The sequence below is a fragment of the Gigantopelta aegis genome, chromosome 6 (assembly GCF_016097555.1).
Source record: "Gigantopelta aegis isolate Gae_Host chromosome 6, Gae_host_genome, whole genome shotgun sequence".
NCBI classification, from domain to species: Eukaryota; Metazoa; Mollusca; class Gastropoda; order Neomphalida; family Peltospiridae; genus Gigantopelta; species Gigantopelta aegis.
Window position 1 is genome coordinate 85,400,956 of NC_054704.1, and position 72,089 is coordinate 85,473,044.

A 72,089-nucleotide genomic window follows, 5' to 3' on the forward strand; every position below is an offset into this window, starting at 1 on the left:
GGCAACAGTAGTTATTTACTAGCCTAACATTGAATGTCACTATCCTTGGCTAACATGATATAGAAGCACTGAGATCACTGATGCCAAGGCGAAGTCTTATATTGTAATACATGTAGTTGCTCTTTTCTAATACCCAGATGTTTCACAGCCCTGTCAGTTGGCTCATTAGACAATGGGTTGAGGTGCTGTTTAAACAGCGTGCAAAGTTGAGTAGAATTGAAAAGTTTTATGACAGCAACATTTTTACTTAAAAGTTGGAATACAGAATACTCAAGGCGTTACAATATTGATTTGACAAAACTATTATCACAAATCTCATATTTCCTTCGATTTTCTTGGGAAATATATTACCTGCCAGACACTATTTTAAAATTAATATCCCTCTTTTTGTATTTAAAAAAAATACTAATCATAAACACGAAAACATTCAGTTCTAATCTAACATCTCAGACTTTTTTTGTGTAAATCCAAGACTTTTTTAATAGAATAGGTTTTTGGTATATTTTATGTCAAGACGTATGTAATTTCAGCTGCCAGATTATCTCGCAGGGATCATTATCTGCACACATTGTTCTGTGTGTAGGAAATCGATGTGTGATGACGTGTTCCGCAGAGACCGCCCAAGTTAATTAGCTAATGTATCCGTGCCACCTGAGCCGCTTTACAGCCATAACAGGTGATAATCACACACAGCGCTACATCACAAATCAACGTTCAAACAGTGGCTTGTGTGAGAACAAAAAAAAAACCCTTAATCTCTTTCATTCTTCTTTTATTATGTTGAATTTGCTGTGTCTTTGTGTCTTGTCTCCAGCAGGCCAACGTGGCTCGTGGGTTGAGTTGCTCCTGGAAGCGTGTTACAACATTAATGTTTAATTCTGATGCCAAGTTAGAGAAGTCCTTTTTTGTCAGTTCAGGTTTCATTGGATTGTTTCATGTTTCTTCTGTTGATTTTTTATTTATTTTTTGGTCTTTCTCTTCCAACACGTGCTAAACAGATGGTGTATTTGCTGTCTTGGCTGTAGGAACATGCCGACACGTTCCATGGGAAGAACGGAGTAGCTTTTGTGGTGGCAAACTAAAAATATATTTTACACTACGGATATCTGGTGTCAAATACATGGTTATGTCTACATTTTGTCAATAGTGAGAAGAAACCCACTGCCGCCACGTAGACTACTCCGGCCAAAAAGCACCAAGTGATATTTTATATGCATATTCCCATACCAGGAAAGAAATGTTTTATTTAACGACGCACTCAACACATTTTATTTACGGTTATCATAACAGTAGGTACAAGGCGTTTGGTGTGCCAGTCGTGACGCTCTGGTTGCATTGGAATAAAAGAAAAGCACAGTCTGTCGAGGGTGAGCGATCCTGCGATCCAGCGCACCTCGTGTTTTATTACTACCCCCTGAACTACCTCCCGCCCAGAGTTATTTTGTGTCTAAAATATGGACATTTTTATTGCTGGGTTTTTCTTTTATTATTCTCTTCCTAACTCCACCGTACTGTACAATGCAATGTCTTAAAGGCATATTGTCACAGACCACTGACCTATTTAACGGTCTAACAAAATATTACCTGAACAAAAATAATTTGATTTGTCCCTAAATGTACCTTATTCAACCATCTTCATAACCACCATACTCCATTTATTAATGACATTTTGTAAAATTGAATTATGGCAATGGTTCATAATTCAAAAACTAAAATTGCCGAGAAGGGATGACATGGATTTCACTCCATCATGGTTCAGTTAAGGTGATGCTATAGCTAGATTTGGTTTCCAACAATTAATGTAATTTTTATTTAGTATCCATTTTTAAAGAAATAATGTTGTTAATACTTAACATGCCGGTAATTCAATATCTTCAGATGTCTATTTGTTGTTTTTTTAACCAGTTTTATGCATGTGAATATAAAAGATGATTGTAATGAAATTTAAGGATGTGTCTGTATTCCCTCAGATAGTCCTGATATTGTTAGATTTTTTTTCAATAACAGGAAGGGCGGGACGTAGCCAAGTGGTAAAGTATTCGCCTGACGCGCGTTCGGTCTAGGATCGATCTCTGTCGGTGGGCTCATTGGGCTATTTCTCATTCCAGCCAGTGCGCCACGACTGGTATATCAAAGGCTGTGGTGTATTTTATCCTGTCTTTGGGATGGTGCATATAAAATATTTCTTGCTATTAATGATTTTTAGCGGGTTTCCTCTCTAAAACTATAAGTCAGAAATATCAAGTGTCGGACATCCAATAGCCGATGATTAAATAGTCAATGTCCTCTATTAGTGTCGTTAAAACATTTTAACTGTGCAGTCTCAGGGTAGTGTCAAGGCGTCTCAATTTACACAGACCAGTCCACCCACAGATGTGCACTCATTTACACAGACCAGTCCACCCACAGATGTGCACTCATTTACACAGACCAGTCCACCCACAGATGTGCACTCATTTACACAGACCAGTCCACCCACAGATGTGCACTCATTTACACAGACCAGTCCACCCACAGATGTGCACTAATTTATTTTACTTAAATCATCGGAATACTATTTCCAGCTTGATTTCACATAAAATGTATAATATACCTGGCGAATCCGGTTCGGCAACATCATTTTAATAGATATTTCCCCCTAGGAAATTTTATGTCTATGGTTGCATTCACTCATTCCTTGCATCTGGAACTTAATAGCTCTTAAGTATTTGTGCCATGACGACGCACATAACTATTGGAAATATGGTCAGCAGATCAAAGACACTGGTTGATTATACCAATGGAATCAATACCTGACCAAAGAACTAGAGATTCCTGGATGTGGTCTCTTTTCAGACACTACTGTAGTTTACGCCAGCTATATTGTTTGTGAAAAGCAGCATTGTCTGCTACAATAAACAGGAATAACAAAAGCTTGTGTGATTTGAGAAAAAAAAAAAAATTTCTACGTATTAAGATTCTTTTTAAACAAGAAAACCGACAAAAGTATAATCGTATGCAAAAAAAAATATATATATATATCTCGTATGAGATCGACGACACAGGATAGCTGTAATAAGCTGGGATATGATCGTAAAATCGCTGCAATGTGAAACGTCTTCTTGGCAATGCAATAAAAGAGCAACATAAATTATAATAATGAGAGTACCATAATTCAAGACAAGGCAATCATTATTATAATGCTATTGGATGGAACTGTTTTTATTGGTGGACATATATTATCTGTAATAAGCTGGACTATGATCGCAAATTCGGTGCATTCAAAACTCATCTTTTTGGGAATGTAATAAAAGAGCAACATAAATTATGACAATGAGAGTACCAAAATTTAAAAGAGACAGTCGTTAATTATTGTAATTTTATTGGACGGAACTGATTTCATTGGTGGGCCCATTTTATGCTGCATATTAAAGAGCCTAGGGAAGGAAGGACATGTTTTATTTAACGACGCTCACAACACATTTTATTTACGGTTATATGGCGTCGGACATATGATTAAGAACCACACAGATAAACATTGAGATAGGAAACCCGCTGTCGCTTCTTCATGGGCTACTCTTTTCGGTTAGCAGCAAGGTATCTTTTATATGCACCATCCCACAGACAGGATAGCACATACCACAGTTTTCCATATACCATTCGAGGTGCATTGGCTGGAACAAGAAATAACCCAATGGGCCCACCGACGGGGATTGATCCTAGATCGACAGCGCATCGAGCAAGCGCCTTACCACTGGGCTACGTCCTGCCCCCTGTAATAAAAAAGTAACATAAATTATGATAATGAGAGTACCAAAATTAAAAAGAGGCAGTCATTAATTATTATAATGTTATTGTATGAAATGTTTTCATTCGTGGACCCATTATATGCTGCATATTAAAGAGCCTAGGGGTAAATGTTTGCACGGGACACATAAGGTTATCAGTCGTGACAATGTTGGCTCCTGGATTTCATTACCGTGTTACTCACAGAGAGCGCTCGCCGGAACAGAAACATATTTAGTGACCAATTTGTATGCGACGAGCTATTACATTTGGACATTAACCGCTCATTCGGAAACAGAACCCGCTATATTGAATCTGGTGTTCTGCCCAGTAAAAAAGTAAAAGCTATATTGGCTTTTTTTTATTACTTAATTTACTCATCTGAAAAACGTCTTCCAATCTGTTCGGCAAAAGTCAGTTTAACTACACGCTAGTCTTAGAATACTAAACACGTGTATCGATGTCTTGGAATTGCAATTTGCAAGAAGAAAATATGATTACGGGTTAATTTGTACGTTTGGGGTATTTGTGTGTGAAGGATGTTTTTTTTTCTGACAGAGATCTTTATCAACATCGTCGACTACGTGTCCTACTTCAGTTGATAGATCATCGCGGTACTTACATTCCAAGATAGTTGTCTCAGACACTACACACCTGTACTCGCTTTCTCGCCAGATCGTATCTTGCAGTTAGACGCGGACTTGTTGACGGCGGAATGCGGCCATTACCTTCGCGTTCCAAAGGCGGTGCCTGTAGCTGGGTGATGCTATCGCTATGTCACGACACCAGCACACGTAAGACGGGAAACTAAGTAGCGTTGTCTAATGGGGAGTAGTGGCGTAAACAGGATCGGCTGGAGAAAAACAAATATCAAATGAACTGATTTACTCATCAACAAGGACGGAACGTAGCCCAGTGGTAAAGCTCTCGCTTGATGCGCGGTCGTTTTAGGATCGATCCATATCGGTGGGCCCATTGGGCTATTTCCCTCTTTCCAGCCAGTGCACCGCGACTGGTATATCAAAGGCCGTGGTATTTGCTATATTGTCTGTGGGATGGTCTATATAAAAGATCCCTTGCTACTAATGGAAAAAGGTAGTAGGTTTCCTTTATAAGACTATTTGTTAAAAAGTACCAAATGTTTGACATCCAATATTCGATGATTAAGGCTGGACGTAACCCAGTGGTAAAGCGTTCGCTTGATGCGTAGTCGGTCTGGGATCGATCCCCGTCGGTGGGCCCATTGAGCTATTTCTCGTTCCAGCCAGTGCACCAGGACTGGTATATTTAAGGTCGTGGTATGTGCTATACTGTAGGATGGATGGTGCATATAAAAGATCCATTGCTGCTAATCGAAAAGAGTAGCCCATGAAGTAGCGACAGCCGGTTTCCTCTCTCAATGTCTATGTGGTCCGTAACCATATGTTCGACGCCATATAACCGTAAATAAAATGTGTTGAGTTCGTCGTTAAATAAAACATTTCCTTCCTTTCCGATGATTAATACATCGATGTGCTCTAGTGATCAACACTGAAGTGGGTGGAGACTTAGTTGTGATGGAAATTGTGGTGCTGTAATTTTTCCCAGAGAAAATTGAGAAAATGTTCCCAGCTATAGAGTTTTGACATTTCCCTGCAGCCCCAGTCCCTCACAGGGTTTGGTTGTTAACGTTTTAAAAGCCTGAGTTTAAAATGAATGTGTGAATCAGAAGAATGGTTTACTTTTTGTTGAGATATTATTTCTTTACTAGCAATTCGAAAAACATATATGTTAGAAAAGAGTACCATCGCACGAGGATCGTACGTAGCCTAGAACAACTAGAGGGAGGCGGTAAGAAGAATCAAGGATAGCTAACAGGGGTTATTTAACAGCGAAAATAGTCAACGGCGGGGAGATGCAAACCTGATAGTAACTGGGACGTGGGAAATGAAAGATATGGCATTTTGCAATGATAAGCTAACTTATTTTCTTGCTGATGTTAGACTGTGGCTCAAATATGCTCATCTAGAAACAGAATTCAGCTACCTGCCCGTGTCAGATAACGAGTTAATGCCAAACATGCTACTTGGACATTTTTTTTTTTTTTTTTTTTTTTTTTTTTTAACTTGTGTACAACAAAACCCGACGTTTGGTCGCGGTGTAACCGTCGATTTCGGCGTGTAGGTGTAGTCTGGTATATGTACATGTTGAAACGTGCTGTTTTTATATACACACGTAATGTAATTTTAGTGGCATTTATTTCTAACAAGTAACCACTCTTGCTTATTTTTGTCCCCTCTCCGCGTTACATTACAACGCCAAGTATCAAACGTTCTTCGTGCTAATCGGCCTACCACCGCACTGCGACGTTGTTGACGACGTATCACGTTTCTCAAATTACTGTCATTTGGGAAGTAGAATAAAACACGAATGGTAAACCTTGTGTACGGATACGGAAGCGAAACGAGCAGTATAATTTGCAGGGAACAACAATCGTGTTTAATCGTCTGGAGTAACTGTATGGGAATTCAAACAGTATTGGCCACGTAGGCTTGACTTGCCAAGCGGGGCCCCGTTGTCTTTAGGCGGATTTGCAAACAGCTAGACGAATCAGACACAGAGAACGCCAACAAGTCAAGATCAGATGGGAGATATTGACTCGGACACTGGGGAAGAGGTTTTTTCTCCTTCATCTCGGCAACACTTTTTCCAGGAAATCAATTCTGTGATTACTTTGGACTTGTTTCACAGTTTGGGTCCTATTGAAAAATAATTAGTCGCCCAGAGTGTTGTAGATTTACGCAGTGTAGAATCAATTAAAATCGGCTCAAACGCTTAACACAGTGTTAAAGGCACCCATTCTAGTTGTGAAATATGTTTGGCTATTATAGAGGAGGGTTTTTTTACTGTTACATTATCCATCGCTTGCACCTCTTGCTTAATTCGTCAATTCTGGTAAATCAATTATGTTTTGGTGTTTGTAAGAACTCGAGGCTGGGTGTAGCTCAGGGTTAGAGCGCTTGTCTGATGCGTGGTCGGCTTAGGTTCGATCACCGTCGGTGGTCCAGTTGAGCTATATTTCGTTCCAACCAGTGCACCACGACTGGTATATCAAAGTCCGTGGTATGTTCTATTTACTTTATTGGATGGTGCATATAAAAAATCCTTTGCTGCTAATGGAAAAATGTGGCGAGTTTCCTCTCTAAGACTATGTCAAAATTACCAAATATATGACATCCAATAGCCGATGATTAAAAAATCAATGTGATCTAATGGTGTCGTTAAACAAAACAAACAAACTTGGTATATCAAAGGCCGTGGTATGTCCTTTCCTGTCTGTGGGGAAATCCTTATAAAAGATCCCTTGCTGCATTAGGAAAAATGTAGCGGATTTTCTCTGATGACTACGAGTAAGAATTACTAAATGTTTGACATCCAATAGCCGATGATTAATAAATCAATGTGCTCTAGTGGTGTCATTAAACAAAACAAACGTTAACTGTTGCTTAATTTATCAATTCTTCTGGCAAATCCAATAAGTTTTATCTTATTTGTAAGAACTCAAAATGCATTTTACGCGAAACCAAAAAAAAAGAGTATGTAGCTTGGAATTGCGGCTAGTAAATTTACATGTTGCACTGGTTAATAATAACAAAAAGGGAAAAAAAAACTGAATTCCCGGTTGCTGTAAGTCTTATTACTCTAGACGAAAATCACTGGAAGCTACTATCAAACATCTAATATTTGTTAAAGGTACTCGGGCATTTCTCTCGACGGTCAATATTGGATTGACTGACCTGGCGACATTAACACGGAGTTCGTGTTGGCGCTAAGCGAGTTATAGCAGACCTGACATCGCGAAGAACTTGTCTGATAATATCCCAGATTTGCAAATGAGTTTACATTTTGGATTATCCCCGGCTGATCGCTGCCACCTTTGAGCGGTCCATTGTCCTTGCTGTGAATAGGAGATCTGGTATCAGTGGACAGTGTCCAGTGTCTAGATCAGACTGGTCATCGCAGGAAATTAGATCCTAGATATGTCGATTACGTGGTTCTTTGTGTGCCGAGAAATCACTCACTTGTAGTTCTTTGTAGGACAATGGACAGACGTGATAGATTGGTCGGCTTGTTCAAGTAAGTTATTATAGTTATGATATCTCATGTAGAACAAATAAAAAATAAAAATAATAATAAATAAATAAATATTAAATAAATAAATATTAAATAAATAAATAAAAATAATAAATATTAAATAAGTAAATAATCAATAATCAATAAAATAAATAAATAAATAAATTTTTAAATAAATAAAATAAAATAAAATAAATAAATTTTTAAATAAATAAATATAATGTATGTATAATGTCATGATTCGAGCCTGAGGTAGTAACATTTTAAACATTGGTATTGTTCAGTTCAGCTGTTTTCAACTGTTATTCATTTCTAAGTTACTCTTTGGTGACTTTGTTTCAAAACATTTAGCTTGCACACATTTTTTATTAAATATTGAATCGGTACATTTATGTTTATGTGTTTAGTGAAATATTGGTACAAAAAAAAACGTTCTGTCATAGAAAAATTGCACAATGTCTACTTTTTGTCAATCAAAATTACCAAGTGTTTGACATCCAATAGCCCATGATTAATAAATCAATGTGCTCTAGTGGTTGTCTAGTCTCTTTGTCTTTAAACAAAACAAACATTTAACTTTATGTCAGGCATCTGGTTTTCTCTTCTAAACATATATATTACAAACAGAGTGTAATTTTTTCCAGACTTAGAGATAGAAGTGTACCAAATAATATTTCAGCGGGTCAACGTGAACCCAACTTTTTAGGAACAGACCCTAGTTTTTAAACACTAAAGCATATTGTTTTACTGTTAGAGCCGTTTATGATCACTGAAATCAAACATATTTATATTTTATTCTTTAGATTATTCATTTCCATAGAACCGAAGTGTTTCTTGTCATCCTGGTGTTTGTAAATGCATTTTTCATATTTTTAAAACTGCACGTGCGTCTGAGAAGTAGCGCTATATTGATTAGAGTTCTAGTCTATTTTAAAGGATATTTCCAGTTTTAACTTCACAGACTCTTCTTTCACTCTATGGTAACTTTATCCAACTGAGTTACAGGTTTGTAAATTAACTAAACTTAGTGTCCATTTTTTACGGGTTAAAACTAGGGTCTGCGCCTTTATAAGCGCTACAAGTTCTGCCACTGGTGATAAATGTGACTGGTGTCATAAAATATTCTTTCTTCTGGCTAGTAAATTACTGTACTTTAATTTGAACTAGTGTTAACGTGCAGAGTCCTACTTGAAATAGGATAACATGTTTTATAAGGAACTAGGGTAGTCAAAGACGCTTCCAGTTATGTCGGAAACTAGCAGCTAAACCCTAAGACAAATTCTGATTTACTTTAAGGATGAGAGATGGTCGTTTGTTATATCCATGCGGTATGTGCTGACTGAATGTTGTGTGTAGTAGTTTCAACCCTATATGATAGTGTTGTCGTCTATGTGATTTCACAACTGGTGTGACAAAGGCCGTGGTATGTACTATCCTGTCTGTGGTGATGGTGCATATAAAAGATCCATAGATGCTAATCGAAAAGAGTAGCCCATGAAATGGCGACAGCGGGTTTCCTCTCAATATCTGTGTGGTCTTTAACCATATGGCTGACGCCATATAACCGTAAATAAAATGTGTTGAGTGCGTTATTAAATAAAACATTTCCTTCCTTGTATGTGATTTGTTTTTGGATGTATACACCCTGGAGCCACAAGTCTAACCGACAACTGAACAATATTTATCTTCGTCAAGAAATCAGCTTCCTATATCTAAGGTTTTTTTCCCTGATATATGGGTAGGTAACAAACGTAGCTCCACTGTTACAAAATTCCTTATTCCACGATACCTCATGTGCAGCCGAATGGATCCATTGTATTGCTTTACATAAATTGTCTGACGAGCAGCCGTTACACATCCCTGTCTTGGGTTGTCACATGGAACAGATGTTCTGACAAATGGCTTATAATATTTAGTTTTCACGTCAGGGTGTAATCATTTTCAACAATGAAATGGGGAAATTGAATTGGGATGGAAGAATTGTCACGTTCTTTAGTATATGCAGAGGTTTATAACAGAGAAATGTATATTTCTAAACAAAAGGTGTCTGTTTCATTGTAAGAAACAAGGCAGTTGGAACATCTAATGTATCATACGATTCGACGAAGGACTGTTACATGTATATTAACGTATGGAGATCAGTGTGTGCATGCATGTATGTATGCATGTATGTATGTATGTGTGTATGTATGTATGTATGTATGTATGTATGTATGTATGTATGTCGTAGGTACGCATGTTTGTATAAATGAATTAAATGTATGAAAACCACTCGTAATTTAAACTGTAGATGGATCGATAGGTGGATGGATGGTTGGATGGATTAATGGATGGATGTGGGGTGTGTGGCTGGGTAAGTAGGAATAGGTGGGTTGGTATTGGTGGTTGGATGGATGAGCGAACGAATGGTTAGCACACACACACACACACACACACACACACACACACACACACACAGAGAGAGAGAGAGAGAGAGAGAGAGAGAGAGAGAGAGAGAGAGAGAGAGAGAGAGAGAGACAGACAGACAGACAGACAGACAGACAGACAATCCAGCCACACACATATAGGTATAGGGATATAAACAGGGATATAGATAGCTAGATAATGGATGGATGGATAGATAGATAGATAGATAGATAGATAGATAGATAGATAGATAGGCTTCTTCGGTGCAGTAGTTAAACCACTGAACTTACGGCTAGTAGGTGCTGGGTTCGCATCTCGGTACCGGGTTCCACCCAAAGTGAATTTTTACGACTAAATGACCGACTTATCTCACATGAACCACGACCAACTAATCACTAATCCACTCTGCGTGCTTGAACCTTAATTGGATATAAGCATGAAATTAACCTGAAATAAAATGACTAGACGATACCAAGGCGAAGCGATCTCCGCTAATGATCACACCTGTCTTCATGGACTCGCGCTGTTGATTGTGCGGTCGTGAAATCTCCTTCGTAATTGACTTATGGCCCTTCATTGACACATTACAGCTGTTTCCCGCTTGATGGAGCCGATTATCGATCCCTTTGTCTCGCTCTGAGATGACAAATCAAATAATATTGACAGTCATCAAAGACGCCAATACTCTTAGGACAGCGATACGCCAGATATCGCCAATTATCTTCACTGGCGGCTATTTTCTTCAGGTTATATGAAATCGCGGAAAGCGTTAATATGCATTGTTGTTGCGACCGTGCTCATAAAATTTGGCTGTGGATGGGCAATTCAATAAGTCCACTCGAGAATGCCTTTGGTTCCATTCAGCGCGGACATTAATGTCCCCATTCTAGTATTTATCAGTTATTTACTGCGTCATCGAGGTCTTAATTTCGACACATTATTATTATCATCCCCATCATTACAAGGTTTCTAATCACCATTTATATCGTACAGATCTTACAACGGGGTCATTATTTGGTCAGTACCATTTTTGTTACTCGTTTTATTGCAAATAAATAGTACACGCCTAAGCTGTAGGGAGTTAATACTGGGTTCGTAATTGGCTCCCGTTATGTGGAAACTTTAGTAAACAAGAAAAAATATTAATAATAATCCTTATCCATATTATAATAATAACAATAACAATAACAATATTATTATTATTATTATTAACAACACATTTCGTTTCCATTTTATTTCATTTTCATATTTATATTCACTGCAGAATTTGATTTTAAATGTAATACACTAATGACAATGTAGCATGCGAGACAGACAGTTATGAATTTGTATTTAATACAAGCGCAATTCATATGACGACACACTGTGATTGTATGAGTGTATGTTTGTGTGTAAGTATATACAAACTGACTACTACTACTGCTGCTGCTGCTGCTGCTAAAACTACTACTACTAATGCTGCTACTAATACTACTACTGCTATTATTATTCATTATTATTTGTATTTTTCTATTTTCAGAATCCTGAGCTGACAATGCGTAAAATATACCATCGACACCTGCATCTACTGCCGTGACAATGGCCGTCTCTTTCTTCTCAGCTATGAGACCTGAGATGTCTCTCGGTGCTTGGCTTGTTTTCCTGCTGCTTCCACTCTTACACAAGACACACGGACAAGGTTTGGTGGTGGACTTCAAGATCCTGGAAGAGGAGAACTCTGGGAGCTACGTGGGCAGCATCGCCAGCGACAGCGGCCTGTCGCAGTACGTGTCTCAGGAGGAATTCAGCAGTCTACGTTACAACTTCCTGGATCTCGACAACCCCAAAGCCACCTCTCTATTCAGTATTAACATGGGGACAGGCGATATATACACAACTGCTGTGATCGACAGGGAAAAAGTATGTGCCTTTTACACGGTGTGTGTAATATCTTTTGATGTAACAGTTACATCATCAATGACGTCATTTTTCCAGATCGTCACTGTTAAGGTGACCATCGAAGACCGCAATGACAACAATCCACAGTTCCCAAAAGATCATATCACGTTGCATGTCTCAGAGGCAGCAACATCTGGGACGTCTTTCAGAATAGAAGGTGCTAAAGACAGGGACAAGGGTCCCAATAACTCGGTAAAGAGTTATGAACTGAGGTCTGATTCTGACGAGTTTGCGCTGAAGGTTGAGGGGAGGCCAGATGGAACATCCAGTCTCAGAGTCGTGGTGAGGCGGACTCTGGACAGAGAGAAGCGGGACCGATACCAGCTCTTCATATACGCCATGGACGGAGGAGAACCGCCACTTATAGGCAATCTCACAGTCAATGTCGTTGTCCTGGACGAGAACGATAATGCCCCCATGTTCTCGCAAAACATGTACGACTTCAATATTCCTGAGAACACTGAAATAAAGCACATCTTCGGCAGTGTCACGGCAACAGATAAGGATATTGGTTTGAATGGAAACATCAGCTATCGTTTCAGTCCTGAACGCAGCAGCGAGGTTGTGAAGTTTTTCGCGCTGGACGATCGGACGGGTCGACTCAGTGTGATAGGTCAGCTGCAGTATGAAGCAGGAGAACATTTTGAGACTATCATTGAAGCATTCGATCACGGTGACCCTCCTCTAGAGTCGCAGGCCATAGTGCTGTTTCACGTCGAGGACATGGGAAACAATCCTCCTCGGGTCCACATCAGTCCAGTGTCCTCAGGCGTTGGAGACATGATTCTCATGTCAGAAGGGTCCAGGGTTGGTACGGTGGTCGCCCACATCAGAGTCATTGATAAGGATGAAGGTCGCAATGGAATTGTAGCGTGCCGGAGCACCAACGATCAATTTTCTCTGCACGTCTTGGAACGACGAGGTTATATTATTCAGCTGAAAAAGAAGCTTGATCGAGAGCTAAATGAGGAACTGAATATATCAGTTTCCTGCTATGATTCGGGATCTCCGAGTCTAGAAACTACTGCAGGGCTTCTTGTTCGTGTTACTGATGAGAACGACAATCCGCCAGTGTTTCAGAAAGACACGTATGTATTTAATCTCTTAGAAAACAACCAGATCGGTGATTTGGTTGGGACTGTCTATGCTGTGGATAATGATATAGGACAGAACGCCATCCCTGTGTACTTTCTGAACATGGACAATGGTGGAATGTTTAGAATAGACCACGATACTGGAGATATAGTAGCCAATGCTAACTTCGACAGGGAGACTGTTTCTGAGATGACCTTCACCGTCAGGGTTCGAGACGAGGGGGAGAAACCGCTGACTAGCACAGCCACGGTGATCGTCAACATTATGGATCGTAACGATAACAGGCCCATCTTCGTGGATTCTACGCTCGTGTTCAATGTTTCGGAAGACATGTTTCCAGGTAGTTTTGTGGGTCAGCTTTTCGCCACTGATGATGATATAGGCAAAAACGCCGAGTGCGAATTTCTGATGCAGGTCGATGGAAACGTTCTTCCTTTCGTTGTATTTTCTGACGGAGTGATCCGAACAGACCGGAAGTTACACCGAGACGTCATGGATAGGTACACGCTGGCTGTTCTGGTGAAGGACAACGGGTCGCCATCTTTAACCTCCACGGCTCGAGTCATCGTCAACGTCGTCGAGGCCAACAGCCACGTCCCGTATTTTCTGTTTCCAAACGAAAGGAACCACACCATCAGCGTTCCGATGGATGCAGAACCTGGCAGTATAGTTACCCAGCTTCAAGCTGCAGATGAGGATGAAGGTAAAAACGGAGTTGTGTCATATTCTATCACAAACGGAAATGTGAAAGATGCGTTTCGTATAAATGCCGACACCGGTGAGATAATGTTAACACGAAAGCTCAACAAATCCGACCCGCCTTCCATCATCCTCACCGTCGCCGTGCACGACAACGGCGGCCCTCCGCTCGTGACTCAGAACAACCTCATCATCAACTTCTTTCCAGCGAATACCTCCCTTGCGGATACGGCGGGCAAGGAGAATCTCATGTACATCATCATCGCCGGGGCAGTAGGGGGACTCACTGTTGTGGTGTCGATCATCGTGGCCGCTGTCATCATTCAGATGAAGAGGAATGACGCATCGAGGGACGAGCACTCCATAGCGATCCAGGAGCAGGGGGATGACGCCAGGACGTTCGACAAGCAGCTGTGGCACAGCGTGCCGGCGGATGACGCCAGTGTAGGCTCGGTGGAGGACAATGAGAAGAAGATTGACGACATTCTGAAGGGGAAGATGGGCGACAAGACGAGTTTCTCCTTCCACAACGGGTCCGACCACGAGGACCCGTATCTGAAGAAGCTCAACTCAGACCAGTACGGAATGAAACAGTTCTACACATTCAGAAAGGTACGTCTGATCAATTCAAAACAAAAAGTTAAAGTTTGTTTTATTTAACGACACTACTAAAGTACATTAGATGGTGGATGTCAAACATTTGGTAATTTTAGACATATAGTCTTAGAAAGGAAACCCGCTACATTTTTGTATTAGTAGCAAGGGGTCTATTATAACGTTTTGGGGGTTTTTTAACGACACCATTAGAACACATTGATTTGTTAATCATCGGCTATTTGATGCCAAAATATGGTAATTGTTTTACTTATAGTCTCAGAGAGGAAATGCGCTACATGCTTCCATTAGTAGCAAGGGATCTTTTATATGCGCAGACAGAATAGCACATACCATGGCCTTTGATATACCAATCGTGGTGCACTGGCGAGAGCGAGAAATAACCCAATCAATTCAAAAAGTCTTTTAATACTTTTTTTTTTACTTTCAGTATTTCAATTAACTAATTTGGGATATTTTAATTAATTAAATAATTAATTTTTGATATTCTAATTAATTAATTAATTTTTCATATATTTTTTTCCTGCACGTCATCCAAATTAGTGTTTGCATAATCTACTCCTGGTAATATTTATTTTGTTATATCCGGTGACACCATATGGTGCCTGTCTGTCTCTGTCTGTCTGTGTGTGTGTGTGTGTGTGTGTGTGTGTGTGTGTGTGTGTGTGTGTGTGTGTCTCTCTCTCTCTCTCTCTCTCTCTCTCTCTCTCTCTCTCTCTCTGTGTGTGTGTGCGTGTGCGCGCGCGTGTGTGTGTGTGTGTGTGTGTGTATGTGTGGAATTGAGTACATTTAAGTATGTATTGGTGCAAACACTCGTATGCATTGATTCGTGTTATTGCCTGCGATATTACTGTTAACATACAAATTCTCAATTTAAAAAACGCAAAATGTAACTTTACATTATGGACTGCAGTTATTGCAACGTTCCCCCATCTGATAGCATCGTTTCTCAACGGAAAATACGAGCTCAAGTGTGCAGTGAAAGCGTTCCGTCGTTCTCTCCTGGAGGCGAGTTAATATGTTTTATGTTCTCTGGGATTAACGACATCATCTAAAGGATATCGACAAATGGCGTGTCATAGAAAGAAAAAATAACCCGGATGGTCTGCCCTAAATGGATAAATAATGTAAATACTCTCAAGGTTACAACTCCAGCAATGTTCGCTACAATTCTTTTCTGAGGTCATTTAATAATTGTATAATGTAAAATGAAAATTGACTGTCAGTTTTCATCAACCCTGTATTGATGTTTGAAATGATCTCGATGTTAAGATCGCGTGCGTCTATTATTCGGATGTGACCCGAAACGTGGGTGCTCTGCTATGTGGTTGTTTTCATAAAGAAGAAAATTGTCTTTTAATATGTTTGTCGTATTCCATTATCCAGCTTGTGTCTAAGCGTTATGATGATGTCACGTGACATCTGTCAAAATACTGGGCAAATTGTAATATCTTAAACAAAAACTGTCGAAAATAAAAGATGGTTCAAAAACGGTTACTTAGTGGAGAATGTACGAGAAAGTATGGATTCGTGACATATATAACCGTGTAGGATATGGATTAACCTGTGAGTCACCAAATACGGTTGATGACAAATGTGCTCCACCCGCAAAGTAATCTGAGCTCTATTTTTGTTAAATGCTTCAAATATCATATCTCTGTGTGTGTGTGTGTGTGTGTGTGTGTGTGTGTGTGTGTGTGTGTGTGTGTGTGTGTGTGTGTGTGTGTTTAGACATCCATTTGTCTACTGAAGCTGTAGGCAGTTTTTTGGCATCCATTGCGCGGTATGATGTGGCAGTCCTCCTTCAGACTGAGTTGGAACCATATATGATGGTTTATAACGAGTAAACAAAGTACCTGACAGCGAGTCGTGTTTGCATACAATCTTTACTCTATCATAATTTCTTTTGGAATCGGTCTTCGGCAGAAACGTTATTTAATATACTAATGGCAAATTGATAATTGTGTACGTTACGGCTTTTACTACATGCTTTAAAATGTTTTGGTGTATTCCCTGAGTATTTCTCGTTCTAGCTAGTGCATATATCAAATGACGTGGTAAGTGCTATCCTGTTTGTAGGATGGTGCATATAAAAGGTCCGTCATTACTAATAAAAAACTGCAGCGGGTTTCCTCTCCAAGATTATATGTCAAAATTACTATATGTTTGACATCCATTAGCCGATGATTAATAAATCAATGTGTCTCTAGTAGTGTCGTTAATAAAAACAAACATTTCCTTCCCAGAGGGTAGATTAACATATATTGTTCATCTCCTCGGAAGCAGAACCTACGTTTTGGGGATGAAGTACCTCTAATGTTATTTTCTTTATATCTTCTTGATATCACTTCTCGTTAACAGGCAGCTTCATCTAGATAATTTTACTTCTTACTCTACGCTACACAGTAGGCATGTGTTTTGTTTAAACTAAAACCTGCTTGTGTTCGCAGAGACATCCCCTCATAGAATACTTAACCAGGGAAATGTTCAATGAATGGCTAAGTATCACATCTGTTTCCCCCAGTTTACGAGGGGTATAATGGAACCGCGTGGTTTGTTTCAATCACATATGTTCTCATAAATGCCAACATTGTTGGTTTAGAGCGAATGCCCCACTTCAAAAGTAAATTATTTCCGTAATGGAAACTCGTAACATTAAATTATTACAACCACTGGGTTTGTCTTGGCTTAGGTCGAAACATTAGGAGTAGCTTCCCGTCGTTAGCATACACGGTGACTTTTCTACTTGCACACTTGTGGTATTGTGTAATATAAGTGAGCTGAGACGTTTTTCTTTAACAAAACCGTTTGATTGTTAATGCATTCATGTCCATGTTCAGAATGTTTCCTTCCTTTTACCTAACGTTAAACCTAATACTAGTGATGTGAGCAGAGAGATGGTGTAACGGGGGCCGTGTTATTAGCTGTTCGTAAATAGTGATTTTGGTGATGTAACAAAGAAAGAAAGAAAGAAGTGTTTTATTTAACGACGCACTCAACACATTTTATTTACGGTTATATGGCGTCAGACATATGGTTAAGGACCACACAGATTTTGAGAGGAAACCTGCTGTCGCCACTACATGGGCTACTCTTCCGATTGGCAGCAAGGGATCTTTTATTTGCGCTTCCCACAGGCAGGATAGCACAAACCATGGCCTTTGTTGAACCAGTTATGGATCACTGGTCGGTGCAAGTGGTTTACACCTACCCATTGAGCCTTGCGGAGCACTCACTCAGGGTTTGGAGTCGGTATCTCGATTAAAAATCCCATGCCTCGACTGGGATCCGAACCCAGTACCTACCAGCCTGTAGACCGATGGCCTGCCACGACGCCACCGAGGCCGGTCGTGATGTAACAAAACTTATTTTTTATATTAAATATGTTTAAGTGATTGGTTGATTGATTGATCGATCGGTCGGTCGGTCGGTCGGTTGGTCTGACTGATTGATTTATTTATTGACTGGTTTGGTTGGCTGGTTGGTTGATTGATTGCTTTGTTGTTTGGTTGAATATTTATTTATTTATTTATTTATTTTATTTATTCATTTATTTATTAAATTTAATTTATTTATTGGTTACCACAGTTTGATACCCAATAGCCGATGTATTTTTCGTGCTGGGGTGTCATTAAACATTCATTCATTCATTCATTTATTTATTGGCAGTTATTAAATTTAGTCCTTCATTTTAGTAGTAGTAATAAAAACAAAAGACATGGCCGTAATAGTAGTAGTTGTAGCAGATACAGTTGTAGTATGATTAACTTTGTCGTTACGGGAACATCAACGATCTAGTATTTTTTACTGCACGGATTACTGCGCAATAAGCCACCCATTTAGTCTGAAGTAGTCCAACATTAAACCAATCCAGGATCATTCTTGGATTACTAGCATCAACAATTCTAGCACGCGCTTCTTCTGTTAGACGCTACTCGCTCCAGCGTTGCAGAGTCGCGTGCGTAATTTCCCCCAACGCCAAACAGCAATTTGGGGATCTCTGCAAGTGCACTGATGGGAAAGAACCCAACATGCCAATTACTGCTGCGGGAGTTTCATCCTAAGCATATGCTTGAGGCGATGACAGCCATAAACGATTGGTCAAAGTATAATGGATGTTCGGGGAAGTCTCCACACACGACGGCCCCAGTTTGTACACCACTTGTTACCGCCAAGACTGTCTTTATAACCGTCAAGTGTGTAACGGTCCTGGGGTGACTGCAAAATCAAACATATTCCACCGACTCCTTCAATAATAGAATATGAGTAACTATCACGCATGCGTTAAAATACTCTTATGACCTGTTGACGAACTCGTTCTAGATGCATTGATTGGTGATCTTTGAAAGAAAATTGTCCTCAGAAAGAAAGAGATGTTAGCCCAGAGGGCACAATAAATACGGCCGGACGATTTGGTCACATCATGGGCATCTTTTGTCTGGAGTAAGTGACAGTGACGGTAAAAGTGACTCGAGAGGACTGTCGTATGAATCGATGGTATTCAGCTATGAAATGTAAAATATGTGTAATTCTTCCCCTGAATTAAAACAAGCAGATCCAAGTGGTTCTTAAGCTCCGGTATTATTAAAATAGACTGGATATTGGCGTTCCAGTTATGTAGCGCGCGCGTTCATCTGCTTCATTTGAGCTGATAGCCGTCATTGTGTTTAACCGTTAGGGTGAAGACGAGATAGAAAAAAAAACCACTATGTCAAAGAGCAGCGTAAAATAACGCCTTTTGTACTGAAGACAATATTGGAAAGAGCGAAGTTAAATGACGTGTTTTGTATTAAAAGACAATTTGTCCAAGAAATAAATTATTTTGTATTGAAAATAGAACATTAGCGAATAAAAGATAATGATGTAGCAGGCAACGACAGCCTATTGTAGCCTAGGTACTTTAAATGCATTATCTGTAACCACGATTTGGCACAGCTGAAGAACTTCCGTCTGGAATGCGAAATTTCGCTTGATTGATTTCTCCTGTAAACCTACTGGGTTATTTCCATTCTAACACAGATCCACTGGTATGTTATAGCATATAATATGTGCATTTAGAAGACCTCTTTGGGGGTGGAAGGTAGCCCAGTGGTAAAGTGTTCGCTTGAATCGCGGTCGGTTTGGGATCGATCCCCGTCAGTTGTCTCATTTGACTATGTTTCGTTCCAGCCAGTACACCACGACTGGTATATCAAAGGTCATGGGATGGTGCATATAAAAGATCCCTTGCTACTAAATGGAAAAATATAGTGGGTTTCCTCTCTAAGACTATTTGTCAAAATTACCAAATGTTTCACACCCAATAGCCGATAGTTAAAAAAAATCATTGTGCTCTAGTGGTGTCGTTAAACAAGACAAACTTTAGAAGACCCCTTGTTGCTTGTCCGTCCAAAATAATAGCTTTATGATTTAACATTCACTTATTTTAAATCCATGACGACTGGTTTATTAAAGGCAAAATGGATATAAAAGATCCCTTGCTGCCAATGTAAAATGTTGCTGGTTTCCTCTAAGTCTATACATCAGAATTGCCATCCAATAGTCGATGATGTATAAATCAATATGCTTTAGTGATGTCGTTAAACAAAACAAACTTCAGCTTTAAATTTATGACTGGTATTTCGGGTCGCTTAATGGTGAAATAAAGCAATCAAAGATTAAAAAGACGTGTTATTGTAACTAACCTGTGACACGGCAACGAAATGACTACAAATGCATTTGTTTTGTTTTCGTTAATGTCACCACTAGAGGACATTGATTAACCCATTATCGGCTATTGGATAACAAACATTTGGTCATTTTAGAAACCTGCTACATTTTTCCATTAGCAGAAACGGATCTGGGTTGGGCTTTTCTTTTCCGATAGACAGGATAACGCATAGCACGGCCTTTGATATGCCCATTTGTTGGTCCGCAGAGGAGATTAGATCCTACGACCCAAGGCATGGCTCACGCTGTCGGTAGCCAAATTAGCCATTGGATAAAATGGCTAATAAAATTTGCAAGTGGCTAACATTTTGGATAAGCCATTTTCTATCTTCGGATATGAACAAACGGTTACATAATCTATCCGACACCTGAACTATAACAAATCGGTGGAATGGTCTATCGACTGAGCAAAATCACGGAATTGTAAGTTGTATCTAGTGTTATTGACCCTTTCAGTGGCTTAAATACATGTATTTATTTTGTTTTCCATGTCAAATGGGTCAAACATTTCAACTTTGTGTCATTAATTACCGTATGGTCAAGGCGAATCGTTGCCATTTGGTTGAAGAGGAATTTTTCGTGATGTTCGGTGGTCCAGTGCATTTGCCGACCTGATTAATATGATTTCTTGTATGTAGCTTCTGTTTGTCGTGACAGCATCTTCTAGCTGTACGTTACTAGGTTATTTCAACGAGGCTTATATAATACTAGTATAACAGCCATAATGTACTTTATTGCATTTTTTTGTTTTGGGTGTTTTCATGATTTCTTCTCTTTTTTTCTCTCTCTTTTTTTTCTCTTTTTTTTTTTTTCGGGGGGGGGGGGGGGTGTTGTTGTTTGTTTGATTATTTGTTTGTTTGATTGATTGATTATTCATTTATTTGTTTGTGAGTTTGGTTTGGTTTGGTTTGTGTTTTGGTTTGGTTTGGTTTGGTTTGAGAGGACTTATATTTGTTGGTGGTGCTTTCTTATGGGTGGTGGGGGTGTTGAGGGTTTTTGTTGTTGTTTTATTACAGATATTTAATCCCTGTCTTTAAGACCCGTCGGAACCTTTATTGAATGCAATCAAAATATCAAGATTAGTGTCAGTCGCATCTTAGTTCAAAACTAAAATTCAGTATCTTCCCCCACTACAACAAAGTCATTGTCTGGTAAATCTGACCAACCATTGTTAAAAAAACGTGAACTGAAGAACCAATGGGACGTACTCTAATCAAATCCACTGAAGTGGAATTTACATCCAGGTTCTTCTTTAAATTGGCGAGGCTCTCATTACAGAGGATTCAGCTAAATGGAGCAAAAAGACTGGAATTTGACTTGAACGTCAACTCAAATTACTGCACCTTTCTGTGTCAGTAGATTAAATAATGGCCTTCGTTTGGGAAACATCATTTCTTTGTCAGCCTGTGTTGAAAGTATTGACTTCTCGTCAGCGCTATTCAAACTAATTATGACCGCCAAATCCTTTGATTAGTTTCAGCTTAGTTTCCCAGTGTTCCTATTTTTATCTTGCACTTGCAAATTTTCTTTTTCGTGTGTCTTTCTTAGTATGCGACATTACTTACCATTGTAATTATCCTACGTCGTTGTAACAGCGTACGGCAGATGAACAAACCGGCAACACCGAATGTCGTGATGTTCTGATTAATCTAACATCATGATCGGCTTTGTTGTGCGAGTTAACTTCCTGTTGATTAAAATCCTAGTTGATTAAAATCGTAATGCCATGCAAAAGAGAGAACAAAAAAACTTTGTGACTGAATAAATATTTCACGAGTGCCCGGTCAAGCAACGTGAATTTTGTCCTCACAAACACATACATTGTGTCTGTAGCACGACAACCTGTAATGAAGCCTCGAGATAACGAGACTGGTTCTGATAATAAAGTCTCCTAAGACTTCGTCTGTTCATTCACTGAAAACAAATGGTGGTGTGATCCTCGCCTATCCGTCCGTTCATCTGTCAATGTTGTTTTCCGGGGTTCTTTTTTATATTTGATTAATTTCAATATTGTGCTCACTTGATATGCTATACGTTGCTCTGTATCTTCGTTTTTGCGTTTCTGTCTTAGCTCAGCTCTCTTTCTCTCTCTCTCTCTCTCTCTCTCTCTCTCTCTCTCTCTCTCTCTCTCTCTCTCTCTCTCTCTCTCTCTCTCTCTCTCTCTCTCTCTCTCTCTCTCTCTCTCTCTCTCTCTCTCTCTCTCTCTCTCCTCTATCTGTGTGTGTCCTCTCCTTCTCTCTCTATCTCTATCATTCTCTACCTCTCAATCACACACACACACACACACACACACACACACAGAGAGAGAGAGAGAGATATATATCATTCCTTCTCACTATCCTTTCTCTCTCTCATTACCCCCCTCTCTCTCTCTCTCCTCTCTCTCTCTCTCTCTCTCTCTCTCTCTCTCTCTCTCTCTCTCTCTCTCTCTCACTCTGGCCTTCTCTCTCAACTTCTCTCTCATTCTATCCTTCTCTCTCCTCTCATTCTCTCTCATTTATCTCTATTTCTTTCTTTCTCTCTGTGTGTGATTCATATTATTATGCCGCACATATGCTCGCGTACGCATACGTCCACATGTCACCTTAAAACTAGCGGTGCAGTGCGTGGTTACTATGCGATCCGCATACTATTTTGTTCATTAATTATACACGTCTCCAAGCGGTAAATACATAACAATCGAAGTCATTTTTCAATATCTAGTAGAAATAAAATTACATTTTCTTTGACCTATTGCAGATCACAATTTGTCTGGTTACTGGTTTCTGCTTTGTATTCGCCTATAGCGTTTAATTTCTAAACTCTGTCGCGACATCTAACTTTCCTTTAGGCATCTGCTAATCAACGTCTCGCTCTTGACAGTCTTTTGTGAAGAGTTGTGTCCTTTTTTGGTCTCTGGCTTTCGTTACACTGCTCATTTGTAGGCTTTTTTAAAAACTTATCTTCGTCGCCGTTTCTCATTCTATGGCGTTCATCTGGTTTTTACACTGGAATTAAAGGAGTATGTTTTTCATCGGCTCTCCTGTTGAACTGGGGGTTATTGGGTGTGGAGTGTAGTGGAATTGTCAGAAATGGTGATGTTCCGATCTTTGATGTCGTATGATGTTACTATTTTAATTTAACAGAACAATGGCTTTATTGCATTTTTCCCTCAAACAGAATAGATAAAAAACACCTCAAAGTTCAATTCATGTTTGTTATGTTTAACGACACTACTAGAGTACATTGATTTATCAATCATCGGCTATTTATGTCAAACATTTGGTAATTTGTGAACGTTGTGATAGAAGAAACACACTACATGTTTCCAGTAGCAACAAGAGATCTTTTATATGAATTTACCACAGACAGGGTAGCACAAACCATGGCATTTGATATACCAGTCGTGTGGCACGGGGGTGTGACCGAAAAAATAAATTAGAAAAGCAACTCGGACAAGTGCTTTACCGACTGAGCTAGATCCCGCCCCGATAAATATCACCAGGTTTCAATAAATATCACAAGGTTTCGTTAAATATCACCAGGTTTCAATAAATATCACAAGGTTTCCATAAATATCACCAGGTTTCGTTAAATATCACCAGGTTTCGATAAATATCACCAGGTTTCAATAAATATCACAAGGTACCGATAAATATCACCAGGTTTCGTTAAATATCACCACGTTTTAATAAATGTCCTGGACGGAGGAACCGGCCGAGGCCAGTACTTGTGCCCATGACGGGTGCGCTACAACAGCTTGCTTTGAATGTGCACGCTAAACAATTTGGAATTGGAATAAATAGCACCAGTTTTATATAAATCTCACCAGGTTTCGAAAAATATCACCAGGTTTTGTTAAATATCACCACCTTTCAATAAATATCACTAGGTTTCGTTAAATATCACCAGGTTTCGATAAATATCATCAGATTTCCATAAATATCACCAGATTTCATTAAATATCACCACGTTTTAAATAAATAGCACCAGGTTTATATAAATATCACCAGGTTTTGATAAATATCACTAGGGGTTTCGTTAAATATCACCAAGTTTCGATAAATATCACCACGTTTTGATAAATATCATCAGGTTTCGTTAATGCCACCAGGTTTCGATAAATATCACCAGGTTTCGATAAATATATTTAGGTTGCGGTAAGTATCGCCAGAGTTCGTTAATTACTGGTCGGAATGGAAGAACTTAATAAATATATTGAGGAAGTCATTCAGATCATCTTTAAACAATAATATCACCATCAGTATCCCTAGTGTCGTGTCTCCAGACAACACAAGAGTCCGGGGTTAGTTATACAAACAAATCAAATCCTAGACGTTAAGAGTCCAGAAGATGTATCTTTATACAAGACATCTCCAAGGATCAATATATAAATTCAAAACGTTAGCAGCATAACCTGTGCTATCTTTGTACAAAACAAAGTTCAAAGAATATGAACATATACCATAACCTGATGACAAAATCTGTCCTGGTGTTATACTGTGTTGTCTTACTAAGGTTCAAGTTCCTACAAGACGTCGCTCTCTGCACTAGTCATCTCGAACTGGGAGGTATGACGTATGTGTAGGCGACTTTGTTATTCTACGATTCTTCCAAGAAAGTCGATGTCCCTCAGGATCTCTCCCATGTCCTAGCCGCTTCGTTATACACAGTGGTTGTTACGGGGAATACCGAATCAGGGTGAACTGATCACGCTTCCAGAGACTGTTCACAGCGTGTCCTCTCCTATATTGTATGTTGAATACATTTTCTTCTTTAAGATATTAATCGTTACATATACAAGGTGTCCCTAGTCCCCCTATTGTCTCTATTAACTCCAAGGGGAGGGATGTAGCCCAGTGGTAAAGCGCACGTCTGATGCGCGATGTGGGATGTGCTATCCTGTCTCTGTGATGGTGCATGTAAAAGATCCCTCGGTACTAATGGGAAAATATAGCGGGTTTCTTTTCTATGACTGTGTCAAAATTACCATGTTTGACATCCAATAGCCGATTATTAATACATCAATGTGCTCTAGTGGTGTCGTTAAACAAAACAAACTTTAACTTTAACTATTAGCCTCAACTTGACTCTACCTGCCAATTTTGATATTTATTGATATTTATATAATAATAAATAAAATGAAGTTTCAGCTATTACAAATAACCCAAAACACATTAAGTACACATACTGTGATACTGGTAAGATAAAAATGTGTTAAATGTGTAATCGTGGTCCTTGAATAGTCTCTCGATGCGCGGTCGGTGTGGGATCGATCCCCATTGGTGGTCCCATTGGGCTATTTCTCGTTCCAGCCAATGCACCACGACTGGTATATCAAAGGCCGTGGTATGTACTACCCTGTCTGTGGGATGGTGCATATAAAAGATCCCTTGCTGCTAATCGAAAAGAGTAGCCCATGGATGGCGACAGCGGGTTTCCTCTCTCAATAACTGTGGTCCTTAACCATATGTCTGACGCCATATAACCGTAAATACATTGTGTTGAGTGTGTCACTTTGAGATAATTAAGTCATGACAACATTAAAAAGTCCTCAGATAATAACTACTCACTATATATTTTTTTCATTTCATTTCAACTTAATTTCGTGCTTATATCCAATTAAGTTTTAAGCACGCTGCCCTGGGCACACACCTCAGCCATCTGGGCTGTCTGCCCAGGACAGTGGGTTAGTTGTTAGTTGGTTAGTGGTTAGTGAGAGAGAAAAAGTTGTAGTGGCCTTACACCTTACCCATTGAATCCTTAAGAAATTGTTCTGGGTTGGAGCCGGTTCTGGGCTGTGAACCCTGTACCTACCAGCCTGTAGCCCGAATGCTTAACCACTGCGCCACCGAAGCCGGTTTTGGTTTGTTTTGTTTTCTTCTTCTCTCTTCTTGTTTTGTTGTTCCTGCCGTGATGTCGTTAAACATTCATTAATTCATTCATTCTTGTTTTGTTTTTGTATCGATTTTATCTTGGTTGATATACAATTATCTAATTAAAGTGTCGAAAACTATTGAATTTTTAACATGGTGATAAAATAAATATCTTCGTCAATAAAAATCAGACATTAAATTTCATCGCTGGAGAGACGTATGTGAACCGATTCGTCCTTGAGACGGTAGGTCCACATCGTGTCCGTTTCTGACCATTCCAGTTTGTGGGTTAACTACCACAGAGGTGAATCTAAACTAGGGCAGGAACAGACAAACGCGGTCATCTCCAGTACTGGGAATTAATTAACATCTAGTCAAAACTGTACAATCATAATACAGGCTGGTGTCAATGTCTTCAGTAGATCAAAAACAACAAGCCTCCCAAGAAGTCCGGATCTCCGAAAATTAAAAGAAAGAAAGAAAGAAAGAAAGAAAGAAAAAAACCCACATTAAAACCCCATTAACAAACAGAAAATAATTCCTCAGTGGACACATTCTCTGATTGATTTTTTTTCTCGTCCCAGCTGGTGCCACACGACTGGTATATCAAAGGTCGTGTTATGAGCTGCCTCTCTGGGGAAGATTCCTTGCTGGTAATGGACCAATGTAGCGGGTTCCTTCACTAAGACTACATGTAAGAATTACCAAATGTTTGACACCCTTGTAGCCGATGATGAGTAAATCAATGTGCTCTAGTGGTGTTGTTAAACAAAAAAAACTTTATAAATTTAATGAGTGGTTCATTGTAGGTGTGTGTGTTTTGTGACTATGTATGACATAGAAGAAGATACTTTAAAGGTTGACTAAAGGTCAGTGATATCTGCCTGTTGAGGTGGACACAGATCTGACTATGTGACCTTTTAGCCCGGGGTCTACGTGAATTACCTCCCCGTTGCGTTATCTCCGCTGTACGGTATCTCAACGTTTTCTAATTAGAGTAACCAATCCCGATCGCCTTCAGTCTCTCACCTGGACGTGTCAACTCCGCTAATGAGCCGGCAATTACTGGCCGCGCCTGCACACCGCCAGGTAATTACACAGACACTAGATTCAATCACCCGTCCTTGTTACGCATGTCCCAAATTAAAACGATTTTCCTTGTTTGATTCTGTACAGTGCTGCCATTGTCTTGTCATCTCCTCGTTATGGTTTCGAGGATTTGTTCACGAACCAGGCAGATTACTCAATCTTATTAGACTTACATATCCGGGATGACGTGTCGTGTTACTTTATCGCGACCCGTGTTTCCCTGGTAACAGATCAAAGGTAGAAATTTAGACAAAGGCAGCATATAATTATCGGACTTCCAGCAGGTAATACTCACTAAATGAGTATGGTAATCGTAACAGGGCTAGAGCAGATTTACGTGACTACATGCTCTGTCTGTGCATGTTCTAGCGAGTGCGTCCATCGTCGACGCTATCCGTACAAGAATACGTCATATCCGTAGAGCTGTTTTAGTGGGTTAATTAAACTTCTTTTGACCAGGGATTAACTAACTTACTTTACAAAGTTTGACAGTGATCCATGAGTGCATGTCATCGCAGCTATATTTAATCCAATGACCTCTGTCATGTGCTAGTTTTCATTTTTTAAACTAGTATCTGAGTGGCAGTCCTCTTTATGGCGGTCAAAATGATGTATTGTCCAGTAAATGTTCTCCTCTGGAATGGCTGTCCTCCTATAGACGAGGCACTAGATAGAGATTCATGTAATTAACCAGTCATCTGTCCTCCTATAGACGAGGCACTAGATGTAGATTCATGTAATTAACCACTATTTTGACAAATTCAATTTTGACTTTGTATTGTGCAGAGATACGGTCTTGATCGCGGATAAGGGTTTGTCATAGATGTGAAGGGGCCGCAAAACGGTGGGGAGACTGGAGCGAGACATAATTAAAGAGAGAGAGAGAGAGAAAAAATTAATTAAAGAGAACATTGATTAAACACCGGCTGTTGGGTGTCAAACATTTTGTAATTATGACATCTAGTCATCAGAGGAAACGCGCTGTATTTTTCTTAACGCAGCAAGGGATCTTTTATATCCAGACACAGACAGGAAAGCACATACCAAGGCCTTTGGCCAATTGTCGTACATTTGTTGGAACGAGAAAAAAATCAGCCGAATGACTCTACCAATGTGGTTCGATCCTGCGACGCAAGCACGTCAAGCGAGCACTCAACCGATTGAGCTAAATTCCCTCCTCGCCCCCCCCCCCCCCCCCCACGCTTTCTCTACGGTATATTAGGGCTAAACAAGAATGCATTCGGTAAATGTCCCTTGTTACTTTGCTCAGAAGGTTATAAATGCCGTATTTGATCACCTGAAATTACATTTTCTCAAGAGACATTTTCATGTCGATGCAATACAGAGATTCAGTGATATATAGTTTTACTTGGAAATACCATCATGTCGTTACGTAGGTAACACATATGTACAGGATTGTATTGGAAAGATATCTGATTTTACCTTCAGTTATTACAGCTTGTTATTTTCGCTAATTCTCTTTATTCATTTTGTTCCAGTTTAACTGTTGCAATTTGTATTCACGGCTGACCCATAATCAGCTATAATTACTCCTTGAATGTTTCGATGGTCATTTACCAAGACGTCTTGCCAAATTTGATTTTCTTGTTGGATATATGATAAATCCCAGAAGGTTATGCATTGTCTGGGTGTCAAGAGTCGTCTAATGTAGAGGATGACTGGAATCAAAACGACAAAATATATACAAATACCACTCAACCCTCTCAAAGAACATCCCCCCCCCCCCACCCAAAACCAAGACCATATCGACTGAATATTTTATACCGATACGAAGTTTGTTTGTTAAATTTGTTTTGTTTAATGACACCACTAGAGCACATTGATTTATTAATCATCGGCTACTGGATGTCAAACATTTGGTAATTTTGACCAAGTCTAGGAGAGGAAACCTGCTACATGATTTTCAATTAGTAGCAAGGGATCTTTTGTATGCACCATTCCACAGACAGGATAGCACATACCACGGCCTTTAATATACCAGTCGTGGTACACTGGCTGGGACGAGAAATATCCCAATGGTCCAACCGACGGGGATCGATCCTAGACCGACCGCGCACCAGCCGAGCGCTTTATCACTGGGTTATTTCTGAACCCTTCCAAAAACAATACCACATTGATTGAATATTTTATACCAATACAAAGCATAGTGAAATCTCCTCCACTCCTACCCCTACTATAAATCTAATAAATATTAGCGCTATCAACAATATCCTTGTGCTCCCTGTGCTCCGGATCAACCCACTGACTTTGTCAGAGACAGGGCCTCTGGGGAATATGCCTGAAACTTTAAAAGGTGTGGTCATGTTAAAAATGTTTGGAGTCTGAAGCATATTGAGCTGAATACTTGCTTGAAGTTGTGATTCAATTCCAAGATCCATGTACAGGTCCATCGTTGCCCTTCGTAAGGAAAGTTTATTATAGAGTATTAGAGTGCACTAAATAACGTTATCGTAGTAAATGTTGGCGTTGCGCTAAGGTTTTGGCTGGTGTATGAATGGCGCTCTAAGTGGATCCATACTCGGCGGACGTTTCCAGAGGAGGTCCCTCCCTGCATGTGTTTGTTAAGAATGCCTTTATCAAAAGTCCCCGGCTCATGTTGGCCTCTTACGGAAGATTACGCCAATCGATGCAGTTCGTCATCTTTCTAATCTTCGGTTAATATCTTTATCTGTATATTTACATAACCAGCAGATGTCCACCAATAATCAGTGTTAATTATTCCGATAAGCCACAGCAGCTTACTCGATCTTGATTTAACGCAACCGGCCCGAGCTGCATCGAGGTTCGATAGTATGACTCTTTTCGTTTGGGTGCGCGGAAGAAAAGAGTGGGAATTACAATATGTAAATGAGTTTAATTCCATATATCCGTATCCGGTTGTAAGTAATCGCATTTACAGAATCTAGATGCGGACATCATGAGTCAGTGATTGTGTTTTTTCGGAGGGTGGGTGGGGTGGCGAGAGGGGTGGAGAAAGAGAAAGTAGGAGCACATTTTAACTCTTAAAATATCGTTTTCATTTTACACGCAGTTTTGACTTCTGTTGTTTTAGTTCGCAGCACAATAAAAGCTATTGGTTATTATATCACTCTTAATAACTCGAAATATTGAATCAACAAAGATCTCACATTGCTTTAGTTGCGTGTTTATGTTCATCACATTTCTATTAGCTGACATACTACGAACTCCTGAAATAAGAATGGAAAACATCTACCAATGATTTGGAGAATTATTTTAGAGCTATTGGATTCTCATTCCGTCATGCATTAACAATTGAGGATTTAACTGTAATTCGTGTTATTTAACTGGCGATACACTTTGTTATATAATACACCAGGGTTTTATGGCTGTAGAAAATGATATTGAGTGTAATAGATAAAGTGTTTTCTAATTTAACACAAACAATATTTCGGGTTAGTCAGCAGGTATTGTAATGAACAGCTTCTTAACTGAATGATGTGGATGACATTAGCAGAGTTTCATGCCGTGTAGAAGGTTCTGTGAGAATATTCCAAGCTAACGGGCATTAAGTGTTGTGATGGTGATAAGTTAATTTAGTGTTTATTCAGAGTGTCGGCTTAGACGCAGGTTAGTTAACTGATGTTAACCGGAAAACCTTTGTGTGTATGTGTGTGTGTATGTGTGTGTGTGTGTGTGTGTACGTGTGTGTGTGTGTGTGCGTGTGTGTGTGTGCGTATGTGTGTGTGTGTGTGTGTGTTTGAAACGGAGAGAAAAAAAGCGAGAGAGTGAAAATACAATTGTGTGTTTTCCTAAAACTTTTAGAGAGATATATAGTTCATGTGTATATGTATATATGTGTATGTATACATGTATATTTGCGTGTGCGTTTGTGTGTGGGTTACAGTATACGTATGTTTGTCTCTGTGTGTGTGTGTGTGTGTGTGTGTGTGTGTGTGTGTGTGTGTCTGTGTGTGTGTGTGTGTGTGTGTGTGTGCGCGTGCGTGCGTGTGTGTGTGTGTGTGTGCGTGCGCGTGTGTGTGTGAGAGAGAGAGGGGGGAGAGAGAGAGAGAGGGGAGGAAGAGAGAGGAGAGATACAGGGGAAGGAGAACGCAGATGAATTGTGTGTATTTCTTTTTTCACAGAATATCATATATGAACGTAAGGATTCTTTGCCAATGTGCATATCTCTAACTACAACTCTTAAAGAAAATCAGTCGAGGTCATTGTAAAAACTGTTGTTCTTCAGTTTGGTATTTCGACGTCTTGAGGGTTCCTGAAAGGACACTGACATTATAATAGAGACTACTCCAGGTTATTTTTCTTGAGGGTAGATATCTTTTGATACAAACTGTCGATATGTAAGGCGGTTGTCTGGGCAACAGTGATTTAAGGTCTTTTGTCAACACTCCTTCTAACGGAAAAAACATATTAGGCTTGTACCTGACGGTTGTTCACTTTACCGTCTAATCTTTCCTTACAGTGAGAATAATTACTAGATCTACCGTGGAGAATGTTATTGTATAGACTTGTATGTACTGATGGATAAATTCCATTAGAAAACAATTTTATAAACTTCTTTAGAAATTGTTTATTAGTCTGATTAAAGCATTAAGTTTATGCGTATTAAGCGTGTTAATGACCTCAGATAAGTGGATTGTCCCCAGGTTAGTAAAAAACTAGGGCCGCACCTAGTTTAAAACAATTAGGACAGTAAAGACGAAGCCGGACTCAGGGTAGGATGTTCATCAGATAGTCAAGAAGGGAAAACTTTTAAACTAAAACGAACATATTTTCATATTTTCGGAATGTAGCTGTTGCCCTGTATCTACCCAATTCGCTAAGTATGGATTTGGAAACAGTCCATATATTTTAAATAATTAATTAATAAGATTGGATTCGATTGCATATTAACTTGCCTGTATCCAATTAAGGTTCAATCACGTCTCTCCCGGGACCAGTCTCTAACTTCGCCAGCGACTGGGTCCGAGACAGGAGGGAGGGGGGTAGTGGGTAGAGTTGGAAATGGGCAGAATTTGGGAAATCGCAATTAGTAACAATTAGCATAAACACTACATTCGTTTTCAACGTATTGTATCTGTAATCTAACACTAAGTAATGAAATTGTTGTTACCAAACAGATAACTCCATCAATATATTCATTCTTAATAACTTTAAATCACTCTTTATCATTATATTAAAATCCTTTATTCGGAATAATTGATAAGTGGCTGTCAAAGCGTAGCCGGATGGTCCGTTAATTCGGCCATTCTTCCGACTCCGTGGTACTTGTCTGATTCCACGCAGACAATCGCGCACCAAGGTCTATGAGGTTAATGTGGTTGTGCCATGTTTTCTTCGTTTCTGCCGGTGTACGCTGGTGGTAATGGGTCGCACTCTGCAGTTCCGCGGCACCTGAAGCTATTCCTGGAACCATCTCTCCACGCAGCCATCAAGTCATTATCTTGGAGTGCCAGCATTGTTAGGTTCTGTCTAACTTGAATAACAAGTCATACAATAATCCGAAAACGTTGTAGTCATCTGAACGAAATGGCATTACAAGCCTCAAATTGTCTCCATTCACCGTTAAAGCAATATATTTACACAAATAGGAAATATACTAATATATTATGTATTACCTGATAGAGAAAACTAATGCCAATAAGAATTAAATTTGGAATATGTATGTGATTTATTTATTAACTGTTTCCGACAAATATAAGGTATAATCAATAGCTATACAGTGCCACGGTCGATGTGAAAATTACTTAATAAATTAATTTGTTTTCAAGTAGTTCAGACACTGACAGATTTGTGTGTTCGTGTCTCTGTGCTCGGGTCTAAGCATCAGTTTGTATAGGTTATCCCCGTTAAAGTCGCGGACCCTAGTTTCAACCCGTAAAAAAGGACACTAAATAGTTAATTTACAAACATGTAAGACGTTTAAATAAAGTTATAACAGAGTAAAACAAGAGTTTGTGACGTTAAAACAGGGAAATATCCTTTAAAATAAGACTAGAACTCGAATGAGCACTCCATGACTGTTTTTCTCAGACGCACGTGCGTTTTTTTAAAAATATGAAAAATGCATTTTATGGTATTAGAAACATTAGAATGACTAGAAACACTTCGGATGTATGGAAATGGATAATCCAATCAATATAATATAAGTACAGTTTGATTTCAGTTATCATAAATAGTGAAAACTATGCCTTAGTGTTTAAAAACTAGGGTCTGTCACTTTAATGGACTCTTTTAACACAGTTTGGTTATGGTTGCCACACCATGTACGAATACCAAAATCTTTCTTCAAGATCTTTAGGCTATATATAGAGCCTGATATTGTTGGGAGTCTCAGGTGGGTTTTTTGTGTTATTTGTGAGGTTCTTTTTAATTATTGTTTGTGTGGGGGGCTGGGGATGCGTTTATTTGTTTAGGGGGTTACGAGGGCTCAGAGTGGTAGAAAGGTGAGAATGAGGTGGTGATGTCTTGTAGCTAAATACAACTGCAAAACATATTCTGTACAAGATGGTGTGGTGGGGGAGAGTTCTAGTTTTTATGTGTAGATGCACTTTAAAGTCCATACAGAGTGAAACTAATCAGACAAAGTGGAAAACTTTGACATATTAATTGCTGAGAACTGAAGTTAACATGTCAAAATTTATTATTAATAAATATAATATTAGATGCATTATTATTATGAATTATATTATTATTATGTAATAAGCTTTTAACAAGAAATATATTTTAAACAAAATATAAATAATCTTAACTTTCTATGAAAAAACCCCAAACCATATTCAATTGTGATCTGTATTTCTCGAAAGTGGTTTCTACAAATTGTTGAATGAATTGTTTTTCTTCTCTCTTTTTTTCGGTTTAGCCGCTAGAAAAGGATGTAATTAATAAGCCCCATACCGCGCACTTCAATTACCCTACAACCGCGAATCACCTGCTTTCACGCTTTTTTCAAACCGATCGATGGGCACCAGCCTTCATCCGCGCATCTGTAGTACGGCATCTGATGGAATTAGTGGCCACCTAAATGGAAATAATACAGGCAATTTATTAATAAACGAATAATAGTTCGCAGTAGTGAAAATAAAACCCAACCCAACAAGGTTTGCCTTTTGTGAAAGCTGTAGGGAGTCGCAGGGTGGTTTTAAAAACACACAAATTAGATTTTAAAGTATTTTTGAAGTGTTGTTGATGTTGATCATCTTGTTGATAATGATGGTGATGGTGGTGGTGATGACGATGGTTTTGATGATGATGATGATAATGATGATCTTGATGGTAGAGGTTGTGGTGATTATTATTATTATTATGATGATCTTAATGGTGGTGGTTGTGGTGATTATTATTATGATGATGATGGTGATGATTTTGTTGATGATGATGTTGTTGGTGATGATGCTGATGATGACCTTGTTGATAATGATAAAGGTTGATGATGTTGAAGACGAGGACAATCATTTCAGGGCGAGTTATGATGATGATGGTGATGGTGGTGGTGATGGTGATGATGATGATGATGATGATGATGATGATGACGAAACTTGTTGCATTGTTATTAAAATGTTTTATCTATTACTATAAAACAGCCACCAGTGTAGTTATGTTTTAGTTTCTGTGTTGTGCATATTGGTAAACCTTGTTTGCAGCTGTTCGGCGTCTAACTCCAATCACCTCCCAGGCCACAGGGTACGTCTTTGTAAAACGCTTACAATAATTACTAAATTACCTTCACAAGTATTGTTTACTTGCACTCAGCCGCATTTTCACTAATTAGTATTTTCAGAGTGCCATTCTTCCCAAGGACGGATGTAGCTCAGTCGGTAGAGCGCTGGCCTGCGGTACTTACGTCGTAAGATCGAATCTCATCAGTGGGCCCATAAACTGTCCCAACCATTGCCATATAACTGTATACGTGGAAGTGCATATAAAAATCCCTTGCTGCTAATTGAAAAATGCAGTGGGTTTTCTTTAAGACTGCATGTATGTGTCAAATTGTTTGACATCTAACAGTCATCGAACCACCTCAGTGGATCCATTCAATTGATTGGGGTTTTTTCTCGTTCCAGACAGTGCATCACAATTGGTCAAAGGCCGTGGTATGTGCTTTCCTGTCTGTGGGAAAGTGCATATAAAAGATCCCTTGCTGCATTAGGAAAAATGTAGCGGGTTTCCTCGGATGACTACGAGTCACAATTACTAAATGTTTGACATCCAATAGCTGATCATTAATTAGTCGTTAAACCAAACAAACTTCTTCTTCTTCTAACAGCCAATATAATAAATCAATGTGCACTAGTGGTGTCGTTAAACACAACAAACGTTCTTTCTTCCCAAGCCACAATTGTGAATACTTGATACATTTATAGTGGGATGTGTTTAGCAGACAAATAGTTTTAGTAATATGTTAGCAGTGAAGGACTACGAGTAGTTTCACCCAGAATGAATGTTTTGTTGAGGTCCATATGAGCTGCATTATGATCATTTTGTGGGCATTGGGTTCGTTTACCGGTACAGGCTTCAGTCTACTGTTGGTGTAGACTGGGTTACTTTACAGGTACAGGCTTCAGTCTAGTGTTGGTGTAGACTGGGTTCGTTTAACGGTACCGGCTTCAGTCTAGTGTTGGTGTAAACTGGGTTCGTTTACCGGTACAGGCTTCAGTCTAGTGTTGGTGTAGACTGGGTTCGTTTAACGGTACAGGCTTCAGTCTAGTGTTGGGGTAGACTGGGTCCGGTAAACAGGCTTCAGTCTAGTGTTGGTGTAGACTGGGTTCGTTTACCGGTACAGGCTTTAGTCTAGTGTTGGTATAGACTGGGTTCGTTTACCGGTACAGGCTTCAGTCTAGTGTTGGTGTAGACTGGGTCCGTTTATCGGTACAGGCTTCAGTCTAGTGTTGGTGTACACTGGGTTCGTTAACCGGTACAGGCTTCAGTCTAGTGTTGGTGTACACTGTGTCCGTTTACCGGTACAGGCTTCAGTCTAGTGTTGGTGTAGGCTGGGTTCGTTAACCGGTACAGGCTTCAGTCTAGTGTTGGTGTAGACTGGGTCCGGTAAACAGGCTTCAGTCTAGTGTTGGTGTACACTGGGTCCGGTAAACAGGTTTCAGTCTAGTGTTGGTGTACACTGGGTCCGTTTACAGGTACAGGATTCAGTCTAGTGTTGGTGTACACTGGGTTCGTTTACCGGTACAGGTTTCAGTCTAGTGTTGGTGTACACTGGGTCCGGTAAACAGGCTTCAGTCTAGTGTTGGTGTAGACTGGGTTCGTTTACCGGTACAGGCTTTAGTCTAGTGTTGGTGTAGACTGGGTCCGTTTATCGGTACAGGCTTCAGTCTAGTGTTGGTGTACACTGGGTTCGTTAACCGGTACAGGCTTCAGTCTAGTGTTGGTGTACACTGTGTCCGTTTACCGGTACAGGCTTCAGTCTAGTGTTGGTGTAGGCTGGGTTCGTTAACCGGTACAGGCTTCAGTCTAGTGTTGGTGTAGACTGGGTCCGGTAAACAGGCTTCAGTCTAGTGTTGGTGTACACTGGGTCCGTTTACCGACACAGGCTTCAGTCTAGTGTTGGTGTACACTGGGTCCGGTAAACAGGTTTCAGTCTAGTGTTGGTGTACACTGGGTCCGTTTACCGGTACAGGATTCAGTCTAGTGTTGCTGCACACTGGGTTCGTTTACCGGTACAGGCTTCAGTCTAGTGTTGGTGTAAACTGGGTTTGTGTACAGGTACACGATCCAATCTAGTGTTGGTGGGCACTGGGTTCGTGTATCGGTACAGGCTTCAGTCTAGTGTGAGTTTTGATGGTTTAAAGGGACATTCCTGAGTTTGCTGCATTGTAAGATTGTTTCCGACTAATAAAATATTTCTACGATTGAACTTACATATTAAATACATGTTCTTGTTTAGAATATCAGTATCTGTATATTCAATGTATTTCTAGTCGTCTTAATATTTCAAATAATTTCGTATGTATGGAAAAAAAAACATATTTTAGGAAATAAAATGGAATTTAACCTAGTACAAATATTAAAACAATCAGAAACACGTTTAATATACATCCACTAATATTTTATGCAGAAAAATATATTTGATATGTAATTACAATCGTTAAAAAGTCTCTGTTAGTCGATAACATGTTAAAAATTACAGCAAACTCAGGAATGTCCCTTTAATGAAGATACTTCTATTACTAACCATTAACAACTAATATTTAATAGATTATTCAGTTAGCTGAGTTGTGCGTCCAGGAGAGTGTGCTTGAACCGTACTTGAACTATAAGCACGAAAGTCAATATAAATGAGTACGTCAAACCAGACTGTGTGGCGGCAGGGGGATTCCTCTCCAACACGAACTATTATTACTCGACAGGTAGCTGAGAACAGATTGTGTTCTGGACGTTAATTGGACGTACGCACGAAAATAAATCATGAAGATATTATTATCTTTTTTACAGGAATATCTACAAGCTTTTAAGCTGTTATTTTTGGTTTTTCTATTCAGTGTCCTTCCCAAGCTGCTAGTGAAGATTTCCACAGCGACACGTCAGGGGAGACAACTACCAGCGACAGTGGAAGAGGCGGAAGTGACGAAGACACTCATCTGTCATGCGTTCCGGAAATCGCAGGTATAATGCGCTGAGCGCTGGCTGCTAATGGTAGCTTGATGGCCTCGATGGAGAAGTAACCCAAGACGTTGTTTCTCCGTGACAGCTGCTCGTTTTCACTTTCTCTCAAGAAATCATCAATAACTAATACCAATGTACATTAGCGAACGTATACAAGCTTCTGATAGGACAACGCTCTTACCAGAATGTCTGTTATGTCTATTATTCATGTGGGGCAGGACGTAGCTCAGTGGCAGCGCTCGCCTGGTGCGCGGTCGATCTAGGTTCGATCCCCGTCGGTGGGCCCATTTGGGCTATTTCTAGTTCCAACCAGTGCTCCACGACTGGTGTAACAAAGGCCGTGGTATGTACTATCCTGTCTGTGTGATGGTGCATATAAGAGATCCCTTGCTGCTAATCGAAATGAGTAGCCATGAAGTGGCGACAGCGGGTTTCCCCACTCAATATCTGTGTGTGGTCCTTAACCATATGTCCGACGCCATATAACCGTAAATAAAATGTGTTGAGTGCGTCGTTAAATAAAACATTTCCTTCCTTCCTTCCTTACCAGAATGTCTGTTATGTATATGAGTCATTATTATGTATTTACGTCATGCATTGTGCTATTAAAAAAACACAGACTATTTTAATACCATAGAATCTGTGAGCAATGTAATGACGTGGTTGGGATGTTTGACGCCCGTACATAAAACAAATTGATACCTCCCTTGCTGGTAGCTGACGTTAAAGAATACAAATATTTTAGTATGGGAAAACAACGAAATTCTTTGAAAATTGTTATCTCCATCTTAAATGTAATGCAATGTCCCTAGCCCCTGCATTACCTTAAGTATTAGACTGAATTAAAAAAAAATGTAATGATACTGGGTGTAATTAATAATGTTAACCAATTTAATGTTCCATTGCTTAATATATATATTTAATCCACACAGACTGAGCTGAGTATAATTTCAAATACATGTAGCATAGTTTATCAAACTTGATGAGACTTTTTGTGTTTTGCACATTCATACTAACAGCTGAGTAATCCGAGTTATTAAATACTTGACACCGATTGCTTGTAATACGAACAGTTAAAGTCAGTTACCTGGGCGTTATTCAGCCTGGCTTAGTGGTATCCCTTTTTAAAGGGTAGTAAAAACATAACGCATTTGGACATCCGCACAGGCGTACTTAAGCACGGAAAATAAAACATTAGCCAGGAAACTGTAAAAACGGCGACTCGTTACTCGCTGGATAACTTCTTTATGTGTATTGATTGGAACTTTGATTGAGCCGTGCACGGGATGTGTTCTAAAATGTTTGTTTTCTCTCTGCTCGGCATGTTTTGTTTATTTATCGGCTGTTTGTATTTAGCTGATAGCAGGGCGGTAGCAAGGATTTTTTTTTTTTTTTGGGGGGGGGGGGGGGGGGGGGGGGGGGAACTCAGTAGTTAATAGTCTAAAACTCCTTAAACGGTTAAGAAAAGAATTTTCTTTAAGTTTCTATAATATTTTCCGGATTTTGTAACTAAGGGGAAGCAGATCTAAAAACATTACGGTAGTGATTAATTGCCCTCCTAACTTAGATTATGGGGAGCCATTTAAGATATAACCATATTAATACCATATACATTCACATGCTAAAGAGACGCTAAAAACGATAGCTCCTCTTAAATTACAAGGTCTGGGGTAGTGTAAACAGGATATGGGCACAGAAATATAGGGTCTTTTCCAGCTAGACAAAAAAGGGCACTTTTGAACTAAAAGTTATTTGTTTTCCCTGGGTGGTGCAACTGCCTCACCCACCCCTGCTAATTACAGCCCTGGTAATTCGTCTTATTTTTGTTGTTTCAGAAGAAGTTGACGACCCCCAACAGGAAGTGACGTCATTCAGGAGGCTCTCGTCATCTCAGTCCGACAATATCATCGGCATCACCAGCTTCAACCCAGACGGCGGGACCCTGACCTTCGAAACATTCGTGCCTCGCAACCACCAGTCTCGGTTCAAGCCTCCAGTGACGACGGCCATCCCAGCCCGAGACCCGTACCAGCAGAAACAGTTCACCAAGTGCGTCAGTCCCTTCGACGACCCACTGCAGGCGAAGCGGGCCAGTCTGGGCAAGAGAGTCACGTTCGCGTCTGACGCGCTGACTCAGAAGAACCTACAGAATCTGGAGCGCTACCTCCACATCAGAGAGGGCAAACCTCCGGGAAACAAGTTCGCCTTCGTTCACCAACATCCAGAGATTTTACCGGCTAACACCGAGTTGGTGGCGCACGCCGGAAGTTGGTATCCTCGGTTGTCTCGCAATATGGACGATGACGACAACACAACTACTTCCGGTAGCTACACTCTCGGTTCGGAAGACATTGACGAAATGTTTTGTGACAATTATCATTCAGTTTCGTGAATGGATAGGTTTTGTTTTTTTCTGCAGTGCATAAATGAGGTTGGACACGAATTGTGTTTGACGCTCTATAAAATATCACTTTGTTCGCAGTGGTACACAGCATTGTGTTCAAGATGGAATTGTCTTGAAGAACACACAACGAATGCCTTGTGTTTGATAACAGAACTTACAGTTAAACTTGTGTTAAAGCCGCCATCACGTCTCACATCCTGTAAAATTGTTTTAAAATGCAAAACACTAACACAACTCTATATATAATATATTCGCGTGTTGTCGCAGTAAAGAATATCAGCTAGTTCCGTCGTGTCAGTCTTGGTATGGCAAATACAGTTACATTAAGGTTAGACATCATGGCTAACACAAAACGTAAAATGGCGCCTCATGGTAAGAAAATTGGCATGAATAAATTTTGTTTTGTTTAACGACACTACTAGAGCACATTGATTTATTAATCATCGGCTATTGGATATCAAACATTTTGTAATTTTGACAGTCTTAAGGAGGAAATCCGCTACATTTTCTATTAGTAGCAAGGGATCTTGTATACGCACCATCCCATAAACATGATAGCACATACCACGGCCTTTGATATACCAGTCGCGGTGCACTGGCTGGAACCACAAATAGCCCAGTTGGCATGTACAGTACATTCCAAATATTTAAGTATTAGAAATATACCCAAGAGTGTTACTTTAAGCAACAATCTATTGGAATATCAAATTGTGATAGTTTACACAAGGTGGCTGCATACTACAGGTCAGTTAATACTCTGATATATGATGTCTGATTCTTTGAACTAGTTTAGTAACACAATGACTGCTTTACGGAGGTGTTCCCTTTACCAGGTTTGACTGTACATGCTCACCACCGGTTTGTAGGTAGGTTGTTATACAGAGGTGACCGCTTTAGCAGGTTTGACGGTACATGCTCACCACCGGTGTCGAGGTAGACAGGTTGCTATCGAACCAACGAATGCAATTAAAAGCTCAACATAGCGAATTTTCTACCTCACTCCCTTTGTTATCCAACAGTGTATCATCTTGTACAAAGTTTATATATTAATGTACGTTCTGCTCATATTAATGAAATGACCTGGCATCGTGTTTATGGAATATGTAATCATTTCGGCTAATTTTCCACGTTTAAGTGTCTAAACTCCAACGTCATATATATATATATATATATATATATATATATATATATATATATATATATATATATATATATATATATATATACACACACAGTGAAATCCCTCTAAACCGGACACCCTTAGGACCAAGACAAATGGCCGGTTATTAGAGAGATCCGGTTTAGAGAGGTTAAGTTCTGTCCTAGTTTTTAAAAAGGGATTCTGTAAAACTTTCGGTTTTGAGAGAATTCCGGTTTACAGAAGGTCCGGTTTTGAGAGGTTTCACTGTGTGTGTGTGTGTGTATATATATATATATATATATATATATATATATATATATATATATATATATATACCTTGCATGTGACACCAGACACGAAGTTTGAGGTTAATTATATACTGATCGAAAGAAATAAAGGAACACATAAATAGTAATAGCACATGCAAACAAAACTCTCGCTCACAAGTTAACCGTATTACTGGCAGTCAGTCTCACAGTGCAGCTATGTCTTTTATACAGGTAAACTACTCTAGTAGCGAACTAAATTTGATCTCATATATCATGTGTTGCTTTATTTATTTCCATCAGTATAAATATTGATTATTATGACATTCGGGGTTCGTAAAATGAATGTGTTGTAAACTCATTATCTGAAGGCGCCGATTTTAGTTCTAAGATAGGGTGTAGAATAGTTACGGCTGTTGCATCTTTCTTAACATTTAATTACACATCACTTGCAACGTATTGTTTAAATTGTTATATTTGCAAACCCATCGTGTTTTGGTCGTTCTGGTGATTTGGAGTACAGGTAATGAATTCCATATGAAACGGAAAACGAAACTAGTGTTAGTGGTTTAAGAGCAGTAGCTTGGCAAGTGTTTACAGCAAATTAACAAACCAGTAAACACAAATTATTAATTTGCAGAATAACATGTATGGTGTTACCTCGTTGTGATGTCATTGCATGGGTCATGGCCAATGCTATATACTTGAAACGTTTTGATTTGGATCAAATAGTGTTCATCATATCTGTGGACAAAGCATCATTTTGGCATGCAACTGATTCCACGGCTGTCACGTGAAAAACTGGTTCGTGATCATCAATATTGTAACGGCCTCTCACTCTTTTGTTGCTTGTTGTTAGTGTAATTTTGTTGTCGACCGTTGTGTAGTTTGCCATGTAAAAACTGTTTTTGCAGAATATTTTACGTTGTTATGTTGAACTGGATAACACATTGAAACAAAATTTACAAATATAAATATAAATTTCATAAATACAAAGTTATCTATAAATAATTTATTACGATATATTTATTGTACTAACCATATGAGATAAATGGTGGGGTTTTATCGTCTTATGTGATATCCAGACGTCCTTAAAATATTGAATAAGATTTTGTTTAATTATTTAAAAACTCTGTTATCAGAATAACGCTATAATATGACAAACATTTTAGGACACTGGTCTATTTCAGTATTGGGTTTTTAATGAATTATGAAGACGTGTATTACTGAAACTTGTGTTAATAGTTAATGCTATGTCAACCAGATATGTTGCAGATATTTAGTCCAATCCATGATGTTTTGACATATTAGTAAATTAGGTTCATTAAATATATTTATAAACAGACATAATACAAAATAATTTTATTTTCAGAATACGATAACTGTAATCAGAATTTGGAGAGAACATTCTACGACAAATTAGGCTAAAACTTAGTTATGTTGCTGATGGCGAATTTTGTTATTTACTAATCTGGGACGTGTGCAACGGAATAATTATGTAACGGCTTTAACAACATAACAAAAACCAATATATAGAGTATATATCTAGTTTAATCAGTTGACAAATTAGTAAATCCAAATTGATGTCGAAAAGTGGTCGTTTGTAATTGATGACCATTTCTTTTTCTTTTTTCTTTTTTTAAAAAACATACTAGTACGTATTCATATTGAAAACTTTCTACTTTCATTTTCATTATGTTTCTTTGTGTCCATAAAGAACATTGTCTTTATGTGGACATCAACCTACCCGTTTTCATGCAAAATATATTATTATGCATTCTTAAGGTGTTTTGTGTTCATCATATTACCATCAACGTTTTCAATATGCATTCATTTTTTTTTTTAATCTCTCTCTCTCACTTTCGTACAGGTAAATTAATATGTCTTTACTTGAAACAGCCATATTACCATCAGCATTTTCAGTATACATACATTATATTTAAAAAACACATTCTCTCACACTTTTATACAGGTAAATTAGTAAGTGTTTACTTAAAACATATACCGTGTCTGAAACAAAACTGATCCTGATCGATTTCTCATTAATTACTAATGGATACTAATGGGCGCTGATCCAGGATCTGTGGCTAAAAGGCTGACCGGAGTCGATTTCTGGCTTTGTTCGGCGAGTATCCGTTAGTTAATGGACACATCTTTAGTTGGGTTTCTTCTTGCAGGATGAAGTATCTTGTATATCACTGAATAAGCGGATTATTCGGACATCAGATGCGGTATGCATTAATCCACTGACTCAAAATGGTTGGGTTATCTTTATTTTATTTTATTCTATTCTATTTTATTCCATTCTATTTTTTTATTATTGCTTACTTACTTACGAGGAGTAATATTATTTTTAAATATATTAATTAATTCTACAGATATTTTTGCCCAGGTGGATATGTTTATTTAGTTTATTTAGTAAAAAATAATATCTTCAAAAATCGTTTAATGTTGCACAATAATTAGACAAATTATAAATTAATTTAACAAGCATTGTTCTGATCTCAAGATATTGGTGTCTTAACTGTATACCACACATTTGGAGAATAAAAATGTATTTAATAAACAAAATTTTATTTTTAAAAAGATGCATATTTTATTAAGAACACTTATTAAAATAGATTATATATTGTTTACTGCAATAGAGGGCTATCACACATTATGTCACCACACAGTTTCTATTGATTTTTATATGCTAGTAGTAAGGAAGCATGTATGGTACCATGACCTACTTTTCCCCAAGGTCATTGCCTTCTAGCAAGGACACACACCAAGGTCAAGGTTACGGAAATGTAGGTCATGTTACTATACAGGTCTGTTTATACTATACTAAGCATGTTGTACTAAGCATACTGTACTATCATAGGTATTTGAGAAAGCAAGATATCGTGTACTGCTGTCGTTAAGTGGTACAACTATTTGAAATAAAGTAGTGACTGTAGAGACACGACAACGAAATGAAGTGCTCACTGTTTCACATTCCACGAGGTATTGTTCAAGATGTCCGTCTTTCATGCAGTGTCAGTGCCCTTGTATATTTGGAAATTAAATGTTGCTAAAACCTGATTATAGTTTTTTTCTTGTCTTCTTATCACTGTAATAACTGTATTTAGCCTTAGAAGCCAAGCACACAGGTGCCTCTAATACTAGGGTCAGACTACCAACTGTCACGACGGAGTTGGTCAACTCGACGGTTGCGTTGTAATTTCTCCCACTCCCGACTGATGACTGGTGCGCTCAGATTAACAACTGGTCGTTGAATACGACGAGAATCGAGTTATAATAGTGCTCAGATCAGCAACTGATCGTTGAATACGACGAGAATCGAGTTATAATAGTGCTCAGATCAGCAACTGATCGTTGAATACGACGAGAATCGAGTTATAATAGTGCTCAGATCAGCAACTGGACAGTCGTAGAAGTCGAGAAATCGGCGAATTGGCAAACTTCGTCGTGACAGTTGGTAGTCTGAGCCTAGCATAAACATTGCTAGAAGTGACGAATAAATACTTTCTGAAGTGGTTAGCATTAAAAGCTGGTTGTAAATGTATGGCGCGGATAGCCACAAGAGACTAGCATATGCTGCGGTTACAGTGACTAGGACAAGCACTCGCTTGATGCGCGGTCGGTCTAGGATCGATCTCCATCGGTGGGCCCACTGGGCTATTTCTCGTTCCAGCCAGCGCACTACGACTGGTGTATCAAAGGCTGTGGTATGTGCTATCCTGTCGGTGGGTTGGTGCATATAAAATAGTCCTTGCTATTAATGGGAAAATGTAGCGGATTTCCTCTCAAAGAATATTAAAATTACCAAATGTTTTACATCCAATAGCCGATGATTAATAAATCAATGTGCTCTAGTGGTATCGTTAAATAAAATAAACTTTAACTTTACTGGTATGCGAACCTAATACCTACCAGCTTTAATCTCTATGGTACGGGATCACCTCAGGCCCTTGCGTCGGAGGATCGAAAATCCTCAGCGGCTCATTTGGGGGTTTTCTGTCCCAACCAATGTCCCACGACTGGTATACCAAAAGTCGGTGTACATGTGCGTTCCTGTTTATGGAAAGGATTTCTTGCTTATAATGAAAACCGGTAGCGGGTTTCCCTTAAGGAATGTAGGGCAATTGCTCACCGGACAATACCTCACTGCACAGTACCTCAGCGGACAATTGCTCACTGGACAATTGCTCACCAATAAAGTTTTAGGTTTTTTTAATTAATAATTTTTTTAGAAGGCAATGGAGTTAGGTAATCATGGTCACCTTTGATATTTTTTCTTTTGTTAATAAAACAGAACATAAAACATAGAATTTCTAAAGGCACAACTTCAAAGTTGTGTTAATTACACAAGTTTTTGAGGTTCCTATAAGTGTTTAATTGACATTTCTATGCTGAACTGATGTGCTGAACTTGTTTAAAATATAGCTGATTTAGAATTAATTGTGTTATTTTATTTATAGGTGTTTAATAAACTGAGTTTACCATACCCACTGATAATATCAGAGATTCCCACTCCCACCCAACCATTTACACACACATACCATAACCTAAATTAAATTTGTATTGATAAACAAATCAGCAATTGTGGTGAGCAATTGTCCTATTTCTCACTTTATTGGTGAGCAATTGTCCAGTGAGCAATTGTCCGGTGAGGTATTGTCCGGTGAGCAATTATCCGGTGAGCAATTGTCCGTACTCCCCCTGAAGACTACGTGTCAGCATTATTAAATATTCTCTAGTGATGTTAAACACACCAAACCTTAAACTTCTGTGACACCGATACAAATTATCGCAATGCATACGTTTCAAGTTTGTAACCTATACGACGTCTTTTGACATACGTGGTAGTGTTTTGGCCAAGAATATCGTACGTAATGACTCGGGGCATGTTCCACTGGCAACCATTCAAGAGTCTTGGAGAACACTGCACAGTTTACAGAACCTGAGTGATCATGTACCAAATTGCATACAACTACTGTAGCAATGCAGATAACAGTTACACCCAACAGACTTTTCACATCTATTATTTATATTGATATCGCCAGACAGCGTGGGGTGAATTATAGCTTACACAAGCAATGATCGACTTGCTAACGATATTGTCTGCCTATATATTGAACTGATTCGTCTTTGACAGACAAAAAGACAGACGGAGAGAGAGAGAGAGAGAGAGAGAGAGAGAGAGAGAGAGAGAGAGAGAGAGAGACGAGATAGAGAGACGGAGAGAGAGAGACGGAGATAGAGAGACGGAGATAGAGAGTGAGTGTTAGTGTTTTACGGTACAATATATTAGTGATCATACGGTATCTGGCTAAACATATGACGTACATTTATGGTTTTAATCAAATCGAGTGTGGATCAAGAGACTGCTATTATTCAAATGTATTAGATATAATAGTCTCATTACTGAACCGCCAGCGGTGCCTAAACAGATACTGCTGTAGACAGATAATGTTACGTACATCTATCGACGAATGCTATGAATTAAGACAACCATGTATGTCTGGCAGATGTGAAAATAGACTCAAGTTTATGTTTTTTATTATCTTACTTATGTTTAAACCCCAGTAATATATTATTTGTGTTGGGGTTTTATATATCACAAAGGAAAGGGAAGGGAATAGTTTAGTAACCATTCCTGAACATAATGTCTGACATAATATGGCTATTCTGACACTTGGCCAAGAAGGGGGGGAAAAAACCGCTGCCGTCTCCCAACCTATTCTTTCCAAAACACAGCTAGGGATCTTTAATATGCACTTCCCCACAGACAGGACGTTAGATACTAGTGGACGTTAAATACTAGTGAAGCACTGGTTGGCATGGGGGGGGGAGGGGGAAACTGAGTGGGGGGGGGGGGGGGGGGGGGGGAAAAACACATGGATCACACCCTGGCACGCCGTACTTCGGGGGAAAACTTCACTCCGCTCTATAACCAAAAATCTGCTGAAAGGTTACAACCATTTTTAACATTTGTTAATCTCAAACTACATGTGAAACTACCGAGGAGGATTGACCCCAGGACCTATCGGTCATCAGGCTAATGTGTTGTCGCTGAGCCAAATCACTCTTCTGTTATGAGCATCCAAACTTCTAGACATCGTCATTTGTTTTGTCGCGAATCATTAACGGCAAAATTATACATTGGCTTCCATATTTACTCTCATCGCGATTGGCACTAAATCACACACAGTACAAAAAGATATTATTCATACACAATCATCTTTTAACACAAACAAGTATAATTACTTCTGTTTATTGTATTTTTAACCTTTTCAACCCTCTTCACCTCACAAAAAGGTCTGGGATGTATCCATTCAGTCTCAAAACCAAGCTGACAAAGATGTCCATACGTGTAAAATTATACCGATCTGAGAACAATAGCGACGATTCTAACGGCGGCTGGGATGCGAGCGAGGGTACTGATGACTCTGAAGACAATGGCCCAGGAAGTAATGGCGGACATCAGGTTCTACTGATTACTGGATAAATTAATCAAACTGCTCAGTTGATTGGGATCTCAATCTCACAACGGCGCCCCGAGCTGACCATACTGGCTGTTTGTGCACCACAGATCTTTTGAAAAGCAATCGAGCTTATTTAATAGGGAAGTGACATGCTAAACGCTCCAGGTAAAATGGCTCGACATGAAAACCTTTTGATATCCGCGAACTTTGCTGGCTAATTTGGAAATTCAGTGTGTGTTTCAAAAGGAGGTATTAATGTAACTGAAAAAAAGGTTATGCCAGCATGTTAGTTTAAGATATAAAGTCGTTAGCGTATTTAAAACTACATCTCTGTGCAAGAGAGAGTCCAATGGATATGTTGGTCGAGTCATACAGTTAGAATCAATTACTGTCAAATAATAATAATAATCTTACCTTTCACTGGACTAAGAGGACACGACAGGGTCATATGAACTTGTTTACTAATAATTCACTCATCAGTTATTGTCAAAAGGGTAAACGCATTGATAATTGTATCCTTCGTTGGCACGAGAGGGACAGTTGGCAGGAAACGTGAGTTCAGACATTAGTTGTTACTAATTCATTCTTCCCACTTAAATGAAAATTATTTATACCTGTTGTGGTCAATATGGTCGAAGATGTGTCATACCAGAAGCTTTTTCAGACTGCTATATTGTGCATCGAGATATGTAAAAGGTCGGCAAATCCTCTGTAGTATTGAAATAAAGACACGACTACAAATGTGTGTTTATTGACCATATCACATGTACGGCATTTATCAGTTGCAGCTGCCGGAAGATATTCTGATAGTGTTTCATGTCCAAGGCCATTTCTTATTTTTTGTGCCAAAATAATGACCTATCTGAGAGTCGAGTAGTTTGGGTTTTCACCTCCAGACACTCTGAGCGTACGTTCATGGATATCATATACACCAGTTCATTATGCCAGTGGCTGCGTGCGCTAAGGTTTTATAGATCAGTTGACAAGCCATTGTCGTTACTACGACTAAATGGGTATTCAGTATATTGTTTTGTTTATACTCTTCGGTTTACAAACTTTCTGTAAAAATGAAATACTCAAAAAGTGTAAAATGCTAAAAAGTCAAAAATGTTAGCGTTAGTCTTGGACTCAAAACTGTATTTACCACAGAGGTTTCAGGCACGTCTGTTTCAGATCTGATCTCTGGTATGGCCAGTGGCCTGACCTGGGACAGATTAGCGTTAGTACATTTGTATCTGAATTGTAATCATGGAATTTCTTGTTTTATATTTTGCGGGGGTGGAGAATTATCATTTGATTACGGGGTTTTTTGGGGGGGTTGGGGTTTTTTTTTTTTGGGGGGGGGGGTTTTGGGGGGGTGGGGGGGGGGTTGTTGAAAACTGGTGTTCTAGTTCCTAACTACTAGCATATTATTTCAAGACAATCTAAACAACAAAAATGATTTCATTATTTCCATTCCAAGTACCGATATATTGTGCATCGAGATATGTAAAAGGTCGGCAAATCCTCTGTAGTATTGAAATAAAGACACGACTACAAATGTGTGTTTATTGACCATATCACATGTACGGCATTTATAAATGAATATAGTGCATCGCTGATTGTCTGGCAGGGATGGACTCTTCACTGGCTTCTGCCGTTTAATTGCTCTTTTGTTGTGGTGCTTTGCTGAGTGGAAGGATGTACATGATTAATTGATGTTGTGATTTTTTTCACAATTCTGTATTTTTTTAGATAAATTCCCTGGACTCGGTTTTTTATGAAAACTGATATCAATGAGGTTCAATTTTTATTTTTTTCATAAAATAAATTGTATCTTGTTTGTTATTCCAATAGGTTCATGTCCTGGGGCATTTTAATTTAATTTGATTTTCAGACTGATATCCAACTGAGGTTCAATCACGTTGACCTGTGCATACGTCTCAGCTAAGGTTAGGTCTTTATTTTTCTTTCATTTGAACTAAATCTTCATGCTTGTAGGCAATTAAGGTTCAAGCAAGCTGTCCTGACTAAACACCACAGCTATTTGGGATGTCTGTGCAGGGCAGTGATCAGTTGTTAGTTGTTGGTGGTCAGTGAGAGAGACGTCTGTGCAGTAGTCTTATACAGCCATTTAGCCGTTATAATTTAATTTGTGTTGAAGCCAGTACCGGGGTGGGAACCCAGTAACTACCAGCTTTCAGATCGATGGCGTAACCAGTAAACTATTGAGGCCGGATATGTTGTCTTTTGTTTTAATTACAGTAAGAACCAGTCCAATGTTTTTCTTTATCACTGTCAACTATTGCTACCACTTGCCGTCAACTACAGTAATGTCATTTACAGCTGATAGTGTGCCATGCTGGTGGAGCCAATGTGCTGGAATTTACCCAACGTGCAAACTTCCTGTAACAGTGTGTGGTAACATGCTTACATCCGTGATCCAAATCCAAACACGAAACGACTTTTTTACGAAATCGATTAGCCCGGTTTTGTAGCCGTCAAAAGCAATATCCGGTCTTTTTGTTCGCTTTATTCAACATGAAGAAATGTCTTCGACATATCACAAGACGTACAATAGAATGGAGGAATGAACAAAATACTCTTTCGTGGTGATTCATTAACAAACATTGCATACCTCCACCAGTCATTAGCGCTGTTAGACTGAATGCGACATTTTGCAGCATCGAACTGGCACAAATTATACAAACTTTCTTTCACACAACTCATCTGAAACAATAATAGAAACATTCGTCTGTCAATATTATGGAAACATTAATTCATAAAATTGTAATGGGAAAATTAATGTAAACATCATTTCTCAAGAACAATAAATTCAGCATGACGCAAAGTGGTCGTGTCGCGAGATCGATGCCAAAAATGATGTTTTCCCATAACACAAGAGATACAAATTTATTTTTAAACAAAACACATCAAAGTCTTCACGCTGTCGTTTCCAGCCTGTTTCCTTTTGTCTTCGACACGACATTTGTAAAGGAAGCTTCATAACAACAACTAGACATTGCAGAGGAGAAAACTGCTCAAAAGTGTGAATGGTTTTATTTTGATTTCGCATCAGCTGACTGCGGGAAAGGTATCTAGCTAGCTACAATGATTGATCCCTAACAATGTATTTTTATTTAATTTTTTTAAAAAGATATCAATGTTTATCAAAGCTACACTATATTGATTGTTCAACTTATCCCTTTATTCAGTACAAGTCTTTGAAGTATTCGCATGATCCAATAGGTTACATATGCCTGGCTTGCAAAATGAACAGATCGTAACTCAAGTGTTAAATTAACTTAATAATACGTTGTTGCATACTCTTTTTGTCTCTCTGCCCATTCATCTTACGCTTAACGTTTTACCGCACGGAAAATGTTTCGATGTTTCTGAGACAGAAGTAAAGCTTGAGTGGGGACGGATCCACAGAAGAGTCGAAGTGAAGGGCGCCTCGGGGCGATCTGGTCGGGTCGGCGGAAAAGACTTTTTGAAGACCTCTAGACATCTCGCAGGTCCGCCAGATTAGTCAATATATGCGTTTGTTCTCTCACAGCCAGTCTCATAGATCTTTGAAGCTGGAGAGCACAGAACGAACACGGTACTGCAGCTAGCCCAGGGCTACAGTTTCTCCATCAAAGTTATTCTCGAACTCGTGGTGCAAGATCATCGCTTCTTCTCTTCATCTTGTTTTTCTTCTTCTTCTTCTTCTTCTTCTTCTTCTTTTTGTATAATGCATCGTTTCCATTACCTAAACGCTTGTGGGGAGAGCTATGTGATATATCATGCTGTGTGTGATTATTATTGTTTGCGTGACTGACAGGTTTATAACAATATTGTGTTACAGACAGGTTTTTTTATGGTGAAAACAAACGTAATGCTAAAAACAATACATGGATTTGTTGAATTGCAAGTATCTACATGGGGCACACAGATGCATGTACAGATATATTTTAGCCTTTACGTCTGTTTGGGCGGTTCATGGGTGAAATTTAAAGAGTTTATTGCAAAGATGTAATGATTTTTGTTTTCATGATTTATATGATCTTTCAAAACATTATTGCTGTTAAAGTTGTGTGTGAATTTCAGAATTGGTGTTTTGAATACTTTACGCCTAGGAAATAATATTTATACCAAACAAAAAATGATTTTTAAGTAACTTTAATTAGTATAATTTTGGGCTCACTTAATACGTAGAATAGTTAACGATTTACATCTAACAATATTGTCTGTAAATAATAGGACTTACGGATAAAACAGGAGCTCATGAACACATGCTGTTTAAGATCAACTTTAATTTATTGATGGAGATGGTAATCTGTTGTCTGAATCATAGTCATTTCGTACCATGGTCATTTCGTACCATCCACTTCGTACCATCCACTTCGTACCATCCACTTCGTACCGTCCAGTTCGTACCATCCACTTCGTACCATACCGTCTGGTCATATTGTGCCATAGTTATTTGAAGGGGTGGGACCTAACCTGGTGGTAAAGTGCTCGCCTGGTGCGCGGTCGGTCTGGGATCGATCCCATCGCTGAGCCCATTAGGCTAATTCTTGTTCCAGCCAGTGTATCAAATGTCGTGGTATGTGCTATCATGTCTATCATGACATTAGACATTACATGGGCTTATACAATGGTACTATTTTTAAGAATATACGATTGTGGCATTTAAAAGATGGGAAGCGTGTATTCAAGCAACACATAAGTAAAAGCTTCAGATGTCGTCCATTAGTTCGCTTCTAATTAAATAGTATCAATATTGTCTCATGCTATTCTTTTTTTTTAATTTTTCACATTGTTCTGTTCCATATGTGATAAAAGACATTGACAAAAATTAAGCTGGTTTAATCTCGCCGGGCATATGGAAATGGTGCCACTGATATCCATAGAATACCCTTTTGGGCGTTCTGCGACTTGGCCACGCCAAAAACGTCCATAAACATATACTATCGTATTTAAGTACTCACAATACTCTTAAATAAATAATTATTTACAGCCGCGCACATAGAAAACAGCCTTACATGGTGAAATATTCTCTGTCCAGAGTTGTTTCAAACGGCGTAGAATATAAAATATATAACAAATCTGTGTTATGTCACTGCATGTTAGACTTGGCCAATGTTTCAGAATTTTCTGATACCAGAGTAACAACACTTGGCCAATCGTCTTCCCGCCGCACTGTGTTGTGTATAACTCCGCAGTAAACACCCATCCCAGATTTGTGACGCGTGTCGACTTAGTGCTAATCAGGGGATTCCGACTCGTTCTAAATACATGAACTCAGTTTGACCGTCGAAATTAATTTTGCATTAAACTGTGCATTAAACTTTCTATTAATGATTAACTTTAAGTCTCTAACACAATGTATTTTTGTCTGCCTAAACGAATTTGGCGTATCTAGATTCTAAAATGCAGAATACATTTTAATATATGTCATGTATTACATAAAATTGTTTTACTAGTACGACAGAAAATGACACGATAAGAACACTGTTAATTTTCTTATTAAATGTTTATGACTTGAAATCATTACAGTTTTACATTCATATTTAAAGTAGTATTGACTTGAAATCATCCCCCTACTGTATATTAATATAGTATGAATACACGATCTTGATATTACATAAATAATGTCGAAGATCAAAGATCAACTACGCTGGGTAACAAAATTCAGTTAGTCTACACATATTTGTAATCCGGCAAATATTCATTTGCTTCACTGTGTATTGTAACGAGTTCTAAAATATACTGATTACAAACAGCTGTTTACAGTTAGAATCCTGCGGTATTAGTGTGAGTAATATATTGGCAGTACACAAGTGATCTTTATCAGATAACTGATTGAAAGCATTTTAACAAAACCCTGAACAAACAAGAAAGGTCGAGTTACAAATGTCTGTTTCTCGAACTAAAGCTGGATCAAACAGCAAGTGACCATCAGACACGTATGTGGTGGGATTAATGAACAAACAGACCCGTACATGCGTGCTACATGCAGCCGAAGTTGCTTTTTTCTGACCCGTGGAAAGCGAGGGGTCAAATCGATATGATCCTAGTTACTTTTTGTCGCTTGATGGCCCGTCCAAATCATTGTCTGCAGCATGCACGATTCTTCTGGCTGTGTGATCAAAGAGGCCATATGATGGTCTGAGCTGTAAATAATACAGTGTTCGGATATGTGGATATGGGAAGGCAAACACGTAGAGAGGGAGAGACGTCTGACAGTCAAATGTCATGGTATTTATTCTGCAGTGCTCTGGAAATCAGTACGGATCCATTAGCTGAAGTCTAGCAGGATTAGCGAGTGTCTTGATGTCAGATCATGATCAGCAAGAATTCCATCTCTGGGTTGACCGGTTGCTTGGCATCTCCTCTGGGTGTTTACGTTCCTCTCTCAGAAAGAAAGCTCATCTAAACCTCATTTGGGTTCCGCATTAGATGGTTTTTGACGTTATGATGAGCCTCTGTCATAGTTTATGTTCAGTCCGTTTTATCTCGAAACACGATTCACCTCATCTTATACCCACAGGCGCGTGTAGGAATGTATGCAGGGAGGGGTCTAGACTGTAAGGTGCGCAGTTTATAGGGGGTTCGAGTCATGCTCCCCTGGATATTTTTTTTTTTTTTTAAAGACGAAGAACATTTGCAAGAACGTGGGGTTCGACTTTCGACCCTGCACACGCGCCTGATCCATGAATTTAAGATAATCAGAAATATGTGTTATAATCCTAACTCAAACAGTAATGGTCGAACTAAACAAATAATCAGTATTTTTCTGTTTAATTGAAATTACATTCGTCGATAGCTAATACACACGAGTGTATTATACTTTTGCAGGGGAGGGGTGTAGCTCAGTGGTACAGCGTTCGCTTGATGCGCGGTCGTTCTAGGAACGATTCCTATCGGTGGTCCCATTGGGCTATTTCTCTTTCCAGCCAATGCACCACGACTGATGTATCAAACGCCGTAGTATGTGCTGTCTTGTCTTTGGGATGATGCATATAAAATATTCCTTGCTACTAATGGAAAGATGTAATGGATTTCCTCTCTTAGACTATACGTCAAAATTACCACGAGTTTGACATCCAATAGTCGATTATTTCTAAATCAACGTGCTCTAGTGATGGCGTTAAACAAAATAAACTTTAATTCTTTTTTCTTTCTTTTTTGTATTTTGAATTAACAAACAATGCTACTGAATAGATAGGCATACATACTGAATATTCAGACACTGGTATTCTGAAGATATTTGGTTTGTACTTTAATCGTTAAAATGTGCTGCTACAATGGCAGAAAACTGGGGACAGTCTCTTTCCATAGAACTGTCAGTGAATTCGCGAGTGGTCTATTTATGTTGTTCAACATGGTATGGTTCCACTTGATCTTTGATGGCAAACATCATCTTAAATGTCAGAATCAATATTTAAAAGGAGAAAATGTCAGGGATCTCATAAACCGAGGAAAATGGATGGAGAGGTTTTACATTTTAATGAAGTAAACCGATAACGTCAGCTTACCGTTATCTCTATATTGTATTTAGTACGCCGTCATACATAATTCAACAGCTTATGAATATTTTAGCCAAACAAATGAATCAAGGCTGTAAACTACAAAAGAGTATGATAAAATATACTTATAGAAAGAAATAGGTGATCATACGAACACTAAGAGGAAAGAGTGACTGCAAACTAGTGCAGGGCGCACACTAAGAGGAAAGAGTGACTGCAAACCAGTGCAGGGCGCACACTAAGAGGAAATAGTGACTGCAAACCAGTGCAGGGCGCACACTAAGAGGAAAGAGTGACTGCAAACTAGTGCAGGGCGCACATTAAGTCAATACTTTTCTTGATGTGCACGGCGAGTTGCTGCCTTCTATTTAGCAAATTTTAAATGGCGGGGAACGTTTTGAAGGTTGTCGTTGGAAGATTTATTTTGTTAATACTGACGCAAGTACTTCAATCAAGATTTAGTGAGTACGGCAGGTTATACACTTTTTATTTGTGTGTCCATTTGTTGCACTATTTCGGTTGAGAAACGTTTGAAATATGGTGCCACAAGTTTTGAATATCAGCTATATATAGGGTAATGTAACAACTTTCGGACGTAGAAGAACCATATTTTCTTTCTACGTCCGTTCGGACTAACTGCAACCAATACCCTCATCCAGTGTTAGGAAGTTAACGGTGTTACTGGCATTCAGTCTTCTATTACTGACATTTAATTACATATTAAATCCTTGAACTTTATACAGACATTACAATGGTAATAGTGACTGAAATTTGGACTTCAGTACGAAGTGTCTCCTTATTTATACATACATTATATTGTAACATATATACAAATACTCTTCAAAAACAGTAGGGGAACCTGAAATATTAAATATCAACTGTTAGACCGAACAAACGTTTTGACCATAGGCATCCTAGTAAAGTACGTTCAGGTATCTTTATCAACACACCAAAACACATTCCATAGCTTGCACGTGCATCATGCAGTTGCTCGTACACGTGCGTGGGGTATCATTTTCGATTTTGACAATTTCCAGGAAGGTCGATTAATCACTATGGAACATTATTTCTGTCAATCATTTTCATTCTGTTGCTCATACAGTTGTTATTGTTCTGTTTTTAGTCATTTTTATTGTTTGAATTTGCGGTTTACTGATAAAAGAACGTCAACTTTTAAATTTCACTTCTGACCTCAATCGTCCTTCAAGATCTTTGGTAGTCATAAAACCTACTGTAATACTGAACTACCGGTTGTAGTGTTTGCCCAATTAATTCACTATTATCATAACCATTCCCCACAGCTTACCTTACAATTTTGGCAATTGTAAATTCGTATTAGTACCCCTACTTTTTTAAGAGTATATATACATACACATACATACATACATACATACTTACATACACACACACGACACGGGCACGCACGTACGCACGCAAACGCACACAAACACAAACAAATATAAACACATACACAGACACAGACACAAAAATGCACACATACACACAGAAGCATATATAGTTTACAGCGTGGAAGCAGTCATCATATTGTCAAAACATATTGTTTGTATTGTGTCAAAATACGATATTGAAAATAATGGTTTTGTCGTTCAGATTTGCAGAAGTTAAAAATATAATACAATACCACAAAATGCTACAGAACGAAATGTTTTTCGAGTTAACTGGTAACATATCACGAATAACGATCGACTACGCTTTCAATCTAGATTTTAGTTGAATCCTTTGCTTTTGTATCATCATAAAGGTAGGTTGTTACCAACATCTTCAACATTTATCTAATAGATCCATTTTCTTTGAAAGAACCGAGAGAATGCGGTTGTTTTCAATCAGTCATAACGAACGACCGTCGGCAGTCAGTTACTATCAGTTCAACTATCAAACGTACTCGAGTTTTCATCCAGTCTATTGGTGAAGTAACGCTTACTGATCGTTAACATATTGCGTCGTTTAATGAACCCGCGATATTTAAGAACCAGCTAAATACCTTTTATCTTTTATCTGTCTAAAGCGTTTAGTCAAAGATGGGTTCGGGATGGTATGGCTGTCAGGGGTTAGGACGATTGTGTTTTCAAACGTTCTGTTTTTGGACATGAAAAGAGAACAAGAATGAAATACTAGAACAAAGAATATAGATAAAATGAAAAAAGAACATCAAGGGATGGATTGAAAACAGAACAGAGCGGAAAGTCAAGCAAAGCCAGGCAAGGCAACATAACGCATTGCACAACAAAAAGAAAAGAAAAGGAAATATAAAAGGACAGAGATGATTTTAACAGGTCAGCTAGTTGTTTAATCCACAGATATTAAGTGTGAGACATAGCGTACTTGTAACACAGAATATAGAATGAAACCCGATGCAACATATGTCCTTATAACACGATGATCTATTCTAGCATGAAACACCCTGGCACTAAAATGTTTTAGACGTTCTATGGCGATCTCCTTTAACATAACTGTTAACTATATGTATGGTTCCCATTAGTCATGGCATATCACTAAGGGCGCGCTTCAACCATGCGACTTACAGAAATTGAGCGAATGCAAAGTGTACTTCTTTTCTGTCATGGGAATTATGTTGGTCATAGAACAGAAATATACTTCGGTGGTTTACTTAAATCTATACTATTTACTAACATCCTGTTTTATTTTCGAAATCAAGTAGAATGCTAGAATTTATTGCTAACTCTTAGACAGACCACAAGTAAAATATGACAGCAAAGAAATATTTCTTTAACAATAATCCAGGGAGGACACAAGGGGGTGGGGTGGGGAGGGGGGGCAGGGGAACCCGTCTTTCCTAAAACAAAATTAAAGTACTCCTTTTTTAACAATTTGTTTACAATTTTCATTTCACGAATGTCAAACTTTTATTGAAGTGCCGTTTTCAGGAGGTGGTCCATGTGCCCTGTTCCCCATGACTCCCTCCCTAAAATATTCCTTTCGGGGTCCGTTTTTTTTATACACCCAGTAGACTATTTGATCAGCGACTTCTGGGAGTATAATACGCTGTAATTGTGACCTTTGGTCACACGAATGAGCGAGGAAACTCGATGTCGCAATGAGACCGTTTTGTATCGTTTACCGGCAAAAGGTATTTTATATGCACTTCTAAATAGACAAAATAGAGAACATCACAACCTTTTATTTACCAAGGGCCTAATTCACAAAGCTCTTTTGGGCTCTGCTACAAAGGCAACAAAGCATCCTCTTTGCAAGTTGTGACGGTACATGCTCTTAATTTCTTTTCGCCTGTGGCGATATTAATTGTTTTAGAGGGCCGTGTGCAGTTCCAAATGCTCTTAGTCCAGGTGGGCAACTTGTTACGTGATACCTTTGCGCGACGGTCGTCGAGCTTTTCTAGTACACACCTAGCGCAGGTGTGGAGGCCATGTGGCCAGTAGTTACGTAATAACTCCGCTAGTGCTGTTTATGACGAGGGGATTGCTCGCGGAATGGCGACAGCCAGTCTGACGATCAGAGAAAGATATGCCGTCTTGGTCGCTGTGGAAATTCACTTGAAACGTGAGGTACCGCCTTGTACCCCCAGGCGATATTCGGCTTTTTTTAATAAATAACTAGGGTTTTAGAGATATCGGCGAGAAACATAGGAAGGCTTCCAGGGATAGCTGTCCGTCCGGACTGGTAAATAATTTTTATTTCTGCTCTGTGTATAACCTTGATGTGAATGATGTGACTTTAAATATTTTAATACTGTATTATACCAATATTATTTAGACGGTGCTGCCGGTCATCTGACGCAGTAATCTGTAGGCTCACTGTCCTAAATAATTATAAAAAGCTTAGCCAGTCATCCTAGAGGACCTAGGTAAACTCTAGGTTATTGTCTTTATTGTGATAGGTACCAGTATTAATTCTGTGTTACAAGGTTACTGAATGAGTAGTTAAGGGTTAATTAAAAATTAACCAGTTAGGAATAGAGTTGTAATTTCTTTATTAATTAAGTTCCCCTGGCAGCGTTTCTCATTTATCACACGTTATTGAATGAGTAGTTAGGGTTAATTAAAAATTAACCAGTTAGGAATAGAGTTGTAATTCCTTTATTTATTAAGTTCTCCTGGAAGCGTTTCTCCATTATCACACGTGTGTGTGTTAGCGTTTCTCAATTATCACACGTGTGGGTGTTGTGTCACGGTGAAGTGATTAGCATATTGTGCAAACTAGACACCTAGAGATTAACTAATTAAGTGATCAGTTCTGGGTTGTTATTATTTGTTGTTGTTAATTAACTACTGCGGCAGTACATTTGTCAGCGTAGGTTAATACAGATTCCAAAGTGTATTGTGTTTTTGTTGTGTTTTCTAGTGAACTAAACGTGCTATAATAATATATACTTTATATAAGATCTTATCTCTGATCATACCTAGACGAGCCACAAGCGGGTATAACTGCCTGTTACAGAGAGATCTAATAGATATACAGTTAGGAGAGATATTTGGACAATCGTGTTTCATTCAGTTACGGGTATTATAGGATCTCCGTGACACAAGTCTTTTAGCATTGAACTGCGAGATCGCAAAGTTGCGAGACTTTAGTGAATTCGACTCCAGTACAAGAAATCTAGGTATAACGGGAAATAGATAAATGTTTCCATTGACTGACTAACCTAATCTAAACGTCTATCAGTTAGTAACCCCGTTTAGTCATGACAAAGACCTCTATTTCCAGGGTCACAGTTCTATACTATTACCAAGGACGATTGGTGTCTGTCTACATATTAAATATGCAAAGACAAAGCACCATTACCACTAAATTGGTATTAGTAAACCCATTTTGTATTATGTATTGCAGACATCTTTTCTTCTGAGAAATAAACTGCCCAGTGAGCGCGACTTTTGATTGAATTGTGGTTTTGTTTCTAAGTCGTGTACTATTTATCGAACTAGTTCAACTCTAGATCATTTGCCAGTCCGCCCGTCCCCAAGGCATTGCGGACGATTGGACCGCCAAGCGACGTCTTTCAGCAAGAAATTATTGGGCAGCTGCAATGTGCAAGTCTCATTAATTTCTTAATTACCACCGATCTACGTCTCAGAGGATTCGTACTAATTTAAAGGAATTTTATACGCAATTTATTCTGAGCTCACCAAACGTTTCAAAACGCCGACCATGGGAATGGACTTGGTAATGAAGACTTTTCATAGACATATGGGTTTGGCATGTCATTCGTGGAGATACTGGAAAGCAAGGCATTGGGTCCCAGAAGTCGTCATTAGACGAGGTCTGTGGTTGGATCCTTTGTCTTTTCCAGTTATTGCCACTTAATGGCAGAAACTTTAATCTTCGTAATACTCTCAGATAGCAGAAAACTAGTAGTCATAAGAAAAATCACATTCAAGTAGGCCAATAATGTTTAATGTGTTGTGTTTTTATACTCTCTAGATCGATATTTAATCTTGATTTTCTTAATAATTATATCCTTTTCTCTGTCATTCTGTCTTTGCCTTTGTGTCTGTCTCGGTGTGTGTGTGTGTGTGTGTGTGTGTGTGTGTGTGTGTGTGTGTGTGTGTGTGTGTGTGTGTGTGTGTGTGTGTGTGTGTGTCCTATCTTTCTTTCTCTCTCCCCTATCTCTCTTTCTCTCTCTCCTATCTCTCTTTCTTTTTTCTCTCTCTCTCTCTCTCTCTCTCTCTCTCTCTCTCCTCTCTCTCTCTCTCTCTCTCTCTCTCTCTCTCTCTCTCTCTCTCTCTCTCTCTCTCTCTCTTTATCCCTACCCCTCTCGCTGTCACTTTCTCTCTGATTCTTTCTCATTCGCTCGCTTCCCTCCCTCCATCCTTGCCACTGTCTATGTTTCTCTGTCTTTTTATCTCTCTATCTCCCTAGCTCCATGGCTTTCTCTCCCATCTTAGTCTTCTGTCCTCCTTATTATCTTTTTTTCATAGTACCATTTTCTAGTCTATGTTTATAGTTGTTTTGTGGGATTTGTGGCGGGTTTTTTTATACCATAACTTCTTTTGATTTTAAATTAATGCACGAATCAAGTTGCTCCACTGTGTAATCATTGGTGTCATAATACTAATATTGCATACAAAACAGATTAAGCATAATGAAGTATGCTTCCTTATTTATCAGTAGTCCAAATATTTAATGTAAATAATAATTTTAGAAAATAAATAACATTTTTTTTTTTTTTTTTATTTCAACTACTGTATTTTCGTGTTTATATCCAGTTAAGGCTCAAGAACGTTGTACTGGGCACACACCTTAGCTATCTGGGTTGTCTGTCCAAGACAGTGGTTAGTGGTTATGAGAGAGAAGAGGGTGTAGTGGGTTTACACCTACCCATTGAGTCGTTAAAAATCGATCTTAGTGGGAGCCAGTACCGGGCTGTGAACCCAGTATCTACCAGCCTTATGTCCGATGGTTTAATCACGACACCACCGAGGCCGGTCAAAATACCCAATATAATACCCACCTTTTTTCATTCACATTTTAACGTTTGTCTTGTGAGCATATGATAACTGTGGAATTTTGTCGGAAAATATTATAAATTGAATTTTTGTTTCATCTCAAATCAGATCCTAAAAAATTTGAAATATATTTCCGTCATCACTTTGTTTAATCTGTCATATAATAATCACATGAAAAAGATTTAAGCAATGATAAAATCCAAATAATTTTTAAACCAATTTTCTATTCAAAACTAACAATATTTTATATTGTCGTTTCTGATAAGGGAGGTAACTGTTGTAATTTTTAGTCTTTGGGGGTTTGGAATAAAGTTTCTGCTGTCTGATTGTTGTAGTGTAACATTGGTAATCATGTGATGGGTAGATGGTGTAATGTTATTTTATAATTTACTTACATGAATTACACATTCACGAAATAATGTACAGCTAGTCACAATGTTTGTGCGTGTTTGTTTTATCTGTCTATTTTTCAGACATATAAACGAGAGCACGACATATTAAAGGACTACACTAGATGATTGTGTTAAAGAGGACATAATCAGATGTTTTGTAAGTGAAGAGGAGTTGTCTCCCACTTTGAGGACATAAGTGTCCGTTATTTAAAAAGTGCTTTTGTTTAACGACACCATTAGAGCACATTGATTTGTTAATCATCGGCTATTGGATGTCAAACAATTGGTAATTTTGACATATAGTCCTAGAGAGGAAACCCGCTACATTCTCCCATTAGTAGCAAGGGATCTTTTATATGCACCACCCCACAGACAGGATAGCACATACCATGGCCGTTGATATACCAGTCGTGGTACACTGGCTGGATCGTTATGTCAAAAACTTAACGTGTAAATTAAACATTTCAATATGTACCAAATTCTGAACTGTAATATTCACATATGGCGATGAAACAGCAGTTACATTTGGTTTAAATATTGCACAATAGAAAGAAAGAAAGAAATGTTTTATTAAACGACGCACTCAACACAGTTTATTTACGGTTACATGGCGTCAGACATATGGTTAAGGACCACACAGATTTTGAGAGGAAACCCACTGTCGCCACTACATGGGCTACTCTTTCCGATTAGCAGCAGGGGATATTTTATTTGCGCTTCCCACAGGCAGGATAGCACAAACCATGACCTTTGTTGAACCAGTTATGGATCACTGGTCGGTGCAAGTGGTTTACACCTACCCATTGAGCCTTGCGGAGCACTCACTCACGGTTTGGAGTCGGTATCTGGATTAAAAATCCCATGCCTTGACTGGGATCCGAACCCAGTACCTACCAGCCTGTAGACCGATGGCCTAACCACGACGCCACCGAGGCCGGTTTCACAATAGAATACAATAATGTGCTAATCGGAGATTTTGAAGATAAATGTTATAACGTACGTCGTGACAGACAGACAGAACTAGATATTCTCTATGTTAAAATGTTATATCAATTTTGTTTCTAACACAGGAAATACATAACAGGACCCGTCTGAGTTGAGAAATATTCTAAAAATAGATTCATTGCCATGATGCAACGCGCCATGCGGACATCGTTTCTGTGAAACCAATAAAAAAATAAAAAAGCATTAGGTACGACCGTAAACGTTGCGGTTAAACAACATATTAACGTTTATGGTCCTACCTAATACTAAAAATAATAAAAAGTCTATGTATCACTCCCAGCCATAGCTTATTGTGATAATCTGGTTTAACACCACCTGGAGCACATTGTTTTATTAATCATCGTCTATTAGATGTCAAACATTTGGTCAGCTATGACTCGAAACCCGAACAACTTTTCTATTAGCAGCAAGGGATCTTTTATATGCACTATTCCACAGTCAGGGCGTGGCGTAGCTCAGTGGTAAAATGCTCGCTTGATGCGCGATCAGTCTCGAATCGATCTCCGTAGGTGAGCCGGCTGGGCTATTCTTCGTTTCAGCCAGTGCACCACGACTGGTATATCAAAGGCAGTGGTATGTACTACGGCCTGTCTGTGAGGTGGTGCATATAAAAGATTCCTTGCTACTAATGGAAATATGATCGGGTTTTCTCTCTAAGACTATATGTCAAATTATCAACTGTTTGACATCCTAGTGTGTCCTAGTGGTGTCATTAAACAAAACAAACTTCTATTTCACAGTCATGATAGCATAATTATATTTCTACGACGCAAGCACATCAGATGAGCGCTCTACCCACTGGCCTAGATCTCGAGATTTACATCAAAGTCGGTCTGGTGTGCTATGGTGTTCTACTAAAAGCTGTCTTGTTGTGATGTTCGGGAGAAGAATCCTATTTGACAAGACATACTTGCTCATTTTCTGTAATTTGTTAGTTCAAAACACCTAATCAGACTGAGTTTACACAAAGTCAACATGAGTAAAAACCCAGTGGTAAAAAGCATTCGCTTAACGCGCGGTCGGTCTAGGATCCATTGCACTCGGTGGGCCCATTGGGCTATTTCTCATTCCAGCCAGTTCACCACGACTGGTATGTCAAAGGCCGTGGTATGTGCTTTCCCGTCTGGGATGGTGCATATAAAAGATCCCTTGCTACTAATGAAAACACAATGTAGCGGGTTTCCTCACTAAGACTATGTCAAAAATTATCAAATGTTTGACATCCAATAGCCGATGATTAATAAATTAATGTGCTCCAGTGGTTTCGTTAAACAAAATAAACTTTAACTTTATAATGCACTAGCTCAGAACATTTTTGTCTTAGTATATTTTACGACTATTTTCCGCGGTTCACACGACAGTTGTCTAGAAGAGAGACCTCCTACTGGCTAGTAATTTAGACCTCTTGATTTCTTGTCCTTGGGGGCGAGACGTAGCCCAGTGGTAAAGCGTTCCCTTGGTGCGCGGTCGGTCTAGGATCGATCCTCGTCGGTGGACACATTGGGCTATTTCTCATTCCAGCCAGAGCACTGGCTTATGCGGTTTGTATCCCTCTGTTGGTCATCATCACTAGATATTCACAAAGAACACAAACATTAAAACTGCATGTTGCATCATATCAAACGCAAAATCTATACCGCAGAATTCGAACTTTTCATCGGGGGCGGGACGTAGCTCAGTGGTAAAGCGTTCGCTTGATGCGCGGTCGGTCTGGGATCGATCCCCGTCGGTGGACACATTGGGCTATTTCTCGTTCCAGTCAGTGCTCCACAACTGGTGTAACAAAGGTTGTGGTATGTACCAACCTGTCTGTGGGATGGTGCATATAAAAGATCCCTTGCTGCTAATCGAAAAGAGTGGCGACAGCGGGTTTCGTCTCTCAATATCTGTGTGGGCCTTTCCCATATGTTTGACGCCATATAACCGTAAATAAAATGTGTTGAGTGCGTCGTTAAATACAGCATTTCCTTCTTTCTTGTCCTTGTCTCGGTAGACCTGGTCGGGTAGTGCTGGAGGAGACAGACAGCTTTAGTGAGAGCCGAGGGTTGGGTCTCGGTGGAAGGTCTCGATCAATCGCACTCTGACGACCCGTCGGGCATTTTCCCGTTCCAACCAGCGCCCCATGAAAACTATAAAAGAACCCTTGCTGCTAATCGGTAGTAGTAGCCCACGCGGCGAAAGCAGGTTTTGTCTATAACTATCTAGTGTACTAGTAGTTTTAAAATGTTATTTTCCTCCCCCTTGCTTTAAATGTCTGAATCGATTAATTGTTTTACCTTTTATCGGATATTTAATTTTTTAAAGTTTGTTTTTGTTTAACGACACCACTAGAGCACATTGTTTTATTAATCATCGGCTACTGGATGTCAAATATTTAGTAATTTGAAATATAGCCTGATAGAGGAAACCGCTACATTTTTCTATTAGATAACACATAGCCTTTAATATACCAGTTGTGGTGCACTGGCTGGAACGAGAAATAGTCCAACGGCCCACTGACGGGGATCGATTCCAAACCCAGCGCGCATCAAGCGAGCGCTTTACCACTGGGCTACGTCCCACCTCTCGGATATTTAATAACATTTTTGTTTTGCCATTCCTAAATATGTTTCCTACACCACTGGGAACAGATGCAATGCAACCCACTTGCTCCGCGTTGTTCTCATTTTAAATCAAATAGAGATTTCAGCTATATTTTGTATCCGACAGCTGACTGTCCTCATCTCTGTAGTTAAATTGGCGATGAGCATTTTTATCATCCTACTCCTTTGCCCAGCGGAGTTCAAAGTGATCGTACAGCGGAGTGCGAAATGCTCTCGGTTATTGCAGATACAGCGCTGTTCTGAAGCTAGCGAGCCTTTCAAGCAGCGGCCGGGGAATGCCGCTATTATCGGCCGCCTAATCCAGGCTTTTATTCCCTGTCCTCCACAACTTTGATCATAGAGTGCTCGAATAATACTTGTTAACAAGTTGTTTAGTTTTCTATTACAAAAAAATTCGCCGCATCCATTTAAACAAATTCGGGCGTGTGACTTCATTTTGTTGTATATCTGTCATCTTGGTTTTGTTCCCTGACTGTGTGCTCGTATGACGTTAAGCATAGGCGTGCGGGCTCCCATTTGTGTAGGGATGGGGGAGCGGCAGGCTAGCTTTTGTTCGGATTAAACGAAAATGTCTTTATCTGAATAACAACATTTATTCACATTAGCATTACTATGAAACACCTATATAAGGTTGCAAATGAATCGCTACGCATTTCTACATGGATTACAACAAATGTTGAGGGTAGAATGATGGAATTACCTGGTAAAAAGGTCTCAGGTAGCATATTTTCCGAATATCTTTATCAATTCCCCTCTCCCCGAAATTGAGGTTTTTCCCCAGCACTAGCCCCCCCCCCCCCCCCCCCCCCCCCCCCCCCCACACACACACACACACTGCCCCTTCCTCGTGCGCTTATGACGTTAAGCTGTATTGCTGATGATTGGGGTTTTTTTTTACAGTCTACTACCAGTGGACAAGGTTCGTCTTACAATAGAACAAATAGATGAACTTGGACAACATTGTGTGTGGGAACAGTTGATACAATACTTTAGCCTTTCGCTCGGTAACACTGTCACGTTGTTTCTAAATCATTCAGGTTGTTTTGAATGGGGTAATGTGCCCCACCTTACCTGCTACACACAGAGGACACAGGCCAACAAAGCAGTCGATTATATACATTTCATCCTGGTCATATCAGCAGCAAAGATCTTGTTCTCGTTTTGTCGATGAAATTGTCAGAGATTGTTCTTTGTTTGTAGATATCCCAACGCAATATTAAATAACAGTATGCGTGTAGCCTTTAGAAAATACATTGTGTCTATTAAGTGGAAAGAGTCTAGTGTGTCACCTAGCTTGATAGCTTGTATCTTTTCTCTACTATTTGTGTCACGTTCTTCTAATGTTGGTTTATTGTCACTAAACCTCCATGTGTGTTGCCAAAGTTTGACTATTATGCTGGTCAAAGAAAATTATATTAAGATAGTCTGATGTTTGAAGTTAGGGTTACACGTTAATGATGGGTTATCCCAGGGTTAGGGTTAAAAACTATAATGACGAACAGAAAGTGATATTCTGATGTTTGAAGTTAGGATTATACGTTAATAAAGGGTTAGCCCAGAATCTAAAATAGTAATAAAGGTGGGTCATTGACCTATTTCTCGTTCCAACCAGTGTTTCACGACTGGCATAACAAAGGCCGTGGTATGTTCCATGGGAAAGTGCATATAAAAGATCCCTTGCTTCTAATGAAAAAATGTAGCGGGTTTTCTCTCTAAGAAATTACCAAATGGTTAACATCTAGTAACGATGATCAATAAACATTTTACTTTAACTTTTTGAAACATACTTGGTGAGCACGTTGATCTTCGGTGATCGTATAAAAGAATCAGAAACATTCTTGAAAGCCGACGTTATCTAAACCAAACCCAGTGGTTTCTCTGATTATGTCTTCGTAGCGACCGCTTGTCTACACTGTGAGAAAGGATTCTAGCTGTTGCCACATGTGCTACGTTTTTATGAACACTTTGTCACAGACGAGCTAACAAATACTACATCTTCCATACGCGTACGAGACTGCCCCCTTCACCCCCCCCCCCCCCCCCCCACCCCCACCCCACCCCACCCCCACCCCCCACCCCCCAGTGTCTTTAAACCCCACAGTCTAAAGATACAGACTGTGTTCTGATGAACATGATAACATACAAAACGAAAAGGTAAAATAAAAACCGTCTTACATATATTGTATTTAAGTCTTTTAGTACTGGCATCTTCTCTTTCCAATAAAAAAAAATACTGTTACAAATATCATTTAAAAGGAAGGAAAAAATGTCGATGTGATAAGAGATTGTATCACTGGTGAACTTCAAGGAGTCCGCTGGTTCGTTTCATCATCATTAATTACACAAACATCGATTTCACGGCAGATGTCGTCACAGTAACTGGTGTCAGTATGTATGTCTGTCAGATGATAGAACCTGCAGTTTACATGCAAATGGCTTGTGAAATAAAAAGAAAAATTATCATAAATCTTATAAAAATGCTTTTTAAGTGTATTGTAACAAATCTTAGAAGTCAATAAAAACCTTTAAGACGTGTTTCAATTTAGATAACGTGTGTAGATGCTCTGATAAGGAAATGTTATGTTTTAAACGTCTCGTGAAAGCATGTGAACTGACTGGTTGAGGGGTTTTAACTTTTATTTTATATTGTTTTAAATCATTGCAACTATCAAGTGCAGTTACACAATATAGATCCAGTTACCAATATAACTAATTACATTCTATATTGTTTTAAATCATTGCAACTATCAAGTGCAGTTACACAATATAGATCCAGTTACCAATATAACTAATTACATTCTATATTGTTTTAAATCATTGCAACTATCAAGTGCAGTTACACAATATAGATCCAGTTACCAATATTATTAAGTGCAGTTACAAAATATAGATCCAGCTACCGATATAACTATGTACATTCCACATCATTTTAATTTTTTTTAGTATAAAACCTTAGCTACTGTCCTGGTACAAATATACTACAAAAATACAATTTTAAATAAAAAGTTTTGTTGTTTTGAATTATTATTATTTTATTCTTGCGTTATTAATATTCTAGTATGATTAATTAATTAGAATAATTGCAGTCTTTCCACCTTCGTGTGATTTTATACTATACCGTATATAAAGGAAAAACCCGGGTAATTGTATTGTTTTTGAAGAAATGCTTTTGGAAATACTCGTTTACTTATGCTAGAGTCAGATTACCAACTGTCAGCACAACATTGGCCAACTTTCTGCTGCCATGACTTCTACGACTGTCCAGGCCAGTTGTTAATCTGAGCGCATCCGTCTAAGTCGGGAGTTGGGGAAATTACAACGCAACCGTCGAGTTGGCCAACTTCGTCGTGACAGTTGACAGTTTGAGCCTAGCATTACTAAACATTGATACATCCCACGATCAAAGACTTTCGCCAAAGGTAAATCGGCTCCGACATGGGTCTATTTTAAAATGGAATATTTTGTTTTATATTAAGCGTTACCGACGCTTCAGGATTCAATATATACACTGCATAGAATAATACCACCATTTCTAGACTGCAGAATTACTTGCTTTGTAATTGTTAATGGGTCATTCGTAGGTCGCCAATGGGTCAAGCATACCATAAAATAATTTACTCTGTTGGCACAGAAGACTGGGTAATAAAATGCTACGGCATTTGTCGGAAACTGTGATAACATCGATTCAATCATTTCCAGTATGCATATTTATCGTCTTCCGGCGTTAGCTGTCGACATGTGTGGTGAATACTGTATCCAAACTTAACTCTTAAAACAAACAGTCCTCGCTTATCACTGAAAAAAGTGTTCATGTGACACAAAAGTTAAAGTTTGTTTTGTTTAACGACACCACTAAAGCAGACTGATTTATTAATCACGGGCCAGTGGATGTCAAACATTGGATTCCCGTTACATGTTCCCATTACTAACGGCGTTAGCATCAATAGATGCACTTTCCCACATACAGGATAGCTGTGGGGTACTGGTTGGGACGGGGAAACCCCCAAATGGAGAATACGACACAAACATCTTAGGCATTGGACTGAACTAGATTAAACCCATTGATATGATACAATGCTTAATAATAATATAATGGTTCACTGTTTATTCACATCTCTTAAAATGATCGAAAATAAATAACAGTTAAAATTATTCGCAAAGGAAAGAAAAACAGGGCAGTACCTAACTTAACACGAGACGACGCAGTCAAAATAACCAGCACACAGTAATAGTGCCCCAATTCCGGGGGCTTGTTGGGTTGGGGGGGGTTTTGTCAAAAAGACGTTACACACCAAACTAGCTGTAGTTTAAAGTGTACATATGAGTCTTTAACCATCGTGTGTAAAGAGAATGGTTATTCTGCACCGAGACACACCAGAATAAATCAAATCTGTAGAAGATAGCAGCGCGGGGACGAACCGCCATAAACCACCGTGTCTGGACACTGTATAATGAGACCTATCAGCGACTGACCCAGCGGCCGGGTCGCGATACCCACGTATACTAAATCATTATTCAATATCGGTATTGGCCCTTTAATGTAGTCTTCAACGAACATCACTAAAGAGCGCCGACAGGCAATCGTGGAGGCATAGCAAGATTGAATTATCACCCAGAAATTGATTATCGGATACTTTGTCCTGTTCATTGTATGATGTACTAGGCGCGTTTTGTTTGATTTCGAGTTGTTACGTCATTGACTAATTCCGATGGTAAAGATATCTCTGATACAACTGTGATGATGTTTGCTCCATGATCTATCGGTTTGATTATCGCACACACTGTGTACCTAACAACGGGTGTTGTCGCTGTATTTTGGTAGTTGGCCATTTAAGTGGAAAATCTGAATGACAAAACCAGTAACATAGTCAAGCTCGAATCTCTGCACTTGTGAATCATTGTCAGATGTTTGGTCTATACATTCTTCCTATTTGGAAGGATGCTGACACTCTCTAAGATGATTATATCCTCAAGATTCGCCTTTAAGAGGACTGCTACTCTACAAGATGATACATCTACTTTGCCACTCCCCAAGATGATACATCCTCCTACTTCGCCACTCCCGAAGATGATACATCCTCCTACTTCGCCACTCCCCACGATGATACATTCTCCTACTTCACCACACCTCAAGATCATACATCCTCCTACTTCGCCACTCCCCAAGATGATACATCCTCCTACTTCGCTATTCCCCAAGATGATACATCCTCCTACTTCGCTATTCCCCAAGATGATACAACCTCCTACTTCGCCACACCTCAAGATCATACATCCTCCTACTTCGCCACTGTCCAAGATGATACATCATCCTACTTCGCCATTGCCCAAGATGATACATTCTCCTACTTCGCCACACCTCAAGATCATACATGCTCCTACTTCGCCACTCCCCAAGATGATACATCCTCCTTCTTCACCACTCCCCAAGATGATACATTCTCCTACTTCGCCACTCCCCAAGACAATATATCCTTCGTGCTTTTTGGTGGATTGTAATCATCTTGGACCGACGAGGAAATATATATTTGGTAGACAAAATGTGATAGAATCATTTCTTACCTTGAAGTTTCTAAGAGATCCTGGTTTTCACTCAAAATTTCAATATAACATTTACTTACCTGTGATAGTTATACTTTTGCACAGCTCTTTACACTGTGTTTTTAACTTGATTTTAGAATTTTGTGTATTGATATTGATCATCAATTCATATATATATTTATCATTGTGTAGCGCCCAATAGCCTATGTATTTGTGGGGAGGGGGGGGGGGGGGTGGCTGTCGTCAAACATTCATTCATTCATTCATTCATTCATTCATTCCTGCTTCGTCTTTAAGAGGACTGCGATTTCTAAGACTGGTTTAACAAATCTTAACCATAAAGCTGCATCTGTACAGGAGAGAACTTGGTGGCCAAAGAAAGAAAGAAATTCTTTATTTAACGACTCATTCAACACAAGTTTAT

The 72,089-nt window shown here is 39.0% G+C and overlaps 1 protein-coding gene across 1 annotated transcript; it reads left to right on the forward strand.

Annotated features, from left to right (window-relative positions):
* Positions 1-11,808: 11,808 nt before the first annotated feature.
* On the forward strand, positions 11,809-41,432 carry LOC121375979 (protocadherin beta-9-like). Its single transcript, XM_041503726.1, has 3 exons — positions 11,809-14,628; positions 37,778-37,901; positions 39,737-41,432. The coding sequence occupies exons 1-3, from the start codon at positions 11,863-11,865 to the stop codon at positions 40,291-40,293; spliced, it is 3,447 nt and encodes a 1,148-aa protein (XP_041359660.1). The 5' UTR covers positions 11,809-11,862; the 3' UTR covers positions 40,294-41,432.
* Positions 41,433-72,089: the final 30,657 nt, after the last annotated feature.

What these genes read in the sequence shown, in the direction of transcription:
- LOC121375979 (XM_041503726.1), top strand. Translation starts at nt 11,863, where the DNA reads ATGGCCGTCTCTTTCTTCTCAGCTATGAGACCTGAGATGTCTCTCGGT. An exon ending in AGTTCTACACATTCAGAAAG is followed by an intron (nt 14,629 to 37,777) that starts GTACGTCTGATC and finishes TTTTCTATTCAG; the next exon opens with TGTCCTTCCCAAGCTGCTAG. An exon ending in ATGCGTTCCGGAAATCGCAG is followed by an intron (nt 37,902 to 39,736) that starts GTATAATGCGCT and finishes TTGTTGTTTCAG; the next exon opens with AAGAAGTTGACGACCCCCAA.